This window comes from Oncorhynchus clarkii, unplaced genomic scaffold (genome assembly GCF_045791955.1).
Source record: "Oncorhynchus clarkii lewisi isolate Uvic-CL-2024 unplaced genomic scaffold, UVic_Ocla_1.0 unplaced_contig_1716_pilon_pilon, whole genome shotgun sequence".
NCBI lineage: Eukaryota > Metazoa > Chordata > Actinopteri > Salmoniformes > Salmonidae > Oncorhynchus > Oncorhynchus clarkii.
The window spans coordinates 1-54,917 of NW_027258767.1; the positions used below are offsets into that span (position 1 = coordinate 1).

General features: G+C 40.4%; 1 protein-coding gene, 2 pseudogenes and 6 gene segments (V, D, J or C); 2 read left to right on the forward strand and 7 right to left on the reverse strand.

Annotated features, from left to right (window-relative positions):
* Positions 1–604: 604 nt before the first annotated feature.
* Positions 605–4,305, reverse strand: LOC139398518 (Ig lambda-1 chain C region-like). The segment is given in 3 exon segments: positions 605–1,199; positions 1,822–1,873; positions 4,282–4,305. Coding segments are annotated over 3 exon segments (396 nt in total).
* A 2,792-nt stretch (positions 4,306–7,097) lies between these two features.
* On the reverse strand, positions 7,098–15,704 carry LOC139398510 (Ig lambda-3 chain C region-like). The segment is given in 3 exon segments: positions 7,098–7,508; positions 8,047–8,152; positions 15,603–15,704. Coding segments are annotated over 3 exon segments (528 nt in total).
* A 1,534-nt stretch (positions 15,705–17,238) lies between these two features.
* LOC139398511 (Ig lambda-1 chain C region-like) lies at positions 17,239–17,856 on the reverse strand. The segment is given in 2 exon segments: positions 17,239–17,558; positions 17,850–17,856. Coding segments are annotated over 2 exon segments (327 nt in total).
* A 6,171-nt stretch (positions 17,857–24,027) lies between these two features.
* LOC139398512 (immunoglobulin lambda-like polypeptide 5) lies at positions 24,028–33,374 on the reverse strand. Its single transcript, XM_071144464.1, has 4 exons — positions 33,253–33,374; positions 28,572–28,672; positions 25,057–25,140; positions 24,028–24,517 (listed from the first exon to the last, which is right to left on the reverse strand). Exons 1-4 carry the CDS (start codon positions 33,372–33,374, stop codon positions 24,198–24,200), a joined length of 627 nt encoding a protein of 208 aa, XP_071000565.1. The 3' UTR covers positions 24,028–24,197.
* Positions 33,375–34,583: 1,209 nt separating this feature from the next.
* LOC139398513 (Ig lambda-1 chain C region-like) lies at positions 34,584–36,063 on the reverse strand. The segment is given in 3 exon segments: positions 34,584–35,129; positions 35,901–35,952; positions 36,055–36,063. Coding segments are annotated over 3 exon segments (381 nt in total).
* A 5,404-nt stretch (positions 36,064–41,467) lies between these two features.
* LOC139398514 (Ig lambda-3 chain C region-like) lies at positions 41,468–42,879 on the reverse strand. The segment is given in 3 exon segments: positions 41,468–41,925; positions 42,474–42,579; positions 42,853–42,879. Coding segments are annotated over 3 exon segments (453 nt in total).
* Positions 42,880–43,039: 160 nt separating this feature from the next.
* Positions 43,040–43,863, forward strand: LOC139398515 (probable non-functional immunoglobulin kappa variable 6D-41; annotated as a pseudogene).
* Positions 43,864–49,210: 5,347 nt separating this feature from the next.
* LOC139398516 (Ig lambda-3 chain C region-like) lies at positions 49,211–50,643 on the reverse strand. The segment is given in 3 exon segments: positions 49,211–49,700; positions 50,238–50,343; positions 50,617–50,643. Coding segments are annotated over 3 exon segments (453 nt in total).
* A 185-nt stretch (positions 50,644–50,828) lies between these two features.
* Positions 50,829–52,153, forward strand: LOC139398517 (probable non-functional immunoglobulin kappa variable 6D-41; annotated as a pseudogene).
* Positions 52,154–54,917: the final 2,764 nt, after the last annotated feature.

The following is a 54,917-nucleotide window of genomic DNA, read 5'->3' on the forward strand; positions in this document are numbered from 1 at the left end:
GCCCAGAAACTGTACTGCTACAGCTGGGACCTTAAACAGGTGCTGATGAACAACAGACTATGACATGAAACACTGAACACAGACTTAAGAGCCTCACACAGCACTGTTATTCTGGTTACTCATGACAGGATCATAGTTCACCCAACCACCTCCTCTACACAACCATAACTTCACCTCTGGAATGTTCAGATATAAATGAATTGCGTAGAACAGACATCATTATATCTTTCAAGTGAAACAGGAAGTGTTACCTCTATTCATTACATGTATTTCTTTAATCTTCTAAACGTTTCACCTCACTGAATGCAGGCTTGATTTGCATGGTCAGGGTGGGATGGTTTTGCTTCTCCCAGAATAGAGAATTTCTGTCCCCAGGGGGTCAGACAGACAGAACGAGAGAGAGAGAGAGAGAGAGAGAGAGAGAGAGAGAGAGATTGAAAAAGCAGAACACACATTCAACACATAGTCATTACAGGACAGATGTCACACTGTAGTTTAGTCACATTAGGAAGAGAAATATAAACCTGACAAAGAATTAGATCTAGCTGTAGATACATTTCCATTTGTTGTCACAGTAAATAAATTAGTCAACTAATCCATCATGTTATTTTCCAAATCCAACTTTATTAGAACTGAGACAGACAGCAAAGTCACAGTAACAGTCTGAGTACAGAACACATTGAAGTCTCCGGTAGTCTATATAATACACATTACTACCCAGGATGTGGTCTCACCAGCAGTAATAGAGTTTACTCAGTACACTACTCTAACACTCTAACACACTACAACTGCTCCAACCAGGCCCCAGACCAGACCAGAGCCTTGTCTACTCCTGCTTCCCCAGACAGAGCTCCTGTTGTGGGCCTCCTCCAGTAGGTCCTAGACCAGACACTGGCTCCTACGAAGGGGGGAGGCCTGGGTGTGTTGGAAGTGGGAGACCCTGCAGGTGTAGAGCTCTCCCTGCTCCCAGCCTGCCTTGCTCAGGGTCAGGATGCTGCTGCGTCTGTAAAGGCCTTCCTTCTCTTCTTCTGGACTGGTCCCGACCCCCTGGCTCACCTCCAGCCCGTCCACCTCCCAGCTCACCAGCGCCCCCTGAGGGGAGTAGCCAGTCAGCAGGCAGGCCAGTGAGGCAGAGCCTCCAGAGAGCTGTTCAGAGGAGGGGGGGAGCAGAGACACTGTGGGACTGACAGTAGGACCAGCTGGAGAGAAGAGAACATTTTAATGTTACTTTCCAGAGGAGAGAGAAATAGAGTTCTATAAAATACACAACTTATTAAGGTTCACAGAGAACACCTCACAACTCAACAACAATTACATCAATGCACAATAAAGTACATCACTGTTGCTGAGTTTTTATTTATCCATGTATTTTCATGTATATTTGCTGTCCCAGGGACAAAGACCTCATTCATTAAGGATCTTATCGCTCAATAACACTTACGGATGTAAGAAAATGTATGTAGCAATCGCAGATTGCCCATTTAAAGTCAGTCCACTTCACAATAATATCAGACAATGAAAGGGACCAGAACTTTTCTGTTATACTAATAACATTCTCTGTGTAATTCACGTGTCATAGCAGGGAACTAAACCTGATTAGCTCTTTGAATAAAAAATCTGTTCATTTTGAATAACTTGTTCAAAGACAGGTTGCTTGGCTGAACAACTGAAAGTCTCCCACAGACGGTAGCTAACATTTTGCCTTCTAAACCCTGAATTCTGAAATAAATACTAGTATTGGGGTTTCCTTTACAGAGTTTGAGTCTTAACATGTCTGGTATATATTCTGTAGTGTTTTGAAGTAAAGGAAAAAACACTTACTTCTCAGCAGCAGTTTGGTCCCTCCACCGAACGTGTACCACAGTGATACAGTCTAGTTAAGACGCCGTACAACAACCTCCTTCACACAAGAGTGAGCACACCCTGCACTAACAGAACCACTCATACAGCTCCACACAGCGTTGTACAACTTTACTATACTCATAAAGCATTATCTTTACATACAACTACAGTATTTGACACTCTTAATATAGGAAATATTGTAGCAAGCGATACTCATGTTTTATCATTTACAATTACATGACATTTTATTCATTTAGCAGACATTCTTATCCAGAGCACCTCTGTGCATTCATCTTAAGATAGCTAGGTGGGACAACCACAATAATTAAGCACATTATACAGCATACTATGATTACTGAAGTCTCTGATTTGAGCTCCTTAATGTCTTCACCCAAATGTTTTTAACTCCAATGATGTCATATGTTATCAGAATGCATATGGGCAGAGTGAAACATTGTCATTTGCGACAAATATCAATATTGACAATTGTGCCATTTTACTGTCAACAACAGAACTATAAAGCAATTCACATGATTATAAAATGAAAAATGATGAAATATAAATGATCTGTTATTTTTACTTGTTGATCAATTCATATTCTTCCTCTGCAGGATCCAGAGGTCAGGTGACTGTGACTCAGCCTCCTGTAGTGACATTTTCTCCAGGAGACCCTGTGACTCTAACCTGTACAACCAACCCTAAAGTGCACAGATACAGTGATGGAGATGAGGGTGCGTTCTGGTATCAGCAGAGACCTGGAGAAGCTCCCAAACTCCTGATAATATACGCAAATCAACTGCTAGATGGGATTCCTGAAGATGCAGCCATTTACTACTGTCAGAGTTACCACAGTGGAGGTGTGTTCACACAGTGATTTAGAGCCGTACAAAAACCTCCTGTACAAAATGACACACATCACTGATCCACTGAACACAGAACTAAGGGTCTTGTTATATGACATCACCAAGTATAAACACTTTACTAACTCACAGAAACAATGGTTACAAACTAGTATCATAACTCTTCCAACCTCCAATGTCTACAAATGTCCTCAGGAAGATACAGGTGAAATAGTCCCATAGACTATAAAAAAAGTTGGTATGCCACAGTGATTGGTTGGTCAACCAGACACACACAGCTGGCTAACACATCTGTGGAGCAGTATTGAGTGTGTAAGTGCATGACTGTGTGTGACAGAGAGAGAGCCCTGTGAAACAGAAACTTAGATTTGCATGGCCCCTCTCCCAGAATAGAGCAGTACACTCCCCAGATGTTTCCCCATCCTTAACACCCCACCAGCACTAGACCAGAGGAGGTCAAAGATCAAAGTCAGAGGTTAGATGTCAGTCACAGGTCCTTTTATAGGTCACTGCACTAGTCTTGTGTGGTGTACACAGGAAGAGGTTGGACACCGGACGTCAGCCAGACTGGTAGAGGTCAAAGATTTTAAAAAGTCAGAGGTCAGTTCCCCAGGGAAGAGAGTCATTCCAACCCCAATATGCCACCAGACTGCCTGTCACTTTGTTCTAGTCAGCTTTTAGTTAGAGACTAGATGATGAGAGCACCATTTACTAAGGTCACATTTTACATCCCTAGTGCCCACTAGAATGGCATGAGGAAGTATTAGATAACTAGTGATGTACATCTGAAGATTCATCATGAATTCATCAGGAATCAGCACTGAGACAGATTCAACATTAATTCACCAGGAATCAGCACTGAGACAGATTCATCATGAATTCATCAGGAATCAGTACTGAGACAGATTCATCATGAATTCATCAGGAATCAGCACTGAGACAGATTCATCATGAATTCATCAGGAATCAGCACTGAGACAGATTCATCAGGAATCAGCACTGAGCCAGTTTCATCATGAATTCATCAGGAATCAGCACTGAGACAGATTCAACATTAATTCATCAGAAATCAGCACTGAGACAGATTCATCATGAATTCATCAGGAATCAGTACTGAGACAGATTCATCATGAATTCATCAGGAATCAGCACTGAGACAGATTCATCATGAATTCATCAGGAATCAGCACTGAGACAGATTCATCAGAAAATCAGCACAGAGCCAGTTTCATCATGAATTCATCAGGAATCAGCACTGAGCCAGTTTCATCCTGAATTCACCAGGAATCAGCACTGAGCCAGATTCAACATTAATTCATCATGAATCAGCACTGAGCCAGTTTCATCAGGAATTCATCATGAATCAGCACTGAGCCAGTTTCATCAGGAATTCATCATGAATCAGCACTGAGACAGTTTCATCATGAATTCATCATGAATCAGCACTGAGACAGATGGAAGTCTTCATCTCAGTTTAGAATACCTCCAGGGTCACTGACAGGTCAGCCAGTGGCAAAGGTCAACAGTTCCAAAATCACATGCTCAGACACACACAACCTCCTAATGCCTCCACCAGTACCTGTCCTGTACCACACTGGGGCATCTCCCAGACCTAACCCTGAGTAAACTAGACTAGATATCAGACAGAGGATAACATTCACCTCTAGCTGATATGTCTGACCTAGCAAGGTCAAGAATCTGATATAAATGGGTTCTTACACGCTAAGAATTCTTTATTACACCATATTGGAGAGTATAAATGCCATTGAAGATTAGATCTCATATGTTTCTCTGTATTTATTTATTTAATTAGGCAAGTCAGTAAAGAACAAATTGTTATTTACAATGACGGCCTACAATGGACAAACCCGGGCCAATTGTGCGCTCCCCTATGGGATTCCCAATCACAGGCCGGATGTGATACAGCCTGGAGTCAAACCAGGGTGTCTGTAGTAACGCCTCTAGCACTGAGATGCAGCACCTTAGACCACTGTGCCACTCAGGAGCCCTGTAGCTTTCCACACATTTACTGAATATGCTATAATGGATCCAAACAATAAGTCCACCTGATGCTTTTGTTCTCTGTAATGTTGCATATTCAATCTGTGGTCTCTTTCTCCCCCAAATGAACAACTTTATTACAGAGTCAAGTTTAGACCAATAGTCGATAGGAGGCGGCAGTGGGAACATGGAACTGGTAAAATTGATACGAAGGAGGACATTCATTTTAATCATTGAGATTCTAGCATGTAAAGAAGTGGCCATAGCAGACCATCCATTTATCTATTTCTGGATATTCTGAAAGGTTTCTAAGTAGTTCTTCCTGAAAGTAGTGTGAATAGAGGGGGTTAAGTAATGTCTAAGTAGTTCTTCCTGAAAGTAGTGTGAATAGAGGGGGTTAAGTAATGTCTAAGTAGGTGGTTTGTTTCTTCACTGGGATAAAGGGTGGTAGTTGCTTCCCTTAGCTGAGTTAAGAGGTAGTAGATCTGTTTTAGACCAGTTGATCTTGTAACCAGACCGTGACCTGAATGCTGTGAAAACAGACATTATTGTCTGGAGGGATTCCTGAACATTTGCAACGTAAAGCAGTATGTCATCTGCATACAGAGAACTTGCTTGTTAAGACAAGGTTGGACATTTACTGCCACCTGCCATAATGGAGTGTTTCCACATGAGGATAATGCATTGGCTGATTCCTCCTGATGATCTGTATGGAATTATGTGATCATTCCTTAACCCATAGGAAGTCCCACCTAGTTGACTACTTCAAAATGGTGGAATCCCTCAATGACAATGTCCATGCAAAACGGTTATATCCATCTGAGGCCTCAATCATTATTTATGGTCTGAACTGAACTTCAGCATGACGCCATTTTAGCACAAGTCTAGAATATCAGGTATAGAATAGCAATACACTAGCATTGAATGGATACACTTAAATGTAACTAAATTCTATGGTCAATTACAGGCCTGCCACAGATTTAGGTAAGCTATTTCCTTCCATGTTTAAGATTATTGTGTTTATGTCATTGCATTAACAGTTTCATCATCTGTCCTGAGGTAGGGTATTTCCATAAAGCAGGTGTTTTGCATTGGCAGCTCATTCTTCAGTGCTCTGGGAGTGTTTATAGCCCTGAGAGTTTCACACTTCATGAATTATATCTGTCCTGACAGTAAGACTGCAGTGTTTGCAGAATTGGGTCCAGTTTGTAGTCTTCTCAGAGCCACAAATGATGAGGAAGATGATGAAGATGATATCACTGATACCACTGCTAATCATACTGGGGTTCCTGACCCAAGGTTAGAAATTCTCAGCATCTCTCCCTGTGGTCTACTGGTTTTAATAGGTTTTAATGGGCCTGTACATGTTTGTACATGGAAAATGTTTTCAATGCTTTTCATCTGGATTATTAAGACGACTCAAAGCTACATTTTTCTGTTTCAATTTCAGAGTCATCTGCACAACGTGTCCTGAATCAAGCTGATGAATCTAAGTCAGTTCATCTGGGAGACAGCGTGTCTATCAAAGCTGTTGCAAGTTCAACCGGTATTGATGATGACATGAGCTGGTACCTGCTGAAACCTGGACAGGCTCCTAAACTCCTCATCTATAATGTAGAAACCCTTCAGTCTGGAACACCATCTAGATTCAGTGGCAGTAGATCAGGTACTGAGTACACTCTTACAATCAGCGATTTCCAAGCTGAAGATGCAGGAGATTACTATGGTATGGGTGATTATGGCGCCCCAGAGCGTTTCACACAGTGATTTAGAGTCGTACAAAAACCTCCCCCAGTCAGACTGCACAGAGACTGTACTGCTGCAGCTGGGACCTACTGCAGGTGTTGAGGAACAACAGACTATGATATGAAACACTGGTTCACTGAACACACAACTCAGGTCCTAGTTATATGACATCACCAAGCATAAATAACCACTACTTTACCACCAATGGTCAGATAATGTGGTTCCCAGAATAGAGCACCTCTGTCCCCTGATATTCATAACCACCACTTTACCCCCATTCTGAAAATCTGGTTACAACTCACAAATTAATCTCAAATTCACAAAATAGTTTAGTCATGATCAAAACTAACAACTATGTCCCATAACCTCCTCCCATGTCTATAATGGTCAGATGATGTGGTTCAGCTCCTGTCCCCAGATATTCACTGTCCCAAGGGGGTCTATTCACTACCCCTCCCCCCTCCCCCCCTTCCAACCTTCTAATGTTCAGTTAGTCTTTGTTTAACCACAAGCTCACAGATATTCACTTCTATTTCTTTACATAATACAAATCAGGGACACCTTGTTTGACATTAATACAAAGTATTTTATTTAGTTAACATTTCCAATCTGAATGCAGAAGCAATAAAACACACGTACAGACGCAGAATCCCAGATTGATGACCAGAGATGAAGCTCTAGATAGATATCTAGAATGATAGAATGACAGATAGGTAGGTGTTCTCTGTGTACAGGGTGTCTACTGGGAGCAGTGGTGTGGCTCCAGTGTGTGAGTGACGGGGGTCTGGTCCTTTAGGGAGGCCTCACAGGTGACTGAGCCAGCCTTCCTCCACTGGTCAGTGGGGAGGGTGAGGCTGCTGCTCCAGCTGTAGTGACTGTCCTTCTCCAGGACCTCCAGACTCTGGCTGCCCTGCAAGGCCCCCCCGGCCCCCAGCCTCCAACCCAGCTTCCAGCCCTCCGGGAAGCCCCTGTTGGCCAGGCACACTAGAGCCACATTCCCCTGGTCCTGCTCCTCACTGGAGGGAAGTAGGACAGACAGGGAGGGAGGTACCACACCCACTAGGAGAGAAGATGAGGGGGGATAGGAGAGATAACATGTAAGGGTTAAACTGGACAAGAACCTTGAAGAACTTTCAGCAACTTTAATATGAAGAAACAAATATGATATTTGTATTGTATAAAATAGTCTGTGAAAAAGGCAAGTTATATATAAATACATTTTACACACTCTTTAACTTCCCTCCAATATCATTGATGAAGCAACACCACACACTACATTCAGTGATGCATTAAAGTACAGAAATGAAACTGACTTGCTTACAAAATAAAATGCATTTAACAATGCTGCTGAACTGTTTTTGTGTATTTAAAGACATCGAACACATCAAACTATTATTTTTTGGCATATTAGGTTTTTGTCCTTGAATGATCATTAGAGTATGTGGAAACACACTCGGAATCAAATAAATTCAACTAATCAAATAAATTAAACATTAAAAACGACAACTTTTTCTGAATAATTACTTTTTATTTACTTTACCAGTATATAAATGTTCAATTGAATTTATTATAAAAAGGATGAATCTCTTGTACCTACAGTCAACGATGAGTTTGGTGCCTCCACCGAAAGTGTACCACAGTGACACAGACTCATTGAACAGCCGTACAAAAACCTCCTGCACTTTACACACACCAGTAACTCTCTACACAACACACATTCAACCCTACCACTGATTGTCTGTCAAAAACAGGATGTGTAGGTCATAACTTTTCAAATTAGTTTAAGTTTGATATTTTACATTATCACTTTTGCTGAATTCCGCTCTGACTATAAAATATAAATGTTGGAGATGTGTAATATCTCTGACAAACTCACTAAGTATTAATTTAAGTTTAATATTTTACATGATTACTTTTTGCTGAATTCCCCCCTGACTATAAAATCTAAATGTTGGAGATGTGTAATATCTCTGACAAACTCACTAAGTATTAATTTAAGTTTAGTATTTTACATGATTACTTTTTGCTGAATTCCCCCCTGACTATAAAATGTAAATGTTGGAGATGTGTAATATCTCTGACAAACTCACTAAGTATTAATTTAAGTTTAGTATTTTACATGATTACTTTTTGCTGAATTCCCCCCTGACTATAAAATCTAAATGTTGGAGATGTGTAATATCTCTGACAAACTCACTAAGTATTAATTTAAGTTTAGTATTTTACATGATTACTTTTTGCTGAATTCCCCCCTGACTATAAAATGTAAATGTTGGAGATGTGTAATATCTCTGACAAACTCACTAAGTATTAATTTAAGTTTAGTATTTTACATGATTACTTTTTGCTGAATTCCCCCCTGACTATAAAATCTAAATGTTGGAGATGTGTAATATCTCTGACAAACTCACTAAGTATTAATTTAAGTTTAATATTTTACATGATTACTTTTTGCTGAATTCCCCCCTGACTATAAAATGTAAATGTTGGAGATGTGTAATATCTCTGACAAACTCACTAAGTATTAATTTAAGTTTAATATTTTACATGATTACTTTTTGCTGAATTCCCCCCTGACTATAAAATCTAAATGTTGGAGATGTGTAATATCTCTGACAAACTCACTAAGTATTAATTAAAGTTTAATATTTTACATGATTACTTTTTGCTGAATTCCCCCCTGACTATAAAATGTAAATGTTGGAGATGTGTAATATCTCTGACAAACTCACTAAGTATTAATTAAAGTTTAATATTTTACATGATTACTTTTTGCTGAATTCCCCTCTGACTATAAAATCTAAATGTTGGAGATGTGTAATATCTCTGACAAACTCACTAAGTATTAATTTAAGTTTAATATTTTACATGATTACTTTTTGCTGAATTCCCCCCTGACTATAAAATGTAAATGTTGGAGATGTGTAATATCTCTGACAAACTCACTAAGTATTAATTTAAGTTTGATATTTTACATGATTACTTTTTGCTGAATTCACCCCTGACTATAAAATGTAAATGTTGGAGATGTGTAATATCTCTGACAAACTCACTAAGTATTAATTTAAGTTTAATATTTTACATGATTACTTTTTGCTGAATTCCCCCCTGACTATAAAATGTAAATGTTGGAGATGTGTAATATCTCTGACAAACTCACTAAGTATTAATTAAAGTTTAATATTTTACATGATTACTTTTTGCTGAATTCCCCCCTGACTATAAAATGTAAATGTTGGAGATGTGTAATATCTCTGACAAACTCACTAAGTATTAATTAAAGTTTAATATTTTACATGATTACTTTTTGCTGAATTCCCCCCTGACTATAAAATGTAAATGTTGGAGATGTGTAATATCTCTGACAAACTCACTAAGTATTAATTTAAGTTTAATATTTTACATGATTACTTTTTGCTGAATTCCCCCCTGACTATAAAATGTAAATGTTGGAGATGTGTAATATCTCTGACAAACTCACTAAGTATTAATTTAAGTTTAATATTTTACATGAATACTTTTTGCTGAATTCCCCCCTGACTATAAAATGTAAATGTTGGAGATGTGTAATATCTCTGACAAACTCACTAAGTATTAATTTAAGTTTAATATTTTACATGATTACTTTTTGCTGAATTCCCCCCTGACTATAAAATATAAATGTTGGAGATGTGTAATATCTCTGACAAACTCACTAAGTATAAGAAGCAGCCATGTAGAATAGAAATACACCAGTATTTAATGAATAAAGTTACATGTAACTAAATACTGTAGTCAATTCCAGGCCTTCACACAGATTCAGGTAAGCTATTTCCTTCCATGTTTAATATTGTTATTGTGTTGCATTAACAGTTTCATCATCTGTCCTGAGGTAGGGTGTTTCCATAGAGGAGGTGCTTTGCATTGGCAGCTCATGCTTCAGTGCTCTGGGAGTGTTTATAGCCCTGTGAACTTCAGACTGCAGGATTGAGATCTGTCCATCAACACAACAGAAACCACGACAATCATGACTCTGATCACCATCTTCATATGGACACTGGTCTGCTGCTGCCTCAAAGGTCTGTTGTTTTCTAACTCTCACAATGGAAAAATGACATATTGTTGAGTGCCTTGTATAATCATTGAAATGGATCTCAATTAATAAATGTACCTTCATAAAATATAACTAAATATAAGTCATATCTTATTCATACTCGTTGATCAATTCATATTGTTTCCTCTTCAGGATCCAGAGGTCAGGTGACTGTGACTCAGCCTCCTGTAGTGACATTTTCTCCAGGAGACCCTGTCACTCTGACCTGTACAACCAACCCTAAAGTGTACAGATGGGATGATGGAGATGAGGGTGTGTTCTGGTATCAACAGAGACCTGGAGAAGCTCCCAAACTCCTGATAAGATATGCAAAGAAACGGTTAGATGGGATTCCTGCTAGATTCAGTGGCAGTGGGTCTGAGAGGGACTTCACTCTGACCATCAGTGGAGTCCAGGCTGAAGATGCAGCAGTTTACTACTGTCAGAGTTACCACAGTGGTAATGTGTTCACACAGTGATTTATAGACGTACAAAAACCTCCTGTACAAAATGACACACATCACTGGTCCACTGAACACAGAACTAAAGGTCTTGTTATATGACACCAAGTATAAGCACTTTACTATCTCACAGAAATAATGGTTACAAACTAATATAGTTTCCTAACCCTTCCAACCTTCCATGTCTAAAATGTTCCTTCTTATCAGGAAGATGCAGGTAAAATTGTCCTATTGAGGGATGAATAATCCATATCATGTCAACATAAAATCAACATAAAATCAACATAAAATCATGTGTGTTGGTGTGCCTCAACACACACAGCTGGCCAACACTTCAGGGGAACAGAATGTGTGTGTGTGTGTGTGGAAAGAGCACTGTGAAACAGAAACTTAGATTTCCATGGCTCCTCTCCCAGAAGAGAGCAGAACACTCCACAGATGTTCCCCCATCCTTAACATCCGTAACATGACACCAGAGCTAGACCAGGGGAGGTTGGACAGTGGACACCAGACAGACTGGCAGAGGTCAACGATCAAAGTCAGAGGTCAGATATTAGTCACAGGTCATTTCATAAGTCAATTCACTAGTCTTGTGGTGTGGTGTGGAAAGGCTTGGGCACCGGAAGTCAGGCAGAGTGGTTGAGTTCAAAGGTCAAAAGGGCAGAGGCGTTGACAGGCCCTCGTCAAGAGAGAAAATGTTGCCGTTTTAAAGCTAATTTCCTGCAATTCTACACATACAGCGCCACGGAAAAGTATTCAGACCTCTTGGATTTCTTCCCATTTTATTGTGTAACATAGTGGGATTAAGATTTTTTAAATCCAACTAAAATATAATCGTTGCGTAAGTATTCAGCCCCTTTGTTTAGTCAAGCCTAAGTTAGTTCAAGAGTAATATCTAGCTTAACAAATCCCATAATAAGATACGTGGACTCACTCTGTGTTAAATAATAGGGGTTGACAAGAACTTGGAATTACTAACCCTTCCTCTGTCCCTCTTAACCAGAGTGCCTTGCACAAGGGCACATTGATAGGGATTTTGTCTAAAGCCCCATAAAGAAGGGCAGTGATTGGTAGATGGGTAACAATAACAAATCAGACATTTAATATCTCTTTAAGCATGGTCAAGTTAATAATGATGCTGTGGATGATGTATTAAACCAGCCAGACACATCAAAGATACAGTCATCCAGTTTATCCTGAACTGAGCTGCAGGACAGGAAGGAAACTGCTCAGGGATTTTACCATGAGGAAATTGGTGATTTTAGAACAGCGACAGATTCAGTGGCTGTGATGGGAGAGAACTGAGGATGGATCAACAACATTGTAGTGACTCCACAATAATGACCTAAATGACAGAGTGAAAAGAAGAATACAGATATAGACAATAATAACATTCCAAAACATGCATCTTGTACGTAACAAGGCACTATAGTAACACTGCAAAAAGAACACACCAAAGGAATACACCTTTTGGCCTAAAGCCTTATGTTTGGGGCAAATCCAACACAACATGTCACTGAGTAACTGCCTCCTTATTTTCAAGCTTGGTGGTGGCTGCATCATGGTATGGGTATGCTTGACATCGGCAAATACTGGGGAGTTTTTCTGGATAAAAAGACACAAAATGGAACTAAGCACAGGTAAAACCTGCTTCAGTCTGCTTTACACCAGAGACTGGGAGAGGAATTCACCTTTCAGCAGGACAATAACAAAAACCACGAGGCCAAATCTAAGGAGACTCACAGGTGTAATAGATGCCAAAGGTGACTCAGGCAGCTGAATATTTATGCAACGACTATATTTTAGTATCAGTCTTTACAAAATATATACATTTTCTGCCACTTTGTGGAGCTTGTTGACAACAACATTTAAATTAAAAACAACATTTCTATTAAATCCATTTTAATCCCAGATTGTAACACAATAAAATGTGAAGAAATCCAAGGGGTCTGAATACTTTTGCAAGGCACTGTATTGCCATGGGGCAGACAGAAAAGAGTGCAGTTTTATACATAATAATTATACATTTTGCAATCAGGCTGAGATAATGTTTGATTTATTAATGCTAGTTTCCTTAATTACTACACATTCTGCCTTGGGGCAGAGAATTTGGCATTTTAAAATCATTTCCTGTAATTCTAAACATTTATGCAACGGGTTGTGATGTGTTTATATCTTATCTGAGGAGGGTGGGGTGACCATAGAGCTTGGATCAAACTATAGTGGTTAAAACAATAGGATTCTAATATCCCATAAGTCATTGCAATTCATGGGACCAGCTTTGCTAGTTAGTAACGGCGCAAGAAGTTGTCAATGGTCCAATGAATATGTTTACTCTTCCACATGGAATTACTTAATTGTCTTAAACTTTCCATCTTCAAACTAGCCATAGATATCCTATTAAAACACTAGAAGGGTTACGTCATTACAAAAATGCTGCCATTGTGGTGAGGGAGAAATCCAAACCATTCTATTTGGAATGAATGATAGTAGAGGGATAATTAAAGTAAGTTGTGTGATATATTGGAAATTGCGTAATATAATTTCTGTCAACCTAAAATATTGTCATATAGTCATAAATACAGTTTATATGGGTTTAATACAACATTTCTGCATACATAGCCTCTAAAGTATATATGTAAACAAGACAATAAAAGTTTAAAAAAAAAAGTTGTTTATCTTGGAAAGCTGAGAGGTCTATTATATGATACAATAGCAGTACAACCTGTCTAAGTCCTGTCATCTACTGATTTGAATTGAGTGATTGCTGTGAATTGACTGCATGTTTAAGTAGAATGTAGGTATATTGGCAATTAATGTGAACAATTAATCCAAGCATTCCTCTTAAACTGTCTGGCTAGCTAGCTAATAAACACCGTGTAGGTAAATTCTTCAAATGTATCATTTTAAACAATATCTTAACACAACTCTGGCAAACCATGGTTGACCAACTCCCTGACCAAAATGGCTGACCTTTATCCCTAGTGGCTAAAATAATGTTTTAGCATGGGCAGCGCCATGGAGGCTTCCACCAAACTTCTGCCATTTTAAAGTAGTCAAAGTAGTCAACTGGGTGGCAATTCCTGAATGGCACTGCCCATGCTGTCACACACGCTACAACGGCACAAACATAAACATGAGACTGATCTGTCTGTATGGTGCATGTCCCTACAAGTGAAACTTCCCAGTTGGAACTCCTGACTTTTGATAACTCTGACAGCATGTGTACTCCCCACTAGTTAAAGCAACAAGTGATGAAACTCACTTTTTATTACCAGCAGTCAAATTCAGTTAACCAATATGCTACTAATACCTGGTGACGTTGATACTGTTCTGTCATTGTACACCTATCTAGTTATTTATTTACAAAAAGCAATAAACAGTTTGCAGTTCCAGTCTGTAATTCCACTAACAGCCTGACCCTGCCACTGTTTGACAAATAACTATTTATACTCTGTCTGAACTGATCTTCAGGATGACGCCATTCAGGCACAAGAGGGCGCCAACAAGCTGAAAATATCAGCGCCATAGATTTACTGTAGAAAGTAAGGCTCCAGTAAGCATCACCTGTCTCCATTGGTCAGGTCTGGGATCCCGGATATTAACATTAGAGGAACAGTATACCAGTGGAAGGTTCATCCTGAAATCAAATAACATTTGGGCTCAGCTTGACATAACACCCTTTCAATGTAATATAATGTCCAACACATTTTTTAATTTGGGGTTGAACCTACCCTTTAATACACCACTTAGTTGTCCTCCTATAGTTGACCATTAGATTGGAACAACTCACAACAGCAAAAGAAAAGTTATATAAGTACCTCTCTATCTGTTTCTATCTTATCATTCTGTGTGTCTCTCTTGCTCTTTCTTTCTTTCTCTCTCTCTCTCTCTTTCTCTCTCTCTCTCTCTCTCTCTCTCTCTTTTATCTCACTCTTTCCCTCTTTCTCTCTCTCTATATATTTATCTCTCTCTCCCCCTCTCTTTCTCTTTCTCTCGCTCTCTATCTCTCTCTCTTTCCCTCTCTCTCTGTTTCTCTCCATCTCTCTCTCTCTCTCTCTCTCTCTTTCTCTCTCTCTCCTTCTCTCTCTCTCTCTCTCTATCTTTTATCTCACTCTTTCCCTCTTTCTTTCTCTCTCTCTCTATCTTTTTATCTCTCTCTTCCCCTCTCCTTCTCTCTCTCTCGCTCTCGCTCTCTATCTCTCTCTCTTTCCCTCACTCTCTCTCTGTTTCTCTCTATTTGTTTCTCTATCTCTCTCTCTCTCTCTCTCTCTCTCTCTCTCCCTCTCTCTCTCTTTCTCTCTCTCTCTCTCTCTCTCTCTCTTTCTCTCTCTCTCTTTCTCTCTCTCTCTCTCTCTCTCTCTCTCTCTCTCTCTCTCTCTCTCTCTCTCTGTCTCTCTCTCTCTCTCTCTCTGTCTCTCTCTCTCTCTCTCTCTCTCAGCAGCCTATAGTCTCTCAGCAGCCTTTAGTCTCTCTCAGCAGCCTATAGTCCCTCTCAGCAGCCTATAGTCTCTCTCAGCAGCCTATAGTCTCTTTCAGCAGACTATAGTCTCTCTCAGCAGCCTGTAGAGTGCTGTTTTGCATAGTTGTTAAGCCTCACTGCTCCTGACACTTTAAGACTTCAGTGTTAGCAGCCTTGGGTCCAGTCTGTTCAGTCTTCTCAGAGCCACAAATGATGATGAAGATGATGAAGATGATATCACTGATACCACTGCTGATCATACTGGGGTTCCTGACCCAAGGTTAGAATCTCTCAGCATCTCTCCCTGTGGTCTACTGGTTTTAGCAGGTTTTAATGGGCCTGTACATGTTTGTACATGGAAAATGTTTTCAATGCTTTTCATCTGGATTATTAAGACGACTCAAAGCTAATTTCTCCATTTCAATTTCAGAGTCATCTGCACAACGTGTCCTGAATCAAGCTGATGAATTGAAGTCAGTTCGTCTCGGAGACAGCGTGTCTATCAAAGCTGTTGCAAGTTCAACCGGTATTGGTGATGACATGAGCTGGTACCTGCAGAAACCTGGACAGGCTCCTAAACTCCTCATCTATAATGTAGAAACCCTTCAGTCTGGAACACCATCTAGATTCAGTGGCAGTAGATCAGGTACTGAGTACACTCTTACAATCACTAGTTTCCAAGCTGAAGATGCAGGAGATTACTATGGTATGGGTTATTATGGCGCCCCAGAGCGTTTCACACAGTGTTTTAGAGTCGTACAAAAACCTCCCCCAGTCAGACTGCACAGAGACTGTACTGCTGCAGCTGGGACCTACTGCAGGTGTTGAGGAACAACAGACTATGATATGAAACACTGGTTCACTGAACACACAGCGTTAGACAGTCCCACACCAAGACAATGTTACTCTGGTTACTCACGACAGGATCATAGTTCACCCAACCACCTCCTCTACACAACCACAACCTTTACTTCACCTCTGGAGTGGTCAGATAAAAATGAATTGTGTAGAACAGACATCATTATTTGTCAAAAAGATCATGTAGTGCTAGCTCTACTCATTGTATTTCTATCTTTAATGTTTTAAACGTTTCATCTCACTGAACGCAGGCTTGATTTGCATGGTCAGGGTCAGATGGTTTAGCTTCTACTAGTTTAGAGAAGTTCTGTCCCCAGGGGGTTGGTCAGACAGACAGATAGACGGACGGACAGAGAGAGAGAGAGAGAGAGAGAGAGAGAGAGAGAGAGAGAGAGAGAGAGAGAGAGAGAGAGAGAGAGAGAGAGAGAGAGAGAGAGAGAGAGAGAGAGAGAGAGAGAGAGAGAGAGAGAGAGAGAGAGAGAGAGAGAGAGAGAGAGAGAGAGAGTGAGAGAGAGAGAGAGAGAGAGATTGAAAAAGCAGAACACACATTCAACAAATAGTCATTTGGTCTTAGAAAGAGAAATATAAACCTGACAAAGAATTAGATCTAGCTGTAGATACATTTCCATTTGTTGTCACAGTAAATAAATTAGTCAACATGTTATTTTCCAAATCCAACTTTATTAGAACTGAGGCAGACAGCAACATCACAGTAACAGTCTGAGTACAGAACACATTGAAGTCTCCGGTAATCTATACAATACACATTACTACCCAGGATGTGGTCTCCCCAGCAGTACTAGAGTTTACTCAGTACACTACTCTAACACTCTAACACACTACTACTGCTCCAAACAGGCCCCAGACCAGACCAAAGCCTCATCTACTCCTGCTTCCCCAGACAGAGCTCCTGTTGTGGGCCTCCTCCAGTAGGTCCTAGACCAGACACTGGCTCCTACGAAGGGGGGAGGCCTGGGTGTGTTGGAAGTGGGAGACCCTGCAGGTGTAGAGCTCTCCCTGCTCCCAGCCTGCCTTGCTCAGGGTCAGGATGCTGCTGCGTCTGTAAAGGCCTTCCTTCTCTTCTTCTGGACTGGTCACGACCCCCTGGCTCACCTCCAGCCCGTCCACCTCCCAGCTCACCAGCGCCCCCTGAGGGGAGTAGTCAGTCAGCAGGCAGGCCAGTGAGGCAGAGCCTCCAGAGAGCTGCTCAGAGGAGGGGGGGAGCAGAGACACCTTGGGACTGACAGTAGGACCAGCTGGAGAGAAGAGAACATTTTAATGTTACATTCCAGAGGAGAGAGAAATAGAGTTCTATAAAATACACAACTTATTAAGGTTCACAGAGAACACCTCACAACTCAACAACAATTACATCAATGCACAATAAAGTACATCACTGTTGCTGAGTTTTTATTTATCCATGTATTTTCATGTATATTTGCTGTCCCAGGGACAAAGACCCCATTCTTTAAGGATCTTATCGCTCAATAACACTGCTGGAAGCAGATATTAAGTAACTTTATACTCTGCTGTGTGTTGTGGTGCACCTTCCATGTCCCTTACTTCAATAAGGCGTTTAAAAGGTCAGTCTGCTGTTCAAACAACAACAACAAAATTGAACCTCTCTCAAGTTCATGACAGAACTACGGATGTAAGAAAATGTATGTAGCAATCACAGATCGCCCATTTAAAGTCAGTCCACTTCACAATAATATCAGACAATGAAAGGGACCAGAACTTTTCTGTTATACTAATAACATTCTCTGTGTAATTCGCGTGTCATAGCAGGGAACTAAACCTGATTAGCTCTTTGAATAAAAAATCTGTTCATTTTGAATAACTTGTTCAAAGACAGGTTGCTTGGCTGCACAACTGAAAGTCTCCCACAGACGGTAGCTAACATTTTGCCTTCTAAACCCTGAATTCTGAAATAAATACTAGTATTGGGGTTTCCTTTACAGAGTTTGAGTCCTAACATGTCTGGTATATATTCTGTAGTGTTTTGAAGTAAAGGAAAAAACACTTACTTCTCAGCAGCAGTTTGGTCCCTCCACCGAACGTGAACCACAGTGATACAGTCTAGTTAAGACGCCGTACAACAACCTCCTTCACACAAGAGTGAGCACACCCTGCACTAACAGAACCACTCATACAGCTCCACACAGCGTTGTACAACTTTACTATACTCATAAAGCATTACACATCTTCACATACAACTACAGTATTTGACACTCTTAATATAGGAAATATTGTAGCAAGCGATACTCATGTTTTATCATTTACAATTACATGACATTTTATTCATTTAGCAGACATTCTTATCCAGAGCACCTCTGTGCATTCATCTTAAGATAGCTAGGTGGGACAACCACAATAATTAAGCACATTATGTACCTATACAGCATACTATGATTAATGAAGTCTCTGATTTGAGCTCCTTAATGTCTCCACCCACATGTTTTTAACTCCAATGATGTCATATGTTATCAGAATGCATATGGGCAGACTGAAACATTGTCATTTGCGACAAATATCAATATTGACAATTGTGCCATTTTACTGTCAACAACAGAAATATAAAGCAATTCACATGATGATTATTTGCAGTTTATTATTCTGTCCTGAGGTAGGGTGTTTCCATAGAGGAGGTGCTTTGCATTGGCAGCTCATGCTTCAGTGCTCTGGGAGTGTTTATAGCCCTGTGAGTTTCAGACTGCAGGACTGAGATCTGTCCTTCAACACAACAGAAACCACGACAACCATGACTCTGATCACCATCTTCATCTGGACACTGGTCTGCTGCTGTCTCAAAGGTCTGTTGTTTTATAACTCTTACAATGGAAAAATACATGTTGAGTACCTTGTATAATCATTGAAATGGATCTTAATGAATAAACATCCCTGTATAAAATATTATGAAGTATAAATGATTTGTTATTTATACTCGTTGATATTTTTCCTCTTCAGGATCCAGAGGTCAGGTGACTGTGACTCAGCCTCCTGTAGTGACATTTTCTCCAGGAGACCCTGTCACTCTGACCTGTACAACCAACCCTAAAGTGTCCAGATACAGTGATGGAGATGAGGGTGCGTTCTGGTATCAACAGAGACCTGGAGAAGCTCCAAAACTCCTGATAAGAAACATAAAGACACGGCTAGATGGGATTCCTGCAAGATTCAGTGGCAGTGGGTCTGAGAGGGACTTCACTTTGACCATCAGTGGAGTCCAGGCTGAAGATGCAGCAGTTTACTACTGTCATAGTCACCACTATCTCTATAGTAAAAACTTGTTCACACAGTGATTTAGAGACGTACAAAAACCTCCTGTACAAAATGACACACATCACTGGTCCACTGAACACAGAACTAAGGGTCTTTACAAACTAGTTTCATAACTCTTCATCCTCCCATGTCTACAAATATCCCTCCTTATTAGAATGATACAGGTGAAATAGTCCCATTGAGGATTAATAATCCTTATCATGACAACATAAGATCATGTGTGAAGCAAGAAGGTTGGTGTGCCTCAATGCTTGGTTGACCAACCAGACACACACAGCTGGCCAACACTTCTGTGGAGCAGTATTGAGTGTGTGTGTAAGTGCATGCATGGGTTTGACTGAGAGAGAGCCCTGTGAAACAGAAACTTAGATTTGCATGGCCCCTCTCCCAGAATAGAGCAGTACACTCCCCAGATGTTCCCCCATCCTTAACACCCCACCAGCGCTAGACCAGAGGAGGTCAAAGATCAAAGTCAGAGGTTAGATGTCAGTCACAGGTCATTTTATAGGTCACTGCACTAGTCTTGTGTGGTGTACACAGGAAGAGGTTGGACACCGGACGTCAGCCAGACTGGTAGAGGTCAAAGATTTTAAAAAGTCAGAGGTCAGTTCCCCAGGGAATAGTCATTTCAACCCCAATATGCCACCAGACTGCCTGTCACTTTGTTCTAGTCAGCTTTTAGTTAGAGACTAGATGATGAGAGCACCATTTACTAAGGTCACATTTTACATCCCTAGTGCCCACTAGAATGGCATGAGGAAGTATTAGATAACTAGTGATGTACATCTGAAGATTCATCATGAATTCATCAGGAATCAGCACTGAGACAGATTCAACATTGATTCATCAGGAATCAGCACTGAGACAGATTCATCATGAATTCATCAGGAATCAGTACTGAGACAGATGCATCATGAATTCAACAGGAATCAGCACTGAGACAGATTCATCATGAATTCATCAGGAATCAGCACTGAGACAGATTCATCAGGAATCAGCACTGAGCCAGTTTCATCATGAATTCATCAGGAATCAGCACTGAGACAGATTCATCATGAATTAATCAGGAATCAGCACTGAGACAGTTTCATCCTGAATTCACCAGGAATCAGCACTGAGCCAGATTCAACATTAATTCATCATGAATCAGCACTGAGACAGTTTCATCAGGAATTCATCAGGAATCAGCACTGAGACAGATTCATCATGAATTCATCAGGAATCAGCACTGAGCCAGTTTCATCCTGAAATCACCAGGAATCAGCACTGAGCCAGATTCAACATTAATTCATCATGAATCAGCACTGAGCCAGTTTCATCAGGAATTCATCAGGAATCAGCACTAGGCCAGATTCATCATGAATTCATCATGAATCAGCACTGAGTCAGTTTCATCATGAATTCATCATGAATCAGCACTGAGCCAGTTTCATCAGGAATTCATCATGAATCAGCACTGAGACAGTTTCATCATGAATTCATCATGAATCAGCACTGAGACAGTTTCATCATGAATTCATCATGAATCAGCACTGAGACAGTTTCATCATGAATTCATCATGAATCAGCACTGAGACAGTTTCATCATGAATTCATCATGAATCAGCACTGAGACAGATGGAAGTCTTCATCTCAGTTTAGAATACCTCCAGGGTCACTGACAGGTCAGCCAGTGGCAAAGGTCAACAGTTCCAAAATCACATGCTCAGACACACACAACCTACTAATGCCTCCACCAGTACCTGTCCTGTACCACACTGGGGCATCTCCCAGACCTAACCCTGAGTAAACTAGACTGGATATCAGACAGAGGATAACATTCACCTCTAGCTGATATGTCTGACCTAGCAAGGTCAAGAATCTGATATAAATGGGTTCTTACACGCTAATAATTCTTTATTACACAATACTGGAGAGTATAAATGCCATTTAAGATTAGATCTCATATGTTTCTCTGTATTTATTTATTTAATTTGGCAAGTCAGTAAAGAACAAATTGTTATTTACAATGACGGCCTACAATGGACAAACCCGGGCCAATTGTGCGCTCCCCTATGGGATTCCCAATCACAGGCCGGATGTGATACAGCCTGGAGTCAAACCAGGGTGTCTGTAGTAATGCCTCTAGCACTGAGATGCAGCACCTTAGACCACTGTGCCACTCAGGAGCCCTGTAGCTTTCCACACATTTACTGAATATGCTATAATGGATCCAAACAATAAGTCCACCTGATGCTTTTGTTCTCTGTAATGTTGCATATTCAATCTGTGGTCTCTTTCTCCCCCAAATGAACAACTTCATTACAGAGTCAAGTTTAGACCAATAGTCTATAGGAGGCGGCAGTGGGAACATGGAACTGGTAAAATTGATACGAAGGAGGACATTCATTTTAATCATTGAGATTCTAGCATGTAAAGAAGTGGCCATAGCAGACCATCCATTTATCTATTTCTGGATATTCTGAAAGGTTTCTAAGTAGTTCTTCCTGAAAGTAGTGTGAATAGAGGGGGTTAAGTAATGTCTAAGTAGGTGGTTTGTTTCTTCACTGGGATAAAGGGTGGTAGTTGCTTCCCTTAGCTGAGTTAAGAGGTAGTAGATCTGTTTTAGACCAGTTGATCTTGTAACCAGACCGTGACCTGAATGCTGTGAAAACAGACATTATTGTCTGGAGGGATTCCTGAACATTTGCAACGTAAAGCAGTATGTCATCTGCATACAGAGAACTTGCTTGTTAAGACAAGGTTGGACATTTACTGCCACCTGCCATAATGGAGTGTTTCCACATGAGGATAATGCATTGGCTGATTCCTCCTGATGATCTGTATGGAATTATGTGATCATTCCTTAACCCATAGGAAGTCCCACCTAGTTGACTACTTCAAAATGGTGGAATCCCTCAATGGCAATGTCCATGCAAAACGGTTATATCCATCTGAGGCCTCAATCATTATTTATGGTCTGAACTGAACTTCAGCATGACGCCATTTTAGCACAAGTCTAGAATATCAAGTATAGAATAGCAATACACTAGCATTGAATGGATACACTTAAATGTAACTAAAATCTATGGTCAATTACAGGCCTGCCACAGATTTAGGTAAGCTATTTCCTTCCATGTTTAAGATTATTGTGTTTATGTCATTGCATTAACAGTTTCATCATCTGTCCTAAGGTAGGGTATTTCCATAGAGCAGGTGCTTTGCATTGGCAGCTCATTCTTCAGTGCTCTGGGAGTGTTTATAGCCCTGAGAGTTTCACACTTCATGAATTATATCTGTCCTGACAGTACGACTGCAGTGTTATCAGCATTGGGTCCAGTCTGTTCAGTCTTCTCAGAGCCACAGATGATGATGAAGATGATGAAGATGACATCACTGATTCCACTGCTGATCATAATGGGGTTCCTGACCCAAGGTTAGAAATTCTCAGCATCTCTCCCTGTGGTCTACTGGTTTTAACAGGTTTTAATGGGCCTGTACATGTTTGGACATGGGAAATGTTTTCAATGCTTTTCATCTGGATTATTAAGACGACTCAAAGCTACATTTTTCTGTTTCAATTTCAGAGTCATCTGCACAACGTGTCCTGAATCAAGCTGATGAATCTAAGTCAGTTCGTCTGGGAGACAGCGTGTCTATCAAAGCTGTTGCAAGTTCAACCGGTATTGATGATGACATGAGCTGGTACCTGCTGAAACCTGGACAGGCTCCTACACTCCTCATCTATAAAGTAAAAGCCCTTCAGTCTGGAACACCATCTAGATTCAGTGGCAGTAGATCAGGTACCGAGTACACTCTTACAATCAGTGATTTCCAAGCTGAAGATGCAGGAGATTACTATGGTATGGGTGTATATGGTGGACCAGAGTACTTCACACAGTGATTTAGAGTCGTACAAAAACCTTCCTCAGTCAGACTGCACAGAGACTGTACTGCTGCAGCTGGGACCTACTGCAGGTGTTGAGGAACAACAGACTATGATATGAAACACTGGTTCACTGAACACACAACTCTAGTTATATGACATCACCAAGCATAAATAACCACTACTTTACCACCAATGGTCAGATAATGTGGTTCCCAGAATAGAGCACCTCTGTCCACTGAAATTCATAACCACCACTTTACCCCCATTCTGAAAATCTGGTTACAACTCACAAATTAATCTCAAATTCACAAAATAGTTTAGTCATGATCAAAACTAACAACTATGTCCCATAACCTCCTCCCATGTCTATAATGGTCAGATGATGTGGTTCAGCTCCTGTCCCCAGATATTCACTGTCCCAAGGGGGTCTGTTCACTACCCATCCCCCCTCCCCCCTTCCAACCTTCTAATGTTCAGTTAGTCTTTGTTTAGTCTTTGTTTAACCACAAGTCCACAGATATTCACTTCTATTTCTTTACATAATACAAATCAGGGACACCTTGTTTGACATTAATACAAAGTATTTTATTTAGTTAACATTTCCAATCTGAATGCAGAAGCAATAAAACACAGGTACAGATTTAAAGATGCAGAATCCCAGATTGATGACCAGAGATGAAGCTCTAGATAGATTTCTAGAATGATAGAATGACAGATAGGTAGATGTTCTCTGTGTACAGGGTGTCTACTGGGAGCAGTGGTGTGGCTCCAGTGTGTGAGTGACGGGGGTCTGGTCCTTTAGGGAGGCCTCACAGGTGACTGAGCCAGCCTTCCTCCACTGGTCAGTGGGGAGGGTGAGGCTGCTGCTCCAGCTGTAGTGACTGTCCTTCTCCAGGACCTCCAGACTCTGGCTGCCCTGCAAGGGCCCCCCGGCCCCCAGCCTCCAACCCAGCTTCCAGCCCCCCGGGAAGCCCCTGTTGGCCAGGCACACTAGAGCCACATTCCCCTGTTCCTGCTCCTCACTGGAGGGAAGTAGGACAGTCAGGGAGGGAGGTACCACACCCACTAGGAGAGAGAAGATGAGGGGGGATAGGAGAGATAACATGTAAGGGTTAAACTGGACAAGACCTTGAAGAACTTTCAGCAACTTTAATATGAGGAAACAAATATGATATTTGTATTGTATAAAATAGTCTGTGAAAAAGGCAAGTTATATATAAATATATATTACACACTCTTTAACTTCCCTCCAATATCATTGATGAAGCAACACCACACACTACAGTCAGTGATGCATTAAAGTACAGAAAGGAAACTGACTTGCTTACAAAATAAAATGCATTTAACAATGCTGCTGAACTGTTTTTGTGTATTTAAAGACATCGAACACATCAAACTATTATTTTTTGGCATATTAGGTTTTTGTCCTTGAATGATCATTAGGGTATGTGGAAACACACTCGGAATCAAATAAATTCAACAAATCAAATAAATTAAACATTAAAAACTACAACTTTTTCTGAATAATTACTTTTTATTTACTTTACCAGTATATAAATGTTCAATTGAATTTATTATAAAAAGGATGAATCTCTTGTACTTACAGTCAACGATGAGTTTGGTGCCTCCACCGAAAGTGTACCACAGTGACACAGACTCATTGAACAGCCGTACAAAAACCTCCTGCACTTTACACACACCAGTAACTCTCTACACAACACACATTCAACCCTACCACTGATTGTCTGTCAAAAACAGGATGTGTAGGTCATAACTTTTCAAATTAGTTTAAGTTTGATATTTTACATGATTACTTTTTGCTGAATTCCCCCCTGACTATAAAATGTAAATGTTGGAGATGTGTAATATCTCTGACAAACTCACTAAGTATTAATTTAAGTTTAATATTTTACATGATTACTTTTTGCTGAATTCCCCCCTGACTATAAAATCTAAATGTTGGAGATGTGTAATATCTCTGACAAACTCACTAAGTATTAATTTAAGTTTAATATTTTACATGATTACTTTTTGCTGAATTCCCCCCGACTATAAAATCTAAATGTTGGAGATGTGTAATATCTCTGACAAACTCACTAAGTATTAATTTAAGTTTAATATTTTACATGATTACTTTTTGCTGAATTCCCCCCTGACTATAAAATGTAAATGTTGGAGATGTGTAATATCTCTGACAAACTCACTAAGTATTAATTTAAGTTTAATATTTTACATGATTACTTTTTGCTGAATTCCCCCCGACTATAAAATCTAAATGTTGGAGATGTGTAATATCTCTGACAAACTCACTACGTATTAATTTAAGTTTAATATTTTACATGATTACTTTTTGCTGAATTCCCCCCTGACTATAAAATATAAATGTTGGAGATGTGTAATATCTCTGACAAACTCACTAAGTATTAATTTAAGTTTAATATTTTACATGATTACTTTTTGCTGAATTCCCCCCTGACTATAAAATCTAAATGTTGGAGATGTGTAATATCTCTGACAAACTCACTAAGTATTAATTTAAGTTTAATATTTTACATGATTACTTTTTGCTGAATTCCCCCCTGACTATAAAATCTAAATGTTGGAGATGTGTAATATCTCTGACAAACTCACTAAGTATTAATTTAAGTTTAATATTTTACATGATAACTTTTTGCTGAATTCCCCCCTGACTATAAAATCTAAATGTTGGAGATGTGTAATATCTCTGACAAACTCACTAAGTATTAATTTAAGTTTAATATTTTACATGATTACTTTTTGCTGAATTCCCCCCTGACTATAAAATATAAATGTTGGAGATGTGTAATATCTCTGACAAACTCACTACGTATTAATTTAAGTTTAATATTTTACATGATTACTTTTTGCTGAATTCCCCCCTGACTATAAAATATAAATGTTGGAGATGTGTAATATCTCTGACAAACTCACTAAGTATTAATTTAAGTTTAATATTTTACATGATTACTTTTTGCTGAATTCCCCCCTGACTATAAAATGTAAATGTTGGAGATGTGTAATATCTCTGACAAACTCACTAAGTATTAATTTAAGTTTAATATTTTACATGATTACTTTTTGCTGAATTCCCCCTGACTATAAAATATAAATGTTGGAGATGTGTAATATCTCTGACAAACTCACTAAGTATTAATTTAAGTTTAATATTTTACATGATTACTTTTTGCTGAATTCCCCCCTGACTATAAAATGTAAATGTTGGAGATGTGTAATAACTCTGACAAACTCACTAAGTATTAATTTAAGTTTAATATTTTACATGATTACTTTTTGCTGAATTCCCCCCTGACTATAAAATGTAAATGTTGGAGATGTGTAATATCTCTGACAAACTCACTAAGTATTAATTTAAGTTTAATATTTTACATGATTACTTTTTGCTGAATTCCCCCCTGACTATAAAATGTAAATGTTGGAGATGTGTAATATCTCTGACAAACTCACTAAGTATTAATTTAAGTTTAATATTTTACATGATTACTTTTTGCTGAATTCCCCCCTGACTATAAAATGTAAATGTTGGAGATGTGTAATATCTCTGACAAACTCACTAAGTATTAATTTAAGTTTAATATTTTACATGATTACTTTTTGCTGAATTCCCCCCTGACTATAAAATGTAAATGTTGGAGATGTGTAATAACTCTGACAAACTCACTAAGTATTAATTTAAGTTTAATATTTTACATGATTACTTTTTGCTGAATTCCCCCCTGACTATAAAATGTAAATGTTGGAGATGTGTAATATCTCTGACAAACTCACTAAGTATTAATTTAAGTTTAATATTTTACATGATAACTTTTTGCTGAATTCCCCCCTGACTATAAAATCTAAATGTTGGAGATGTGTAATATCTCTGACAAACTCACTAAGTATTAATTTAAGTTTAATATTTTACATGATTACTTTTTGCTGAATTCCCCCCTGACTATAAAATGTAAATGTTGGAGATGTGTAATATCTCTGACAAACTCACTAAGTATTAATTTAAGTTTAATATTTTACATGATTACTTTTTGCTGAATTCCCCCCTGACTATAAAATGTAAATGTTGGAGATGTGTAATATCTCTGACAAACTCACTAAGTATTAATTTAAGTTTAATATTTTACATGATTACTTTTTGCTGAATTCCCCCCTGACTATAAAATGTAAATGTTGGAGATGTGTAATATCTCTGACAAACTCACTAAGTATTACTTTAAGTTTAATATTTTACATGATTACTTTTTGCTGAATTCCCCCCTGACTATAAAATATAAATGTTGGAGATGTGTAATATCTCTGACAAACTCACTAAGTATAAGAAGCAGCCATGTAGAATAGAAATACACCAGTATTTAATGAATAAAGTTACATGTAACTAAATACTGTAGTCAATTCCAGGCCTTCACACAGATTCAGGTAAGCTATTTCCTTCCATGTTTAATATTGTTATTGTGTTGCATTAACAGTTTCATCATCTGTCCTGAGGTAGGGTGTTTCCATAGAGGAGGTGCTTTGCATTGGCAGCTCATGCTTCAGTGCTCTGGGAGTGTTTATAGCCCTGTGAACTTCAGACTGCAGGATTGAGGTCTGTCCATCAACACAACAGAAACCACGACAACCATGACTCTGATCACCATCTTCATATGGACACTGGTCTGCTGCTGCCTCAAAGGTCTGTTGTTTTCTAACTCTCACAATGGAAAAATGACATATTGTTGAGTGCCTTGTATAATCATTGAAATGGATCTCAATTAATAAATGTACCTTCATAAAATATAACTAAATATAAGTCATATCTTATTCATACTCGTTGATCAATTCATATTGTTTCCTCTTCAGGATCCAGAGGTCAGGTGACTGTGACTCAGCCTCCTGTAGTGACATTTTCTCCAGGAGACCCTGTCACTCTGACCTGTACAACCAACCCTAAAGTGTACAGATGGGATGATGGAGATGAGGGTGTGTTCTGGTATCAACAGAGACCTGGAGAAGCTCCCAAACTCCTGATAAGATATGCAAAGAAACGGTTAGATGGGATTCCTGCTAGATTCAGTGGCAGTGGGTCTGAGAGGGACTTCACTCTGACCATCAGTGGAGTCCAGGCTGAAGATGCAGCAGTTTACTACTGTCAGAGTCTCCACAGTGGTAATGTGTTCACACAGTGATTTATAGACGTACAAAAACCTCCTGTACAAAATGACACACATCACTGGTCCACTGAACACAGAACTAAAGGTCTTGTTATATGACACCAAGTATAAGCACTTTACTATCTCACAGAAATAATGGTTACAAACTAATATAGTTCCCTAACCCTTCCAACCTTCCATGTCTACAAATGTTCCTTCTTATCAGGAAGATGCAGGTAAAATTGTCCTATGGAGGGATGAATAATCCATATCATGTCAACATAAAATCAACATAAAATCAACATAAAATCATGTGTGTTGGTGTGCCTCAACACACACAGCTGGCCAACACTTCAGGGGAACAGTATGTGTGTGTGTGTGTGTGTGTGTGTGTGGAAAGAGCACTGTGAAACAGAAACTTAGATTTCCATGGCTCCTCTCCCAGAAGAGAGCAGAACACTCCACAGATGTTCCCCCATCCTTAACATCCGTAACATGACACCAGAGCTAGACCAGGGGAGGTTGGACAGTGGACACCAGACAGACTGGCAGAGGTCAAAGATCAAAGTCAGAGGTCAGATATTAGTCACAGGTCATTTCATAAGTCAATTCACTAGTCTTGTGGTGTGGTGTGGAAAGGCTTGGGCACCGGAAGTCAGGCAGAGTGGTTGAGTTCAAAGGTCAAAAGGGCAGAGGCGTTGACAGGCCCTCGTCAAGAGAGAAAATGTTGCCGTTTTAAAGCTAATTTCCTGCAATTCTACACATACAGCGCCACGGAAAAGTATTCAGACCTCTTGGATTTCTTCCCATTTTATTGTGTAACATAGTGGGATTAAGATTTTTTAAATCCAACTAAAATATAATCGTTGCGTAAGTATTCAGCCCCTTTGTTTAATCAAGCCTAAGTTAGTTCAGGAGTAATATCTGGCTTAACAAATCCCATAATAAGATACGTGGACTCACTCTGTGTTAAATAATAGGGGTTGACAAGAACTTGGAATTACTAACCCTTCCTCTGTCCCTCTTAACCAGAGTGCCTTGCACAAGGGCACATTGATAGGGATTTTGTCTAAAGCCCCATAAAGAAGGGCAGTGATTGGTAGATGGGTAACAATAACAAATCAGACATTGAATATCTCTTTAAGCATGGTCAAGTTAATAATGATGCTGTGGATGATGTATTAAACCAGCCAGACACATCAAAGATACAGTCATCCAGTTTATCCTGAACTGAGCTGCAGGACAGGAAGGAAACTGCTCAGGGATTTTACCATGAGGAAATTGGTGATTTTAGAACAGCGACAGATTCAGTGGCTGTGATGGGAGAGAACTGAGGATGGATCAACAACATTGTAGTGACTCCACAATAATGACCTAAATGACAGAGTGAAAAGAAGAATACAGATATAGACAATAATAACATTCCAAAACATGCATCTTGTACGTAACAAGGCACTATAGTAACACTGCAAAAAGAACACACCAAAGGAATACACCTTTTGGCCTAAAGCCTTATGTTTGGGGCAAATCCAACACAACATGTCACTGAGTAACTGCCTCCTTATTTTCAAGCTTGGTGGTGGCTGCATCATGGTATGGGTATGCTTGACATCGGCAAATACTGGGGAGTTTTTCTGGATAAAAAGACACAAAATGGAACTAAGCACAGGTAAAACCTGCTTCAGTCTGCTTTACACCAGAGACTGGGAGAGGAATTCACCTTTCAGCAGGACAATAACAAAAACCACGAGGCCAAATCTAAGGAGACTCACAGGTGTAATAGATGCCAAAGGTGACTCAGGCAGCTGAATATTTATGCAACGACTATATTTTAGTATCAGTCTTTACAAAATATATACATTTTCTGCCACTTTGTGGAGCTTGTTGACAACAACATTTAAATTAAAAACAACATTTCTATTAAATCCATTTTAATCCCAGATTGTAACACAATAAAATGTGAAGAAATCCAAGGGGTCTGAATACTTTTGCAAGGCACTGTATTGCCATGGGGCAGACAGAAAAGAGTGCAGTTTTATACATAATAATTATACATTTTGCAATCAGGCTGAGATAATGTTTGATTTATTAATGCTAGTTTCCTTAAATACTACACATTCTGCCTTGGGGCAGAGAATTTGGCATTTTAAAATAATTTCCTGTAATTCTAAACATTTATGCAACGGGTTGTGATGTGTTTATATCTTATCTGAGGAGGGTGGGGTGACCATAGAGCTTGGATCAAACTATAGTGGTTAAAACAATAGGATTCTAATATCCCATAAGTCATTGCAATTCATGGGACCAGCTTTGCTAGTTAGTAACGGCGCAAGAAGTTGTCAATGGTCCAATGAATATGTTTACTCTTCCACATGGAATTACTTAATTGTCTTAAACTTTCCATCTTCAAACTAGCCATAGATATCCTATTAAAACACTAGAAGGGTTACGTCATTACAAAAATGCTGCCATTGTGGTGAGGGAGAAATCCAAACCATTCTATTTGGAATGAATGATAGTAGAGGGATAATTAAAGTAAGTTGTGTGATATATTGGAAATTGCGTAATATAATTTCTGTCAACCTAAAATATTGTCATATAGTCATAAATACAGTTTATATGGGTTTAATACAACATTTCTGCATACATAGCCTCTAAAGTATATATGTAAACAAGACAATAAAAGTTTTTAAAAAAAAGTTGTTTATCTTGGAAAGCTGAGAGGTCTGTTATATGATACAATAGCAGTACAACCTGTCTAAGTCCTGTCATCTACTGATTTGAATTGAGTGATTGCTGTGAATTGACTGCATGTTTAAGTAGAATGTAGGTATATTGGCAATTAATGTGAACAATTAATCCAAGCATTCCTCTTAAACTGTCTGGCTAGCTAGCTAATAAACACCGTGTAGGTAAATTCTTCAAATTTATCATTTTAAACAATATCTTAACACAACTCTGGCAAACCATGGTTGACCAACTCCCTGACCAAAATGGCTGACCTTTATCCCTAGTGGCTAAAATAATGTTTTAGCATGGGCAGCGCCATGGAGGCTTCCACCAAACTTCTGCCATTTTAAAGTAGTCAAAGTAGTCAACTGGGTGGCAATTCCTGAATGGCACTGCCCATGCTGTCACACACGCTACAACGGCACAAACATAAACATGAGACTGATCTGTCTGTATGGTGCATGTCCCTACAAGTGAAACTTCCCAGTTGGAACTCCTGACTTTTGATAACTCTGACAGCATGTGTACTCCCCACTAGTTAAAGCAACAAGTGATGAAACTCACTTTTTATTACCAGCAGTCAAATTCAGTTAACCAATATGCTACTAATACCTGGTGACGTTGATACTGTTCTGTCATTGTACACCTATCTAGTTATTTATTTACAAAAAGCAATAAACAGTTTGCAGTTCCAGTCTGTAATTCCACTAACAGCCTGACCCTGCCACTGTTTGACAAATAACTATTTATACTCTGTCTGAACTGATCTTCAGGATGACGCCATTCAGGCACAAGAGGGCGCCAACAAGCTGAAAATATCAGCGCCATAGATTTACTGTAGAAAGTAAGGCTCCAGTAAGCATCACCTGTCTCCATTGGTCAGGTCTGGGATCCCGGATATTAACATTAGAGGAACAGTATACCAGTGGAAGGTTCATCCTGAAATCAAATAACATTTGGGCTCAGCTTGACATAACACCCTTTCAATGTAATATAATGTCCAACACATTTTTTAATTTGGGGTTGAACCTACCCTTTAATACACCACTTAGTTGTCCTCCTATAGTTGACCATTAGATTGGAACAACTCACAACAGCAAAAGAAAAGTTATATAAGTACCTCTCTATCTGTTTCTATCTTATCATTCTGTGTGTCTCTCTTGCTCTTTCTTTCTTTCTCTCTCTCTCTCTCTTGTCTCTCTCTCTCTCTCTCTCTCTCTCTCTCTCTCTCTCTCTTTTATCTCACTCTTTCCCTCTTTCTCTCTCTCTATATATTTATCTCTCTCTCCCCCTCTCTTTCTCTTTCTCTCGCTCTCTCTCTCTCTCTTTCCCTCTCTCTCTGTTTCTCTCCATCTCTCTCTCTCTCTCTTTCTCTCTCTCTCCTTCTCTCTCTCTCTCTCTCTATCTTTTATCTCACTCTTTCCCTCTTTCTTTCTCTCTCTCTCTATCTTTTTCTCTCTCTCTTCCCCTCTCCTTCTCTCTCTCTCGCTCTCGCTCTCTATCTCTCTCTCTTTCCCTCACTCTCTCTCTGTTTCTCTCTATTTGTTTCTCTATCTCTCTCTCTCTCTCTCTCTCTCTCTCTCTCTCCCTCTCTCTCTCTTTCTCTCTCTCTCTCTCTCTCTCTCTCTCTCTCTCTCTCTCTCTTTCTCTCTCTCTCTTTCTCTCTCTCTCTCTATCTCTCTCTCTCTCTCTCTCTGTCTCTCTCTCTCTCTCTCTCTCTGTCTCTCTCTCTCTCTCTCTCTCTCTCAGCAGCCTATAGTCTCTCAGCAGCCTATAGTCTCTCTCAGCAGCCTATAGTCTCTCTCAGCAGCCTATAGTCTCTCTCAGCAGCCTATAGTCTCTTTCAGCAGACTATAGTCTCTCTCAGCAGCCTGTAGAGTGCTGTTTTGCATAGTTGTTAAGCCTCACTGCTCCTGACACTTTAAGACTTCAGTGTTAGCAGCCTTGGGTCCAGTCTGTTCAGTCTTCTCAGAGCCACAAATGATGATGAAGATGATGAAGATGATATCACTGATACCACTGCTGATCATACTGGGGTTCCTGACCCAAGGTTAGAATCTCTCAGCATCTCTCCCTGTGGTCTACTGGTTTTAGCAGGTTTTAATGGGCCTGTACATGTTTGTACATGGAAAATGTTTTCAATGCTTTTCATCTGGATTATTAAGACGACTCAAAGCTAATTTCTCGATTTCAATTTCAGAGTCATCTGCACAACGTGTCCTGAATCAAGCTGATGAATTGAAGTCAGTTCGTCTCGGAGACAGCGTGTCTATCAAAGCTGTTGCAAGTTCAACCGGTATTGGTGATGACATGAGCTGGTACCTGCAGAAACCTGGACAGGCTCCTAAACTCCTCATCTATAATGTAGAAACCCTTCAGTCTGGAACACCATCTAGATTCAGTGGCAGTAGATCAGGTACTGAGTACACTCTTACAATCACTAGTTTCCAAGCTGAAGATGCAGGAGATTACTATGGTATGGGTTATTATGGCGCCCCAGAGCGTTTCACACAGTGTTTTAGAGTCGTACAAAAACCTCCCCCAGTCAGACTGCACAGAGACTGTACTGCTGCAGCTGGGACCTACTGCAGGTGTTGAGGAACAACAGACTATGATATGAAACACTGGTTCACTGAACACACAGCGTTAGACAGTCCCACACCAAGACAATGTTACTCTGGTTACTCACGACAGGATCATAGTTCACCCAACCACCTCCTCTACACAACCACAACCTTTACTTCACCTCTGGAGTGGTCAGATAAAAATGAATTGTGTAGAACAGACATCATTATTTGTCAAAAAGAACATGTAGTGTTAGCTCTACTCATTGTATTTCTATCTTTAATGTTTTAAACGTTTCATCTCACTGAACGCAGGCTTGATTTGCATGGTCAGGGTCAGATGGTTTAGCTTCTACTAGTTTAGAGAAGTTCTGTCCCCAGGGGGTTGGTCAGACAGACAGACAGACGGACGGATGGACGGACGGACGGACAGAGAGAGAGAGAGAGAGAGAGAGAGAGAGAGAGAGAGAGAGAGAGAGAGAGATTGAAAAAGCAGAACACACATTCAACAAATAGTCATTTGGTCTTAGAAAGAGAAATATAAACCTGACAAAGAATTAGATCTAGCTGTAGATACATTTCCATTTGTTGTCACAGTAAATAAATTAGTCAACTAATCCATCATGTTATTTTCCAAATCCAACTTTATTAGAACTGAGGCAGACAGCAACATCACAGTAACAGTCTGAGTACAGAACACATTGAAGTCTCCGGTAATCTATACAATACACATTACTACCCAGGATGTGGTCTCCCCAGCAGTACTAGAGTTTACTCAGTACACTACTCTAACACTCTAACACACTACTACTGCTCCAAACAGGCCCCAGACCAGACCAGAGCCTCATCTACTCCTGCTTCCCCAGACAGAGCTCCTGTTGTGGGCCTCCTCCAGTAGGTCCTAGACCAGACACTGGCTCCTACGAAGGGGGGAGGCCTGGGTGTGTTGGAAGTGGGAGACCCTGCAGGTGTAGAGCTCTCCCTGCTCCCAGCCTGCCTTGCTCAGGGTCAGGATGCTGCTGCGTCTGTAAAGGCCTTCCTTCTCTTCTTCTGGACTGGTCACGACCCCCTGGCTCACCTCCAGCCCGTCCACCTCCCAGCTCACCAGCGCCCCCTGAGGGGAGTAGTCAGTCAGCAGGCAGGCCAGTGAGGCAGAGCCTCCAGAGAGCTGCTCAGAGGAGGGGGGGAGCAGAGACACCGTGGGACTGACAGTAGGACCAGCTGGAGAGAAGAGAACATTTTAATGTTACATTCCAGAGGAGAGAGAAATAGAGTTCTATAAAATACACAACTTATTAAGGTTCACAGAGAACACCTCACAACTCAACAACAATTACATCAATGCACAATAAAGTACATCACTGTTGCTGAATTTTTATTTATCCATGTATTTTCATGTATATTTGCTGTCCCAGAGACAAAGACCTCATTCATTAAGGATCGTATCGCTCAATAACACTGCTGGAAGCAGATATTAAGTAACTTTGTACTCTGCTGTGTGTTGTGGTGCACCTTCCATGTCCCTTACTTTAATAAGGCGTTTAAAAGGTCAGTCTGCTGTTCAAACAACAACAACAAAATTGAACCTCTCTCAAGTTCATGACAGAACTACGGATGTAAGAAAATGTATGTAGCAATCACAGATTGCCCATTTAAAGTCAGTCCACTTCACAATAATATCAGACAATGAAAGGGACCAGCACTTTTCTGTTATACTAATAACATTCTCTGTGTAATTCACGTGTCATAGCAGGGAACTAAACCTGATTAGCTCTTTGAATAAAAAATCTGTTCATTTTGAATAACTTGTTCAAAGACAGGTTGCTTGGCTGAACAACTGAAAGTCTCCCACAGACGGCAGCTAACATTTTGCCTTCTAAACCCTGAATTCTGAAATAAATACTAGTATTGGGGTTTCCTTTACAGAGTTTGAGTCTTAACATGTCTGGTATATATTCTGTAGTGTTTTGAAGTAAAGGAAAAAACACTTACTTCTCAGCAGCAGTTTGGTCCCTCCACCGAACGTGTACCACAGTGATACAGTCTAGTTAAGACGCCGTACAACAACCTCCTTCACACAAGAGTGAGCACACCCTGCACTAACAGAACCACTCATACAGCTCCACACAGCGTTGTACAACTTTACTATACTCATAAAGCATTACACATCTTTACATACAACTACAGTATTTGACACTCTTAATATAGGAAATATTGTAGCAAGCGATACTCATGTTTTATCATTTACAATTACATGACATTTTATTCATTTAGCAGACATTCTTATCCAGAGCACCTCTGTGCATTCATCTTAAGATAGCTAGGTGGGACAACCACAATAATTAAGCACATTATGTACCTATACAGCATACTATGATTAATGAAGTCTCTGATTTGAGCTCCTTAATGTCTCCACCCAAATGTTTTTAACTCCAATGATGTCATATGTTATCAGAATGCATATGGGCAGAGTGAAAAATTGTCATTTGCGACAAATATCAGTATTGACAATTGTGCATTTTACTGTCAACAACAGAAATATAAAGCAATTCACATGATTATTATTTGCAGTTTATTATTCTGTCCTGAGGTAGGGTGTTTCCATAGAGGAGGTGCTTTGCATTGGCAGCTCATGCTTCAGTGCTCTGGGAGTGTTTATAGCCCTGTGAGTTTCAGACTACAGGACTGAGAGCTGTCCATCAACACAACAGAAACCACGACAACCATGACTCTGATCACCATCTTCATCTGGACACTGGTCTGCTGCTGTCTCAAAGGTCTGTTGGTTTATAACTCTTACAATGGAAAAATACATGTTGAGTACCTTGTATAATCATTGAAATGGATCTTAATGAATAAACATCCCTGTATAAAATATGATGAAATATAAATGATTTGTTATTTATACTCGTTGATCAATTCATATTCTTCCTCTTCAGGATCCAGAGGTCAGGTGACTGTGACTCAGCCTCCTGTAGTGACATTTTCTCCAGGAGACCCTGTGACTCTAACCTGTACAACCAACCCTAAAGTGCACAGATACAGTGATGGAGATGAGGGTGCGTTCTGGTATCAACAGAGACCTGGAGAAGCTCCCAAACTCCTGATAAGATATGCAAAGAAACGGTTAGATGGGATTCCTGCTAGATTCAGTGGCAGTGGGTCTGAGAGGGACTTCACTCTGACCATCAGTGGAGTCCAGGCTGAAGATGCAGCCATTTACTACTGTCAGAGTTACCACAGTGGAGGTGTGTTCACACAGTGATTTAGAGCCGTACAAAAACCTCCTGTACAAAATGACACACATCACTGATCCACTGAACACAGAACTAAGGGTCTTGTTATATGACATCACCAAGTATAAACACTTTACTAACTCACAGAAACAATGGTTACAAACTAGTATCATAACTCTTCCAACCTCCAATGTCTACAAATGTCCTCAGGAAGATACAGGTGAAATAGTCCCATAGACTATAAAAAAAGTTGGTATGCCACAGTGATTGGTTGGTCAACCAGACACACACAGCTGGCTAACACATCTGTGGAGCAGTATTGAGTGTGTAAGTGCATGACTGTGTGTGACAGAGAGAGAGCCCTGTGAAACAGAAACTTGGATTTGCATGGCCCCTCTCCCAGAATAGAGCAGTACACTCCCCAGATGTTCCCCCATCCTTAACACCCCACCAGCGCTAGACCAGAGGAGGTCAAAGATCAAAGTCAGAGGTTAGATGTCAGTCACAGGTCCTTTTATAGGTCACTGCACTAGTCTTGTGTGGTGTACACAGGAAGAGGTTGGACACCGGACGTCAGCCAGACTGGTAGAGGTCAAAGATTTTAAAAAGTCAGAGGTCAGTTCCCCAGGGAAGAGAGTCATTCCAACCCCAATATGCCACCAGACTGCCTGTCACTTTGTTCTAGTCAGCTTTTAGTTAGAGACTAGATGATGAGAGCACCATTTACTAAGGTCACATTTTACATCCCTAGTGCCCACTAGAATGGCATGAGGAAGTATTAGATAACTAGTGATGTACATCTGAAGATTCATCATGAATTCATCAGGAATCAGCACTGAGACAGATTCAACATTAATTCACCAGGAATCAGCACTGAGACAGATTCATCATGAATTCATCAGGAATCAGTACTGAGACAGATTCATCATGAATTCATCAGGAATCAGCACTGAGACAGATTCATCATGAATTCATCAGGAATCAGCACTGAGACAGATTCATCAGGAATCAGCACTGAGCCAGTTTCATCATGAATTCATCAGGAATCAGCACTGAGACAGATTCAACATTAATTCATCAGAAATCAGCACTGAGACAGATTCATCATGAATTCATCAGGAATCAGCACTGAGACAGATTCATCATGAATTCATCAGGAATCAGCACTGAGACAGATTCATCATGAATTCATCAGGAATCAGCACTGAGACAGATTCATCATGAATTCATCAGGAATCAGCACTGAGACAGATTCATCAGGAATCAGCACTGAGCCAGTTTCATTATGAATTCATCAGGAATCAGCACTGAGCCAGATTCAACATTAATTCATCATGAATCAGCACTGAGCCAGTTTCATCAGGAATTCATCATGAATCAGCACTGAGACAGTTTCATCATGAATTCATCATGAATCAGCACTGAGCAAGATGGAAGTCTTCATCTCAGTTTAGAATACCTCCAGGGTCACTGACAGGTCAGCCAGTGGCAAAGGTCAACAGTTCCAAAATCACATGCTCAGACACACACAACCTCCTAATGCCTCCACCAGTACCTGTCCTGTACCACACTGGGGCATCTCCCAGACCTAACCCTGAGTAAACTAGACTAGATATCAGACAGAGGATAACATTCACCTCTAGCTGATATGTCTGACCTAGCAAGGTCAAGAATCTGATATAAATGGGTTCTTACACGCTAAGAATTCTTTATTACACCATATTGGAGAGTATAAATGCCATTGAAGATTAGATCTCATATGTTTCTCTGTATTTATTTATTTAATTAGGCAAGTCAGTAAAGAACAAATTGTTATTTACAATGACGGCCTACAATGGACAAACCCGGGCCAATTGTGCGCTCCCCTATGGGATTCCCAATCACAGGCCGGATGTGATACAGCCTGGAGTCAAACCAGGGTGTCTGTAGTAACGCCTCTAGCACTGAGATGCAGCACCTTAGACCACTGTGCCACTCAGGAGCCCTGTAGCTTTCCACACATTTACTGAATATGCTATAATGGATCCAAACAATAAGTCCACCTGATGCTTTTGTTCTCTGTAATGTTGCATATTCAATCTGTGGTCTCTTTCTCCCCCAAATGAACAACTTCATTACAGAGTCAAGTTTAGACCAATAGTCTATAGGAGGCGGCAGTGGGAACATGGAACTGGTAAAATTGATACGAAGGAGGACATTCATTTTAATCATTGAGATTCTAGCATGTAAAGAAGTGGCCATAGCAGACCATCTTTTTTATGTATTTCTGGATATTCTGAAAGGTTTCTAAGTAGTTCTTCCTGAAAGTAGTGTGAATAGAGGGGGTTAAGTAATGTCTAAGTAGGTTGTTTGTTTCTTCACTGGGATAAAGGGTGGTAGTTGCTTCCCTTAGCTGAGTTAAGAGGTAGTAGATCTGTTTTAGACCAGTTGATCTTGTAACCAGACCGTGACCTGAATGCTGTGAAAACAGACATTATTGTCTGGAGGGATTTCTGAACCTTTGCAACGTAAAGCAGTATGTCATCTGCATACAGAGAACTTGCTTGTTAAGCCAAGGTTGGAAATGTACTGCCACCTGCCATAATGGAATGTTTCCACACGAGTATAATGCATTGGCTGATTCCTCCTGATGATCTGGATGGAATTATGTGATCATTCCTTAACCGATAGGAAGTGCCACCTAGTTGGCTACTTCAAAATGGTGGAATTCCTCAATGGCAATGTCCATGCAAAACGGTTATATCCATCTGAGGCCTCAATCATTATTTATGGTCTGAACTGAACTTCAGCATGACGCCATTTTAGCACAAGTCTAGAATATCAAGTATAGAATAGCAATACACTAGTATTGAATGGATACACTTAAATGTAACTAAATTCTATGGTCAATTACAGGCTTGCCACAGATTTAGGTAAGCTATTTCCTTCCATGTTTAAGATTATTGTGTTTATGTCATTGCATTAACAGTTTCATCATCTGTCCCGAGGCAGGGTATTTCCATAGAGCAGGTGCTTTGCATTGGCAGCTCATTCTTCAGTGCTCTGGGAGTGTTTATAGCCCTGAGAGTTTCACACTTCATGAATTATATCTGTCCTGACAGTACGACTGCAGTGTTATCAGCATTGGGTCCAGTCTGTTCAGTCTTCTCAGAGCCACAGATGATGATGAAGATGATGAAGATGATATCACTGATACCACTGCTGATCATACTGGGGTTCCTGAGCCAAGGTTAGAAACTATCAGCATCTCTCCCTGTGGTCTACTGGTTTTAGCAGGTTTTAATGGGCCTGTACATGTTTGGACATGGAAAATGTTTTCAATGCTTTTTAAGTTGATTTTTAAGACTACTCAAAGCTAATTTCTCCATTTCAATTTCAGAGTCATCTGCACAACGTGTCCTGAATCAAGCTGATGAATTGAAATCAGTTCGTCTGGGAGACAGCGTGTCTATCAGTGCTGTTGCAAGTTCAACTGGTATTGATGATGACATGAGCTGGTACCTGCAGAAACCTGGACAGGCTCCTAAACTCCTCATCTATAAAGTAAAAACCCTTCAGTCTGGAACACCATCTAGATTCAGTGGCAGTAGATCAGGTACTGAGTACACTCTTACAATCAGTGATTTCCAAGCTGAAGATGCAGGAGATTACTATGGTATGGGTGTATATGGCGCCCCAGAGCATTTCACACAGTGATTTAGACTCATACAAAAACCTTCCTCAGTCAGACTGTACAGAGACTGTACTGCTGCAGCTGGGACCTACTGCAGGTGTTGAGGAACAACAGACTATGATATGAAACACTGGTTCACTGAACACACAACTCAGGTCCTGGTTATATGACATCACCAAGCATAAATAACCACTACTTTACCACCAATGGTCAGATAATGTGGTTCCCAGAATAGAGCACCTCTGTCCCCTGATATTCATAACCACCACTTTACCCCCATTCTGAAAATCTGGTTACAACTCACAAATTAATCTCACAAATTCACAAAATAGTTTAGTCATGATCAAAACTAACAACTATATCCCATAACCTCCTCCCATGTCTATAATGGTCAGATGATGTGGTTCAGCTCCTGTCCCCAGATATTCACTGTCCCAAGGGGATCTATTCACTACCCACCCTCCCTCACCACCTACCCACCCTCTCTCACTCCCTATCAACTTTCTAATGTTCCATGTTTTACAGAGCAGTTTAGTCTTTGTTTAACCACAAGTCCACAGATATTCACTTCTATTTCTTTACATAATACAAATCAGGGACACCTTGTTTGACATTAATACAAAGCATTTTATTTAGTTAATATTTCCAATCTGAATGCAGAAGCAATAAAACACAGGTACAGATTTAAAGATGCAGAATCCCAGATTGATGACCAGAGATGAAGCTCTAGATAGATATCTAGAATGATAGAATGACAGATAGGGAGATGTTCTCTGTGTACAGGGTGTCTACTGGGAGCAGTGGTGTGGCTCCAGTGTGTGAGTGACGGGGGTCTGGTCCTTTAGGGTGGCCTCACAGGTGACTGAGCCAGCCTTCCTCCACTGGTCAGTGGGGAGGGTGAGGCTGCTGCTCCAGCTGTAGTGACCATCCTTCTCCAGGACCTCCAGACTCTGGCTGCCCTGCAAGGCCCCCCCGGCCCCCAGCCTCCAACCCAGCTTCCAGCCCCCCGGGAAGCCCCTGTTGGCCAGGCACACTAGGGCCACATTCCCCTGGTCCTGCTCCTCACTGGAGGGAAGTAGGACAGTCAGGTAGGGAGGTACCACACCCACTAGGAGAGAGAAGATGAGGAGGGAGAGATGGAGAGATGACATATAAGGGTTAAACTGGACAAGAACCTTGAAGAACTTTCAGCAACTTTAATATGAGGAAACAAATATGATATTCGTATTCTATAAAATAGTCTGTGAAAAAGGCAAGTTAAATATAAATATATTTTACACACTCTTTAACTTCCCTCCAATATCATTGATGAAGCAACACCACACACTACAGTCAGTGATGCATTAAAGTGCAGTACAGAAATGAAACTGACTTGCTTACAAAATAAAATGCATTTAACAATGCTGCTGAACTGTTTTTGTGTATTTAAAGACATCGAACACATCAAACTATTATTTTTTGGCATATTAGGTTTTTGTCCTTGAATGATCATTAGGGTATGTGGAAACACACTCGGAATCAAATAAATTCAACAAATCAAATAAATTAAACATTAAAAACTACAACTTTTTCTGAATAATTACTTTTTATTTACTTTACCAGTATATAAATGTTCAATTTAATTTATTATAAAAAGGATGAATCTCTTGTACTTACAGTCAACGATGAGTTTGGTGCCTCCACCGAAAGTGTACCACAGTGACACAGACACATTGAACAGCCGTACAAAAACCTCCTGCACTTTACACACACCAGTAACTCTCTACACAACACACATTCAACCCTACCACTGATTGTCTGTCAAAAACAGCATGTGTAGGTCATAACTTTTCAAATTAGTTTAAGTTTGATATTTTACATGATTACTTTTTGCTGAATTCCCCCCTGACTATAAAATATAAATGTTGGAGATGTGTAATATCTCTGACAAACTCACTAAGTATAAGAAGCAGCCATGTAGAATAGAAATACACCAGTATTTAATGAATAAAGTTACATGTAACTAAATACTGTAGTCAATTCCAGGCCTTCACACAGATTCAGGTAAGCTATTTCCTTCCATGTTTAAGATTGTTATTGTGTTGCATTAACAGTTTCATCATCTGTCCTGAGGTAGGGTGTTTCCATAGAGGAGGTGCTTTGCATTGGCAGCTCATGCTTCAGTGCTCTGGGAGTGTTTATAGCCCTGTGAGTTTCAGACTGCAGGACTGAGGTCTGTCCATCAACACAACAGAAACCACGGCAACCATGACTCTGATCACCATCTTCATCTGGACACTGGTCTGCTGCTGTCTCAAAGGTCTGTTGTTTTCTAACTCTTACAATGGAAAAATACATGTTGAGTACCTTGTATAATCATTGAAATGGATCTTAATGAATAAATGTACCTTCATAAAATATAATTAAATATAAGTCATATCTTATTCATACTCATTGATCAATTTATATTTTTCTTCTTCAGGATCCAGAGGTCAGGTGACTGTGACTCAGCCTCCTGTAGTGACATTTTCTCCAGGAGACCCCGTCACTCTGACCTGTACAACCAACCCTAAAGTGTACACAGACAGTGATGGAGATGAATATGTGTTCTGGTATAAACAGAGACCTGGAGAAGCTCCCAAACTCCTGATAATATACGCAAATCAACTGCTAGACGGGATTCCTGCTAGATTCAGTGGCAGTGGGTCTGAGAGGGACTTCACTCTGACCATCAGTGGAGTCCAGGCTGAAGATTCAGCAGTTTACTACTGTCAGAGTTACCACAGTGGTAATGTGTTCACACAGTGATTTAGAGCCGTACAAAAACCTCCTGTACAAAATGACACACATCACTGGTCCACTGAACACAGAACTAAAGGTCTTGTTATATGACACCAAGTATAAGCACTTTACTATCTCACAGAAATAATGGTTACAAACTAATATAGTTTCCTAACCCTTCCAACCGTCCATGTCTACAAATGTTCCTTCTTATCAGGAAGATGCAGGTAAAATAGTCCTGTTGAGGATGAATAATCCATATCATGTCAACATAAAATCAACATAAAATCAACATAAAATCATGTGTGTTGGTGTGCCTCAACACACACAGCTGGCCAACACTTCAGGGGAACAGAATGTGTGTGTGTGTGTGTGGAAAGAGCACTGTGAAACAGAAACTTAGATTTCCATAGCTCCTCTCCCAGAAGAGAGCAGAACACTCCACAGATGTTCCCCCATCCTTAACATCCTTAACATGACACCAGAGCTAGACCAGGGGAGGTTGGACAGTGGACACCAGACAGACTGGCAGAGGTCAAAGATCAAAGTCAGAGGTCAGATATTAGTCACAGGTCATTTCATAAGTCAATTCACTAGTCTTGTGGTATGGTGTGGAAAGGGTTGGGCACCGGAAGTCAGGCAGAGTGGTTGAGTTCAAAGGTCAAAAGGGCAGAGGCGTTGACAGGCCCTCGTCAAGAGAGAAAATGTTGCCGTTTTAAAGCTAATTTCCTGCAATTCTACACATACAGCGCCACGGAAAAGTATTCAGACTTCTTGGATTTCTTCCCATTTTATTGTGTAACATAGTGGGATTAAGATTTTTAAAATCCAACTAAAATATAATCGTTGAGTAAGTATTCAGCCCCTTTGTTTAATCAAGCCTAAGTTAGTTCAGGAGTAATATCTGGCTTAACAAATCCCATAATAAGATACGTGGACTCACTCTGTGTTAAATAATAGGGGTTGACAAGAACTTGGAATTACTAACCCTTCCTCTGTCCCTCTTAACCAGAGTGACTTGAAGGAGCAATTAGGGTTAAGTGCCTTGCACAAGGGCACATTGATAGGGATTTTGTCTAAAGCCCCATAAAGAAGGGCAGTGATTGGTAGATGGGTAACAATAACAAATCAGACATTGAATATCTCTTTAAGCATGGTCAAGTTAATAATGATGCTGTGGATGATGTATTAAACCAGCCAGACACATCAAAGATACAGTCATCCAGTTTATCCTGAACTGAGCTGCAGGACAGGAAGGAAACTGCTCAGCGATTTTACCATGAGGAAATTGGTGATTTTAGAACAGCGACAGATTCAGTGGCTGTGATGGGAGAGAACTGAGGATGGATCAACAACATTGTAGTGACTCCACAATAATGACCTAAATGACAGAGTGAAAAGAAGAATACAGATATAGACAATAATAACATTCCAAAACATGCATCTTGTACGTAACAAGGCACTATAGTAACACTGCAAAAAGAACACACCAAAGGAATACACCTTTTGGCCTAAAGCCTTATGTTTGGGGCAAATCCAACACAACATGTCACTGAGTAACTGCCTCCTTATTTTCAAGCTTGGTGGTGGCTGCATCATGGTATGGGTATGCTTGACATCGGCAAATACTGGGGAGTTTTTCTGGATAAAAAGACACAAAATGGAACTAAGCACAGGTAAAACCTGCTTCAGTCTGCTTTACACCAGAGACTGGGAGAGGAATTCACCTTTCAGCAGGACAATAACAAAAAACACGAGGCCAAATCTAAGGAGACTCACAGGTGTAATAGATGCCAAAGGTGACTCAGGCAGCTGAATACTTATGCTTATTTTAGTATCAGTCTTTACAAAATATAAAAATGTTCTGCCACTTTGTGGAGCTTGTTGACAACAACATTTAAATTAAAAACAACATTTCTATTAAATCCATTTTAATCCCACTTTGTAACACAATAAAATGTGAAGAAATCCAAGGGGTCTGAATACTTTTGCAAGGCACTGTATTGCCATGGGGCAGACAGAAAAAAGTGCAGTTTTATACATAACAATTATACATTTTGCAATCAGGCTGAGATAATATTTGATTTATTAATGCTGGTTTCCTTAAACACTACACATTTTGCCTTGGGGCAGAGAGAATGTTTTATGTATTAAAGCTAGTTTCCTGAAATACTACACATTCTGCCTTGGGGCAGAGAGAATTTGGCATTTTAAAATCATTTCCTGTAATTCTAAACATTTATGCAACGGGTTGTGATGTGTTTATATCTTATCTGAGGAGGGTGGGGTGACCATAGAGCTTGGATCAAACTATAGTGGTTAAAACAATAGGATTCTAATATCCCATAAGTCATTGCAATTCATGGGACCAGCTTTGCTAGTTAGTAACGGCGCAAGAAGTTGTCAATGGTCCAATGAATATGTTTACGCTTCCACATGGAATTACTTAATTGTCTTAAACTTTCCATCTTCAAACTAGCCATAGATATCCTATTAAAACACTAGAAGGGTTACGTCATTACAAAAATGCTGCCATTGTGGTGAGGGAGAAATCCAAACCATTATATTTTTGAATGAATGATAGTAGAGGGATAATTAAAGTAAGTTGTGTGATATATTGGAAATTGCGTAATATAATTTCTGTCAACCTAAAATATTGTCATATAGTCATAAATACAGTTTATATGGGTTTAATACAACATTTCTGCATACATAGCCTCTAAAGTATATATGTAAACAAGACAAAAAAGTTTTTAAAAAAAAGTTGTTTATCTTGGAAAGCTGAGAGGTCTGTTATATGATACAATAGCAGTACAACCTGTCTAAGTCCTGTCATCTACTGATTTGAATTGAGTGATTGCTGTGAATTGACTGCATGTTTAAGTAGAATGTAGGTATATTGGCAATTAATGTGAACAATTAATCCAAGCATTCCTCTTAAACTGTCTGTCTAGCTAGCTAATAAACACTGTGTAGGTAAATTCTTCAAATTTATCATTTTAAACAATATCTTAACACAACTCTGGCAAACCATGGTTGACCAACTCCCTGACCAAAATGGCTGACCTTTATCCCTTCATAAGAATGTTCATGTCTTAGAAAATGATAGAGGCCTCTAGTGGCTAAAATAATGTTTTAGCATGGGCAGCGCCATGGAGGCTTCCACCAAACTTCTGCCATTTTAAAGTAGTCAAAGTAGTCAACTGGGTGGCAATTCCTGAATGGCACTGCCCATGCTGTCACACACGCTACAACGGCACAAACATAAACATGAGACTGATCTGTCTGTATGGTGCATGTCCCTACAAGTAAAACTTCCCAGTTGGAACTCCTAACTTTTGATAACTCTGACAGCATGTGTACTCCCCACTAGTTAAAGCAACAAGTGATGAAACTCACTTTTTATTACCAGCAGTCAAATTCAGTTAACCAATATGCTACTAATACCTGGTGACGTTGATGCTGTTCTGTCATTGTACACCTATCTAGTTTACAAAAAGCAATAAACAGTTTGCAGTTCCAGTCTGTAATTCCACTAACAGCCTGACCCTGCCACTGTTTGACAAATAACTATTTATACTCTGTCTGAACTGATCTTCAGGATGACGCCATTCAGGCACAAGAGGGCGCCAACAAGCTGAAAATATCAGAGCCATAGATTTACTGTAGATAGTAAGGCTCCAGTAAGCATCACCTGTCTCCATTGGTCAGGTCTGGGATCCCGGATATTAACATTAGAGGAACAGTATACCAGTGGAAGGTTCATCCTGAAATCAAATGACATTTGGGCTCAGTTTGACATAACACCCTTTCAATGTAATATAATGTCCAACACATGTTTTAATTTGGGGTTGAACCTACCCTTTTATTCACAACTTAGTTGTCCTCCTATAGTTGACCATTAGATTGGAACAACTCACAACAGCAAAAGAAAAGTTATATAAGTACCTCTCTATCTGTTTCTATCTTATCATTCTGTGTGCCTCTCTTGCTCTTTCTTTCTTTCTTTCTATCTTTCTTTCTTTCTTTCTTTCGCTCTCTCTCTCTCTCCCTCTCCCTCTCCCTCTCCCTCTCCCTCTCCCTCTCCCTCTCCCTCTCTCTCCCTCTCCCTCTCCCTCTCCCTCTCTCTCTCTCCCTCTCTCTTATCATTCTGTGTGCCTCTATTGCTCTTTCTTTCTTTCTTTCTATCTTTCTTTCTTTCTTTCTTTCGCTCTCTCTCTCTCTCCCTCTCCCTCTCCCTCTCCCTCTCCCTCTCCCTCTCCCTCTCTCTCCCTCTCCCTCTCCCTCTCCCCCTCTCTCTCCCTGTCTCTCTCTCTCTATCTCTCTCTCTCTCTCTCTCAGCAGTCTATAGTCTCTCTCAGCAGCCTATAGTCTCACTCAGCAGACTATAGTCTCTCTCAGCAGCCTGTAGAGTGCTGTTTTGCATAGTTGTTAAGCCTCACTGCTCCTGACACTTTAAGACTTCAGTTTTAGCAGCATTGGGTCCAGTCTGTTCAGTCTTCTCAGAGCCACAAATGATGATGAAGATGATGAAGATGATATCACTGATACCACTGCTGATCATACTGGGGTTCCTGACCCAAGGTTAGAAACGCTCAGCATCTCTCCCTGTGGTCAATTGGTTTTAATAAGTTTTAATTGGCCTGTACATGTTTGGACATGGAAAATGTTTTCAATGCTTTTTAAGTTGATTTTTAAGACTACTCAAAGCTAATTTCTCCATTTCAATTTCAGAGTCATCTGCACAACGTGTCCTGAATCAAGCTGATGAATTGAAGTCAGTTCGTCTGGGAGACAGAGTGTCTATCAGTGCTGTTGCAAGTTCAACCGGTATTGATGATGACATGAGCTGGTACCTGCAGAAACCTGGACAGGCTCCTAAACTCCTCATCTATAGAGTAAAAACCCTTCAGTCTGGAACACCATCTAGATTCAGTGGCAGTAGATCAGGTACTGAGTACACTCTTACAATCAGTGATTTCCAAGCTGAAGATGCAGGAGATTACTATGGTATGGGTAATTATGGCGCCCCAGAGCATTTCACACAGTGATATAGAGTCGTACAAAAACCTTCCTCAGTCAGACTGTACAGAGACTGTACTGCTGCAGCTGGGACCTACTGCAGGTGTTGAGGAACAACAGACTATGATATGAAACACTGGTTCACTGAACACACAACTCAGGTCCTAGTTATATGACATCACCAAGCATAAATAACCACCACTTTACCACCAATGGTCAGATAATGTGGTTCCCAGAATAGAGCACCTCTGTCCCCTGATATTCATAACCACCACTTTACCCCCATTCTGAAAATCTGGTTACAACTCACAAATTCATCTCAAATTCACAAAATAGTTTAGTCATGATCAAAACTAACAACTATATCCCATAACCTCGTCCCATGTCTATAATGGTCAGATGATGTGGTTCAGCTCCTGTCCCCAGATATTCACTGTCCCAAGGGGATATATTCACTACCCACCCTCCCTCACCCCCTTCCAACCTTCTAATGTTCAGTTAGTCTTTGTTTAGTCTTTGTTTAACAAGTCTTTGTTTAACCACAAGTCCACAGATATTCACTTCTATTTCTTTACATAATACAAATCAGGGACACCTTGTTTGACATTAATATAAAGTATTTTATTTAGTTAACATTTCCAATCTGAATGCAGAAGCAATAAAACACAGGTACAGATTTAAAGATGCAGAATCCCAGATTGATGACCAGAGATGAAGCTCTAGATAGATATTTAGAATGATAGAATGCCAGATAGGTAGATGTTCTCTGTGTACAGGGTGTCTACTGGGAGCAGTGGTGTGGCTCCAGTGTGTGAGTGACGGGGGTCTGGTCCTTTAGGGTGGCCTCACAGGTGACTGAGCCAGCCTTCCTCCACTGGTCAGTGGGGAGGGTGATGCTGCTGCTCCAGCTGTAGTGACTGTCCTTCTCCAGGACCTCCAGACTCTGGCTGCCCTGCAAGGCCCCCCCGGCCCCCAGCCTCCAACCCAGCTTCCAGCCCTCCGGGAAGCCCCTGTTGGCCAGGCACACTAGAGCCACATTCCCCTGGTCCTGCTCCTCACTGGAGGGAAGTAGGACAGTCAGGGAGGGAGGTACCACACCCACTAGGAGAGAGAAGATGAGGGGGGATAGGAGAGATGACATGTAAGGGTTAAACTGGACAAGAACCTTGAAGAACTTTCAGCAACTTTAATATGAAGACACAAATATGATATTCGTATTGTATAAAATAGTCTGTGAAAAAGGCAAGTTAAATATAAATATATTTTACACACTCTTTAACTTCCCTCCAATATCATCGATGAAGCAACACCACACACTACAGTCAGTGATGCATTAAAGTACAGAAAGGAAACTGACTTGCTTACAAAATAAAATGCATTTAACAATGCTGCTGAACTGTTTTTGTGTATTTAAAGACATCGAACACATCAAACTATTATTTTTTGGCATATTAGGTTGTCCTTGAATGATCATTAGGGTATGTGGAAACACACTCGGAATCAAATAAATTCAACAAATCAAATAAATTAAACATTAAAAACTACAACTTTTTCTGAATAATGACTTTTTATTTACTTTACCAGTATATAAATGTTCAATTTAATTTATTATAAAAAGGATGAATCTCTTGTACTTACAGTCAACGATGAGTTTGGTGCCTCCACCGAAAGTCCACCACAGTGACACAGACTCATTGAACAGCCGTACAAAAACCTCCTGCACTTTACACACACCAGTAACTCTCTACACAACACACATTCAACCCTACCACTGATTGTCTGTCAAAAACAGCATGTGTAGGTCATAACTTTTCAAATTAGTTTAAGTTTGATATTTTACATGATTACTTTTTGCTGAATTCCCCCCTGACTATAAAATATAAATGTTGGAGATGTGTAATATCTCTGACAAACTCACTAAGTATAAGAAGCAGCCATGTAGAATAGAAATACACCAGTATTTAATGAATAAAGTTACATGTAACTAAATACTGTAGTCAATTCCAGGCCTTCACACAGATTCAGGTAAACTATTTCCTTCCATGTTTAATATTGTTATTGTGTTGCATTAACAGTTTCATCATCTGTCCTGAGGTAGGGTGTTTCCATAGAGGAGGTGCTTTGCATTGGCAGCTCATGCTTCAGTGCTCTGGGAGTGTTTATAGCCCTGTGAGTTTCAGACTGCATGACTGAGATCTGTCCATCAACACAACAGAAACCACGGCAACCATGACTCTGATCACCATCTTCATCTGGACACTGGTCTGCTGCTGTCTCAAAGGTCTGTTGTTTTCTAACTCTTACAATGGAAAAATACATGTTGAGTACCTTGTATAATCATTGAAATGGATCTCAATGAATAAATGTACCTTCTTAAAATATAATTAAATATAAGTCATATCTTATTCATCAATTCATATTGTTTCCTCTTCAGGATCCAGAGGTCAGGTGACTGTGACTCAGCCTCCTGTGGTGACATTTTCTCCAGGAGACCCCGTCACTCTGACCTGTACAACCAACCCTAAAGTGTACACAGACAGTGATGGAGATGAATATGTGTTCTGGTATCAACAGAGACCTGGAGAAGCTCCCAAACTCCTGATAAAATATGCAAAGAAACGGTTAGATGGGATTCCTGCTAGATTCAGTGGCAGTGGGTCTGAGAGGGACTTCACTCTGACCATCAGTGGAGTCCAGGCTGGAGATGCAGCAGTTTACTACTGTCAGAGTTACCACAGTGGAGGTGTGATCACACAATGATTTAGAGCCGTACAAAAACCTCCTGTACAAAATGACACACATCACTGGTCCACTGAACACAGAACTAAGGGTCTTGTTATATGAGACCAAGTATAAGCACTTTACTATCTCACAGAAATAATGGTTACAAACTAATATAGTTCCCTAACCCTTCCAACCTTCCATGTCTACAAATGTTCCTTCTTATCAGAAAGATACAGGTAAAATAGTCCTGTTGAGGATGAATAATCTATATCATGACAACATAAAATCATGTGTGTAGCAAAAAAGGTGGTGTGCCTCAATGCTTGGTTGGTCAACCAGACACACACAGCTGGCCAACACATCTGTGGAGCAGAGTATTGAGTGTTTAAGTGCATGACTGTGTGTGACAGAGAGAGCCCTGTGAAACAGAAACTTAGATTTACATGGCCCCTCTCCCAGAATAGAGCAGTACACTCCCCAGATGTTCCCCCATCCTTAACACCCCACCAGCGCTAGACCAGAGGAGGATGGCCAGGCGACATCCGCCAGACTGGAAGAGGGGAGATATCAAAAGTTCAGATGTCAGATGTCAGATATTAGTCTCAGGTCATTTCATAAGTCAGTTCACTAGTCTTGTGGTGTGGAAATGGTTGGGCACCGGAAGTCCCTGTATAAAATGATGAAATATAAATGATCTGTTACTTATACTCGTTGATCAATTCATATTTTTCCTCTTCAGGATCCAGAGGTCAGGTGACTGTGACTCAGCCTCCTGTAGTGACATTTTCTCTAGGAGACCCCGTCACTCTGACCTGTACAACCAACCATAAAGTGTACAGATACAGTGATGGAGATGAGGGTGTGTTCTGGTATCAACAGAGACCTGGAGAAGCTCCCAAACTCCTGATAAAATATGCAAAGAAACTTCTAGATGGGATTCCTGCTAGATTCAGTGGCAGTGGGTCTGAGAGGGACTTCACTCTGACCATCAGTGGAGTCCAGGCTGAAGATGCAGCAGTTCACTACTGTCAGAATTATCACTATCTCTATAGTAACAATGTGTTCACACAAGGACTTAGAGCCGTACAAAAACCTCCTGTACAAAATGACACAAAACCTCCTGTCACTTTATTCTTGTCAGCTTTAAGTTTTTTTGCCAAAGAGAATAGTTGAACATTTTCTAAGGTCAAAGTTTACATCTCTGGTGCCCACTATAATTACATGAGGAAGGATTAGAAAGCTATTGATGTACAGCTGAAGATTCATCATGAATTCATCAGGAATCAGCACTGAGACCGATTCAACATGAATTCATCAGGAATCAGCACTGAGACAGATTCAACATTAATTCATCAGGAATCAGCACTGAGACAGATTCAACATTAATTCATCAGGAATCAGCACTGAGACCGATTCAACATTAATTCATCAGGAATCAGCACTGAGCCAGATGGAAGTCCTTCATCCCAGTCTAGAATACCTCCAGGGTCACTGACAGGTCAGCCAGTGGCAAAGGTCAACCGTTCCAAAGTCACATGCTCAGACACACACAACCTCCTAATGCCTCCACCAGTACCTGTCCTGTACCACACTGTGGCATCTCCCAGACCTAATCCTGAGTAAACTAGACATCAGACAGAGGACACCATTCACCTCCATGTGATATGTCTGACCTAGCAAGGTCATAGGTCAGATATGAAAGGTTGCGCATTGCCTCTATGCTAGGAAGCATTACAGTACATGACCATTCCTTACATCAGTGGAGGGTTTGAACAGGCTCCTGCAGTGGAGAGGACAAGGAGTTACTGATAATCCTCTTTTCTAGGAATCAAGGAAGAGGTCACAATGAATCACTCGTCAGGAGATACAGGAGGGTCAAGACGTGTGAGTGTGAGTGAGAGAGAGAGAGAGAGAGAGAGAGAGAGAGAGAGAGAGATATTAACTGTAGATGTAGATACAGGAGCTCCCCGGGAAGCCTAATGGATTAATAGCTGCCGTATCTGATGTGTTAACTCACCTGGTGTCCTTCATGTCAAGGCTGCCGCTTGCAGGAAGTACCTCAGTCAGAGATAAAGTTATATCCTGTTTGCGCTGGTTTCTGACTGACACAGTACTGGAGGTAAGCAACACTCACCTCTTGGATCGCGCCACGCCCACAAATGACTCTTAGTTATTTTCTCTTCACCTTTATATTCTGCTTCCAAAGACAAACAGAATACTTGTCTGGAACAAGGCTACGAAAATGGAACCTATAAAAATCATGTAACTTAGCATCTGCTAAATGTAGAAATACTCAGTCTGCTCAACCTCAGCCTTCTCAGCTTCACATTTCACATGATCTCAAGCCATGTTTTATCTTTCCACTGCCAGTGGTTCTCCTAATCTTTTTACTGATGGTGTGTGTCGAAGAGGTCAGTGTCCTTCATACTGTCCATTGTCCAGGGCAGGGATTAGCTGATTGAATTGGAGTTAGTGGCCATTGTCTGATTGACAGGTCACGTGGAATGAACATGGCATGTCTTGACACGCAGACAGGACACACAGATAGAACATGGATTGTCTCTACACGCAGACAGGACACACAGATAGAACATGGCATGTCTCTACACGCAGGTAGGACACACAGATAGAACATGGCATGTCTCTACACGCAGGCAGGACACACCGATAGAACATGGCATGTCTCTACATGAAAGCAGGACACACAGATAGAACATAGGATGTCTCTACATACAGACAGGACACACAGATAGAACATAGGATGTCTCTACATACAGACAGGACACACAGATATAACATAGGATGTCTCTACATACAGACAGGACACACAGATAGAACATAGAATGTATCTACATACAGACAGGACACACAGATAGAACATAGGATGTCTCTACATACAGACAGGACACACAGATAGAACATGGCATGTCTCTACAAAGGGAAAACACATGCTATAGACAGACATGATATAGACAGACATGATATAGACAGACATGATATAGACAGACATGGGACAGACATGAGATATCCAGGACATGGGACAGACATGAGAGAGCCAGGACATGGGACAGACATGAGAGAGCCAGGACATGGGACAGACATGAGATATCCAGGACATGGGACAGACATGAGATATCCAGGACATGGGACAAACATCAGATAGTCAGGACATGGGACAGACATGAGAGAGCCAGGACATGGGACAAACATGAGATAGCCAGGACATGGGACAGACATGATATAGCCAGGACATGGGACAAACATGAGCTAGTCAGGACATGGGACAGACATGATATAGACAGGACATGGGACAGACATGAGATATCCAGGACATGGGACAGACATGAGATAGCCAGGACATGGGACAGACATGATATAGCCAGGACATGGGACAGACATGAGATAGACAGGACATGGGACAGACATGAGATATCCAGGACATGGGACAGACATGATATAGACAGGAAATGGGACAGACATGAGATATCCAGGACATGGGACAGACATGATAAAGCCAGGACATGGGACAGACATGATTTAGACAGGACATGGGACAGACATGATAAAGCCAGGACATGGGACAGACATGATATA

Excerpts from the sequence above, each read along its gene's own strand:
- LOC139398512 (XM_071144464.1), bottom strand. The coding sequence starts at position 33,374 with ATGATCAGCAGTGGTATCAGTGATATCATCTTCATCATCTTCATCATC. Across the intron at positions 28,673-33,252 it reads GTCTTAAAGTGTCAGGAGCA|GAGGTTTTTGTACGTCTATA; the intron begins GTGAGGCTTAAC and ends CATTTTGTACAG. Across the intron at positions 24,518-25,056 it reads CACCAAACTCATCGTTGACT|TGGGTGTGGTACCTCCCTCC; the intron begins GTAAGTACAAGA and ends TCTCTCTCCTAG.